The sequence below is a fragment of the Rhipicephalus sanguineus genome, chromosome 1, assembly GCF_013339695.2.
Source record: "Rhipicephalus sanguineus isolate Rsan-2018 chromosome 1, BIME_Rsan_1.4, whole genome shotgun sequence".
Taxonomy (NCBI): Eukaryota; Metazoa; Arthropoda; class Arachnida; order Ixodida; family Ixodidae; genus Rhipicephalus; species Rhipicephalus sanguineus.
Genome location: NC_051176.1, coordinates 338346343 through 338403255, shown reverse-complemented (window position 1 = coordinate 338403255; position 56913 = coordinate 338346343). Strand labels below are relative to the sequence as shown.

Here is a 56913-nt window from a genome sequence, read left to right as displayed (position 1 = left end):
CTCCTGTCTCTCAGGGATGTGTATTTCCGTCTCCCGTTTGAGAAGATCGAGAGGACATAGAAGCTCTCGTCCAAACATTGCTTTCGCAGGTGACATTCCTGTAGCAGTGTGAATGGTCGTGTGCTGCCTATACAGGAATCTTGCAAGTCGGCACTGTATGGACCTGTCTGTATCCTTCAGGAGTGCTCTTTTCAGCTCTGCCACATAGCGTTCTGCCTGGCCGTTTGTGGCAGGATGGTAAGCTGGTAATGTTGTAGCCTGTATGCCATTTGCCGTATAGAACTGCCTTATCTCGTTCGAAATAAATGCTTATCCGTTGTCGGAGACGACCTTTCGGGGAATGCCAAACGTAGCAAAGATGCTTCGTAGCACATCGATGACAACCGCGGATGTTGCTTGCGTCACGTGCCGGACTTCCACCCACTTTGTGTGTGCATCCACAACAACCAAGTAGGTGCGCCCGAGTAGTGGCCCCGCGAAGTCAACGTGCACCGTGTGCCATGGTGTTTTGGGACGGTCCCAGGAGGGAATAGGAGCTTTGGGTGGGCTCTTCTGCGTTGAAAGGCATTCACGGCACTGTCGCATCGTTTCTTCGATCACCTTGTCGATTCCGGGCCACCATACGTAGCCCCTTGCGCACTTCTTCATGGCTACCATGCCTCGGTGACCAGCGTGCAGAAGTGCCAGAACGTGGGATCGTGCTGAGCTCGGTATGATCACCCGTGATCCAAGCGTGAGGCACTCGCGATGAAATGCTAGTGCGGTCGCTCGTCGTCGGTAAGGAGTGAACTCATCTCCAGTGAGTTTCTCCACTGTGCCATCCTGCACTGCCTTGCACAACCTCTGCAGGATGCTGTCTTCTTGTGTCAGACGTGCTATCTCTGTAGCAGTGAACGGAGGTCTCGACAAAGCTTCAAACAATAGTACGTCGCCTGGTGGCCAGGGTTCATCGAGACTTTCTGGTAGTGGCAATCGGCTCAACGCGTCCGCGTTTTGATGGTTCTTGCCATGCCTGTAGACGATGTTGTAGTCATAGGCCGACAACTTGATGCACCATCTGGTCATCCGTGGTGAGAGGACTTGAGCCGTTGGCTTCCCTGGACCCAGTATGCCGAGATGCGATTGATGATCCGTGACGAAAGTCGCCTTTCTCCCCGCAATATACTTGTGGAACTTGTGTGCAGCAAACACTACGGCAAGGCCTTCTCTGTCCAACTGAGCATAATTGCGTTCCGCTGTCCCTAGCATCCGAGATGCGAAAGCGATTGGCGCCTCTCCATTCTGGTCATCACGTTGAGACAGAATAGCTCCTATGCCGTATGGCGAAGCGTCACATGAGACGAGAAGCTCCTTCTGTTCGTCGTAGTGTGCCAGTACGGTCTGACTGAGAAGCAATCTCTTCAGTTTATCGAATGCTTCTTGATGCTTGGTCTCCCATCTCCACGTGGCGTCCTTCTGCAGGAGCTGGTAGAGACAGCTGGCAATTGTTGCCCTGTTCTTCAAGAACCTGTCGTAGAAAGCCAGCATTCCAAGGAATGATTGAAGTGCTTGCTTGCAGTTTGGTGCTGGAGCCTCCGTTATTGCTCGAACTTTCTCTTCGTTGGTATGGACCCCTGTCTCGTCAATTCGGTGTCCCAGAAAAGAAACTTCTCGCACTGCAAAGCAGCACATTGTTTTTGCCGAGACGAAGGTTGCAATTGCGCAGCCTCTTCAGAACTTCCAGTCTCTCAGCGTGTTCAGTGGCGTCTTTTCCACTGATGATCACGTCATCTAGATATGCGCAAACGCCTGTGATGCCAGAAAGCATAGCCTCCATAAAGCGTTGAAAAATGGCTGGAGCTGCAGAGATTCCGAAAGGCAATCGTTTGACCTTGTAAAGCCCTTTCAGCGTGTTCAGGGTCAGTATCTCTGCTGTCTCTGGCGTTACGTGAAGTTGCTGGTAAGCTTCTGCCAAATCCAGGGTGCTGAATACCTTGCCTCCCTTCAAGTGGCTAAGGACTTCATCAGTTGTTGGAAGTGGGTAGTTCTGCCTTCTTCGATACCTGGTTCACTGTGCAACGGTAGTCGCCGCATATTCGCAACGAGCCGTTTTTCTTTCGAACAAGTACGAGAGGCGTTGCCCAATCCGAATGCTGCGCAGGCTCGATTATGCCTTGACTTTGCAGTCGATCCAATTCAGCTTCTACAGCTGACCGCAGCGCGAAAGGAACTGGTCGTGCTTTTAGGAACTTTGGTTTCGCTCCTTCCACGAGTTCAAATTGTACCGCAGGACCGACGTGTCCTGAGATGTCCTCGTCGAACACAGACTGGTACTTGTCTAGAAGCTTGGAAACAAGTTTGTCGTCTGATACGTCATTGATGTCCGTGATCTGTATACCCAGATGAGGAAACCAGTTTCGTCCGAGGAGGTTACAACCTGCCCCTTTGATGACAACAAGCGGTAGTGTGAAATTCTTGTTCTTGTGCGCTACATCCACCGTTGCACATCCGAGAACTCGGAGGGACTGGCCTGACCATGTGCGTAGGAGAATGTTGTCTGTTTGAAGCCGTGGTGGGTCATCTGTCCATGTGGCTTTGAACGTGGCCTCACTGATGAGTGTGCAGGCTGCACCCGAGTCGACTTCGAACTCCAAGGTCTTGCCATGTATGCGTAGTTGAGTCATGACCTTCTGCGTGCTGGACGCGTCGATTAAGGTGTTGAGCTCGTAAAGTGCCACGTTTGGTGAATACTGCTGAGTCGTGACTGGTGCTGAGGCCACTGTCGAAGTTCCTTGTCGGGGATATTCGATGTTGTTGTTCTTGTTTGTTCTTGCCTCTTTCCGCTTTTTCAGGCAGGCCTTTTCAATGTGTCCGCGTTTCTTGCAGCAGTTGCAGGAAGCTGTCTGAAACTTGCAAGTGTCCGGGCTATGCTGCGCGTCACAACGCCAACAGTGTTGTTTCTTCTTTGGGGCACAGGCACTCGAGTGACGTTGATTTTCTGTCTTGCAGATACTCGTGCAGGCTTCGTGAATCTCTTTGAATTCCGTTTTCACATTTTTCTGATCTTCGACGGCGTTTTCAGCTCGCAGTGCAATGTCAAAGGCTCTCTTGAATGTCAAGTCCTTTTCTGCGAAGAGCCGTTGCTGGACCTGCTCGTTCCGAAGACCGCAAACGAAACGATCACGCAGCATTACATCAAGAGGCAGCATTGTTGGATTCACCGCAGCGTCTACGCTCGTTCCAAAATTGCAATCTGCTGCTAGCTTCTTGAGCCCTGTTACGTAATCACTGACCGTTTCGTCATGCCGTTGGTCACGACGTTGGAAGCGTGCCCTGCAGAAGACCTCAGACGGCTATGGATCGAAGTGCGCCTTGAGCATCTCGACTATGTCATCGTAGCTCACTTGGTTGGGCTGCTTGGGTTGAACGAGGGCGCAGACGACGTCGTAAGTCTGTTCCCCGCATAACGTTAGCAGATGAGCACGTTTCTTGGAAGCGTCCGTAATGTCGTTAGCCTCGAAGAAGAACTGTAGCCGACCATACCAGGATCTCCAGGAGCCAGAGCTGCCGCTGAATTCGGGTAGCCGACCAAAGTCAGGCGTCGCCATCTCGTTCCGTTCCTTGACGTCGGTGAAGTGCCGGTGAGTCCAGAGTCTTCCTCGTCGCCAACTGTTACGTCTGTACAGCCACTTATGGCTGTACGACGATTTATTTTATGCAAGGAAACATGAACACTTTAAAAAGCGCAGCTTAGGCGTTGGAGTCACGAATGGCTAACGTTCGATACCAGAATCACGCTCGTGCCACAGCGCCAGTGTGTCGCGCGCGCACTTTGTTGTCGTCTTCAAACGAGACATGTCACGTGGTAACATGAAAATCATGATACGCATGTCATGTATGACATGATTTACATGCCACGCTCATGGCGCACTCGCGGCCGTTTCGCTAGCTTGATATACACCAAAATTGGTACTGTGCGATGTGACTTTATGAAGAACATGAATAACAGGTGGTAGCATGAAAACCATGACATCAATGACATGTGGGTCATTCCAAGTGAAACGTCCCAGCCCAAAATTCGACCATCAGCGATTGTATTGAAAAAAATTGAGCGAGAAGGTATTTATGTGAGAGTAATTTTAGTAGAGTATTTTCGTTCAGAAAAATTATCTGGTCACGTGACGGCCTTTTGAAAATTCCGGCGAGATGGAAAAGTTGGGTGGGAATATATTACGCGTGCTCACCCTTGAAACTGGGTACAATGGCACATTGTGTTTTAAATCATTCTATTGTCATTGTTCTTTCACGTGACGTCACAAGAAAAACTATATATTAATTTTCCGGCTTAAATAGGCTTAGCAAAGAAGCAAGAAAACGTGCAAATTCAGACAATTTCGTAAAACCGGCGGCAGTGTTTCAGCCGCAAAAATTTTAGAGCTGTTTACCAGTCAACGTAGTATCTGCTAAAAATATTTTCAACCTTTGTAAGCTAGCCCTTTATTGAGATAATGCTTGCAAAGTTGACAAAAAATGACTTTTTGGGGTGATTCACTCGTAAATTAAGTATTGAGGCCCTCGTGATAAAAATACGTGAGAGGGTTCTTTATACGCTCCAACGTCTTCACTTGTGATGTGGAAATTTTTATTCCTGTAAATTTTGTTTAAATCGAAAAAATAATTTTTGATGTCCACAACTAGTATCACTGGCAGGCACTACCGATGTTTGTCTTTTCTGCAGAACGCGTGCTTTTTCTCAGCGATTTTTTGGGCTTGCATGAGGGCTCCGTTAGTGTTTCAAGCAAACTTTAGCAGCGTGATTCGCATCAGTGTACACGCATATCGGAATTAGCTTACTTTCGTGCCTTCATAACTGGCTTTCTTGGCACTAGGGGGAAGTCAGGCAGACGAGCACAGCATGGGCATTAGCGTTTGGCAGTGGTATTTATTGGCTGACTCTGCTTCATTTTATGCCATATGGATGTGTGAATCACGTGATTTCTTGCTCTCGGGTGTTTCAAACTAGCATGAGAACAGCGTTTCATGGTTACCAACACTTGCAAAAGGAAATTATGGCTTGAAAACGTAAATTTCTTGTTGTTCAGGCCTATTGCTTTCCGATGTGCCGTCCTCTGGTCGCATTTTCTACACCTTAATCGTTAATGTCAAAGTAGGCCACCTTGTCATTCATACGGGCTTTCTCACTTGAAGTTCATGAGTGTTGGAGAATGATGTAATCCCAACACGTTGTTCTGAAAAAGTAATAACAGTATCTGGGGTTTTAAGTGCCAAACCAAGACATGATTATGAGGCACGCCATAGTGGAGGGCTCCGGAAATTTCTACCATCTGGTGTTCTTTAACATACACTGAAATCACACAGTACACGGCCTCTAGCATTTTGCCTCTATCGAAACGCGAACGCCGCGGCCGGGATCAAACCCGCGACCTTCGGGTCATCAGCCGAATACCGTAACTGTTACACCACCGCGGCGGACAGTGTTGAAAGAGTAGGCGGTTCGAAATGGTACAGTTGTCGGGTCCCTTTGACAGAGATCACCATGGCGAATCTCTGAGCGAGCTGGGTTCTCGTTTCTTGAATTTTGCAATGTGGCAACCAATCACTGTAACACTCTTTACATTACTTTTGGTCCAGCCAAACAAAGCATGTGGTGGCGGAATCTGACCACCATGTGGCCTTCGTAGACTTGCTCTTGCTGCCGGATGTTTCAGTGGGCCGCCAACATCGTCGCATGCGCTTTTGACATGGGAAGTGACAAGGAAGTTCCACTCTGCTTATAGGTTGTGGTCCTCCTCGCGGTAACAAAGGTTCAAAACGTTATTTCTGTTTTAAGCATGTAGCCCTTTAGGGGCCCGGCTTGTCGTCCATCTACTGTCTGATGCCTCATGGTCAATATATACATACCTAAAACAAGGATGACAATGCTCAAACCAGTGCAAATAAGCTAACAAGGTCTTAAATAATATGAGCTACAGAACTAACCAAGTATCAATCACAATAATTTACCTAAAATCACGGAAAACGATTCTGTTTGCCAGCGCCTACCAGTGACATTGGTTGTGGACATCAAAAATTATTTTTTTCGCTTTAAACAAAATTTACAGGAATAAAAATTTCCACATCACAAGAGAAGACGTTGGAGCGTATAAAGAACCCTCTCACATATTTTAATCACGAGGGCCTCAATACTTAATTTACGAGTGAATCTCCCCAAAAAGTCATTTTTTGTCAACTTTGCAAGCATTTATCTCAATAAACGCTAGCTTAGAAAGGTTGAAAATATTTTTAGCAGATACTACGTTGACTGGTAAACAGCTACAAAATTTTTGTGGCTGAAACATTGCCGCCGGTTTTACGAAAATTGTCTGAATTTTGTACGTTTTCTTGCTTCTTGCTAAGCCTATTTAAGCCGGAAAATTAATATATGGTTTTTCTTGTGACGTCACGTGAAAGAACAATGACAATAGAATGATTTAAAACACAATGTGCCATTGTACCCAGTTTCAAGGGTGAGCACGCGTAATATATTCCCACCCAACTTTTCCATCTCGCCAGAATTTTCAAAAGGCCGTCACGTGACCAGATAATTTTTCTGAACGAAAATACTCTACTAAAATCACTCTCACATAAATATCTTCTCGCTCAATTTTTTTCAATAGAATCGCTGGTGGTCGAATTTTGGGCTGGGACGTTTCACTTGGAATGACCCATGTATGTCATGATTTACATGCCACGCTCATGGTGCATTCGCGTCCGTTTCGCTTGCGTGATATACACCAAAATTGGTGTTACGCGACACGGCTGTCTGACGAACGTAAGTGAGACGTGGTAGCATGAAAATCATGACATGCAAGTAATGTGCGACCTGATGTTCATGCCACGCTCATGATGCGCTAGCGGCAGTTTCAGTAGATTGATATACACCAAAATTGGTATCGCGCGATGTGACTGTATGAAGAACATGAATGACAGTTGGTAAGATGAAAACCATGGCATGCATGTCATGTATGTCATGATTTAATTGCCACGCTCATGATGCATTCGCGGCCGCTTCGCTAGCTCGATGTACACAAAAATTGGTATTGCGTAAAGCGACTGTATGACGAAGGTAAATGAGACGTGGTAACATGAAAATCATGACATGCATGACATGCACGACATGATTTACATGTCATGCTCATGACGCACTCGTGCCGTTTCGCTTGCTTGAATACACCAAAATTGGTATTGCGCGACGCGACTGCATGACGAACGTAAATGAGAGTTGGTAACATGGAAATCATGACATGCAGGTTATGTGTCATGATTTACATGCCGCGCTCATTGTGCATTCCCGGCCGTTTCGCTAGCTTGGTATACACCTAAGTTGGTATTGCGCGACGCCACTGTATGACGAACGTAAATGAAAGGTGGTGCCATGATAATCATGACATGCATGAAATGTACGACATGATTTACATGCCATGCTCATGGCGCACTCGTGGCCGTTTCGCTAGATTGATATGCACCAAAATTGGTATTGCGCGATGTGACTGTATGAAGAACATGAATAACAGGTGGTAACATGAAAACTGACATGCATGCCATGTATGTCATGACTTACATGCCACGCCCATGGTGCATTCGCGGCCGTTTCGGTAGCTTGATATACACCAAAACTGGTATTGCGCGATGTGACTGTATGATGAACATTAGTGACAGGTGGTAACATGAAAAACCATAATATTCATGTCATGTATGGCATGATTTACATGCTCTACTCATGGTGCACTCGCGGCCATTTCGCTCCTTTGATATACACCAAAATTGGTATTGAGCGATGTGACTGTATGACGAACATAAATGAGAGGTCTTAACATGCGAATCATGTTATGCATGTCATGTACGGTATGATTTACATGCCACTGTCATAATGCGCTTCCGGCCGTTTTGTTAACGTGATATATACCAAAATTGGTCTTGGCATGGTGTTTCATTGGCATGGTGTACACTAGATTGTGCATGCATGCGTGCATGGCAAACATGCGATATATGGTGGACTAGATGCCATGGCATGAATGATTTCATTTGGCTCAAAGACAAACAAGGCAATGTATGCAGCTCTTTGCTGGATGCTTCGCATTACATCGATTCCCACAGTGCGTGGGATCTGCCGAATTTTGTATGTTTAATTATTTATACGACTACCCTAAGGGCCCGATAGGACTTTACATGGGGGAGATACGAAGAAGCAAGTGTGTGTACAAGGGGGGTGAACACGGAAACAAAGAATGATATTAAAGAACATACCTGTAACATTAGGCAATTTCTAGCATCGTCATCCTCGTCAAGGTCAAAGTGTCAAGTAATATGCACCGCGATATATAAGGAGCAGTTTTAAGGAATGAAACACATTTCAGAGGAAGCAACAAAAAGGGTCCGAAAAAATAAGACACAGGTAAAGGCAAAACACAACTGTAATGATAATGTTGCATTAGGGTGTGTCCAGATAAGATCGAACACGAGGTCCCGGTAGCCATTCCCGATTTTCATTAAATTTACTGTAGACACAGGTATTAGACCCAGAACAATGGTTTAGAAGTTACTTTTGTGAAAAAAATGTATTCGCCCGAAAAAAAAAATATACATTTTGGCCGCAAAAAAATAGAACTTTTCCGCCAATTTTGAGATTTCTGATATTTGAGCGCACCTAGGGAAAAAAACGGTGCACTTCTTGGTCACAATATTTATTTACGTCAAAGAACAAGTCTACTATCTTATAAGAATATTATTTTCATTACCTGTTTGCGGAATCTCGAGGGGAAAGATCGCAAACATGGCAAACCGCACAACATACCTGTATTTGGGGAATTTATTGCTGCGAACAAGTTTAACTAAGGATAATAAAAATGGGTACATATAAACTTTATAAAGCACATATAAAGTTTATTTTATGCACCTGGTCTCGCCGAATAATGCATGTGGGGCGGGCAGAAGGTTAGCTCGAGCAAATGGGGTGTTGCTATGGTAAATGCTATGGAAAAACGACGACGCAAATTTTCTGCGCAGGTCAAGACTAAAAAGATTTGGTGATTTCTTCAAGGCGGATACACTTTGGTAACGAGAGTATGAAGCTGCCTGATCATAAAGTGTGAGTTGGCAGAACCGTACCACGTCACAGAAATATGCTTCTGTTAGCGTAGCCATGATTTCATTGTATGATAAGAAGTACAGTTTAGGCACTTCCGCGGTAAAATTCTGCGTGCGTCACATTCCTGGCATGGAAGCTCTGTTGGTATGTCTTGCTGTGATACGTGTGCGCAAAAATCTGACTGCCTTCATAAATGTCTATTCTGTTCGATCTTTATTATGTTCTGTTGGTTAGTATGATTCAGATGTAGCGAAGAGTAACGCTGTAGTGGGCCATGCTCTCCAGCGCTACCGTGCATTGCTCGTGGACGCCGCTCGCGCTCGTCCGTGAATTGCTCCGTTGATCGCGCTACCGGTCGACCCGCACGCCAGCGTCCAATAAGCGCCTTTACACAACAAACATTCAAACAAGAAACAAGTTTCGGGGAAGACAGTGATGTGAAATTGTTGAACAGGGAATGTCGTTGGAGTCTGGTTTCGACAAAAGGACTTGTCTTCGCCAGGGCAGCAAATGCCTTCCTTAGCGTGCATCCAGACGACAGACGGCTCGGCGGAAATTTCTTCCGCGGACGCTGGTTCCGCCGCCTGTCTGGCTGCGAAGCGCATCCAGACGGCGGACGAAGCGAGTAGACGAACGCGGCGGAGAAAAAAAAGCATGGCAGCACCGTCCGAAGCGCGAGCTGGCTTGCTTGGAATCTTCAATCTTTTCGTCGTGTATTGTGTGGCCTGTTAGTCCTAAGCTGATGCTTGTATTTGCTTTAAGTTTGTGTTCGAAAGCTTCGACGGCAAATCATTCATGACGATTTGGGCCCGTTTCCGAGAGCCGTTCTCGTTTTCTCGGAGCTGTAGGCGTAGCGAGGGCCTCTATTGGCGGAGCATGGCCTCGGCGATTTGCGGTAGTTTGAGTTCTAGTAAGTCTAAGAGGCCGTAGTGTACGAATGTTTGTTTGTTTTCTCTCTCTGTAGATGACACGAAGGGTACAGCCGTTTTTTTTTTAAATGTTTGTCTTTGTCGTTCATGGTTTGTTTTTGGTTGAAGATGGAGTTTGAAGGAAAACGACGATTAGCTGCAATGGATGTTGTTTTGTCGGAATCAGACGACGATGAGCACTTGTTTTCTGCAAAAAAAAAAAAAAGGTCTTGTTGGCAAAAGTACTATATCGCGCAACAAGATGCAGAAAAAAAAAAGTTGCGTCGTGGCATAAGCTCGTAGTTGCAGTCGCGTAGGTAGAGCAAACTGAGCGAACTGCCCGCGCAAAAGCCCCAATAAAACGAGAGAAAAAAAGAAAAAAAGGTCGCGGACGTCGCCAGACCTTCATGATTTTGTCGGCTAAATCCACAAAACGAAATGAGCTAAGAAAGAGCTGCGCACCCTCGGCTAAATCCGCTGTGTTAGACCACCAAAATCCGGGTGCGAAAAATAGCTTGCCATTTTACGTCCACGTGGTCCGCGGACGCGGCACGGATGGCACAAATCTGTGACGTCCGACGTGCGTCCGACGCGGAAAAGACTGATTTTGTCCGTCGTGTGGATACACGCTTAGCAGCGTTTTCATATGCGCCTTGCTGACCCTCCCCCAACCTCAAAGTTGGAGGAGGAGAAGAGCAAGCTTGCGCGCATGAAATGGTATGACAGCGTGATTGTGGCATTCCCTTGTGACTTCCCGAAAGAGATAAAAAGAATAGTAACGTTATCTTATAGTCTCGGTTAATTGATATGAAAATGCACAATAAATGCTACTACTAACTGATATGAAAAGCCACTCGAGGCCTTGTGGCAGTGTCCGTTTGCAGATTTTTGTGATTACCGATGGGATCCGGAACGTGCGCTGTTTGTTTGCCTGCTGGGATGTCCATTCGGTCATATCCGCTGTGGTTTGCGATAAGCAGATGTTGCATAGTCACTAAGAGAGCAACAATTAAATCAATTTCGCCCGAGCTCACTGTACTTCGTTGAACATTAAGCGGTGGTATTATTTGAATTAAATAATTGTGCTGAAGACCGAGCTGACGAAAACACGTGGCTACTTGTCGAGACACTTTAATGAGCCCATTAAAGAGCCCTTGCAATTATCAGGCAGCTGTTGAGAGGAGAGGCAGCATTACGCCACGATAGTTTACGTACAAATACGCGGAAAATCCCCCCTTTTTTTTCGGCTTTACTACCCCAAATTTAATGAGGTTTTGTGAAAGTAAATGAACAAGAGAAAATGTACGATAAGTTTTCGCATATGTATTGCTGCCTGCATTGATAAACAATGCAAGTCAGCTACATCAGGCTGCGAGCGCGAGACACATGGCATGCGCTTAATACTGGGCAGAAAATATTTTATACTGGACTAAACGTGATCAGTTTCAAAGCAGGAGGCCTTTGGTAGGTGCACCAGCACTGCGGGCCATCATGACCGGCGTTGGCATCATCTCTTCAATTCTGGTAAGCAACGCGAGCGTGCGCAGAATCCTGAGCGCAGATTCTTAGTCACAGTCGGCGTTGCCCGTGCGCTACATGTAGGGCTCCCGTGTTATCGGATAAATCCGAAAAAAAAAACTCATTAACACCAGGCGGTAAAATTTTTGATAATTTGTATTTATCCAATGAACTCCGATTTCAACGGCCATTATGACCCTGTTCTGTTCTTTATCGAAAGGACATGCATGTTCTAAGCGGTAATTGGTACACCGACCTGTTTGGCGGATATAAACTTTACCTCACGTCAACAGCATCTCGTAGACCGCACTCATCGCACATTTCACAAAGGGCTTATCCAGCACGAAGCGAGAGGCGTCCACGTATGTAGGGCCTCCGGGAGCGCGAGGCGACACCTTGATGTGTGGTCCCCTGGCGGCACTAGGGCGCGCCAGACGACATCGAATATAGGACCTCGTAAAGTATGCTTGCGTCTACTAGAACACGCTTTAAGGTTGTAATACGCACAAACGTAGGTCTTTTGTATTGAAGTATTTGTGCTTGTGTGATAGGTCGGCAGAAAATGTGGAGCTCACTCAGACTCGCTCATGAAATATATTTTGCCCTTATGGCTCACTCGGACTCGTCAAACTTTTCCTCACTATGACTCAGACTCACTGAAATTTTTCTCAACCGGACTCGCTCGGACTCGCCAAATATTACTCACCCGAACTCAATCAGACTCAGGGCTCGATTTGAGTCTGAGTGAGTCGACTCATGAGTCCCTTAGCGTGTAACTGGCTTTCTCCACCATCGTGTCAATGCTCACTAACACCAGTATTTCGCATAATCGGTGCTCTACTTGGTGCCTTTTGGTCTTGTACCTTCAAATATGAGCTTTCAGCGGTTTCACTCTACTAAAGACGTTTTTATTGAAAGAGATGACTCACACAAGCTATTTTTATCAAGCACTTCCCATGAAAGAGTTTGCGGGGGAGGGGGGGTAGGTAACGGCGCCTCTCCCACCCCCCTCGGTAACTCACGCCTGTGATCAACAAATATGGAGCTGGCGTGTGTTTAAATGCGAGCCGACATAAGGCTGATAGCAATGCTGAAGTTAAGTAGATAGAAGCTGTATGTATATGTGCATGTGCGTTCAAACCTTCCAGCCAACTCATGTGCTCATGTTTCCGTGTTCGGATATAATTTCATATACGATATTTGAGTATTGAGAATAATGTAAAATTAAACTGCGAATTTAGGAGAATTTGGGATTTACGAAAAATAAACTCCGATAAACGCCGGATTTCCGCCACGAAATAAACTTCGAATAACACCCTCCGAATTTCAAGAAAAATAAACTCGGAAAACACGCAGCCCTCGCCATATGTCACTGCTCAGGAGATAGCAGCAGGCCTTAGAGTCGTGACAGAGAGTCGACGTGCGTACCCGTGTAATGCTGTTCCATCCGAGGGCTGCTTTTGCTTCCCGTTTGTCCTACAACCGCTTCGATCGTCAGGATTAGTTATGAGGTTTGCCGGGAATGCAGGCGATAAAGCAAGATGATGACAGAAATATTACCGCTGCAAGATTTCAGTAATGATGCGCAATGGAAAAGCGTATAATGTGTGAATGTACCACAGAGCAATCGGCAGAAAGCAATCAATGTGTGAGTACGCTCTAATCGCTGTAACGTTTACGGTAACATATAACGACAAATATAATTTAAGTTACGTAACTGCTAAATCAATTTAATCTTTGCGTATTAAATTTATCCTCATATAGACTTATACATGGATAGTAGAATGTTATGTTGAAGACAACCGTACCGCAATGTGCACCGTAACTTTTACACTGTAAGTTATGAAAGCGCCTTCATTCATCCGTCGGGCACCTACACTATGGATTGAAAGTTTATTCTTCGTCGTGGCACATCACGACCCGGATTTAGAGGTTTCGACATGCGCGGTTATTGACAGAGGCAGTTTGGTCTACAGTGAGTTCCTAGTCGAACACTGGCGCCCCGAAATGCCACAATGAATATACAGGTTTGTTCAAGGCTGAAATCAGCTGTAGAACAGCCTATATTGTATACGATAAATGGGTCTTGAGAGCACAAAAGCAAATCATAAAAGCAAGAATTTTACATAGCGGGATACTGTGGCAAGCGATACTGTGGTATAAATTAAAACTACAGTTCAATAAAGTCAACCCGCGTCCAAAACACGTAATTTAAGAAATATTCGCACAGACGTGGGCAGAAGCACATGAACGAAATACCTTCTTATCTTGGTTAAATGTTTGTGCTAAACAACTTCTTAAGTTTCTGTTATATCTATTTTGATTTTAAGCAACGGGACTAATTGATTTGCCCCCGTGAAGTTTCGCCAATAGCGGAGAAGTGGGTACATTAGATGCTAAATGGCGACACGATAAAGCACTGCGAGCACACGACAACCGACAAAACGAAAGGCACGAGGACATCGAAGAACCGTTCTGTAAGGCGAGAAAAATATTTTCTAGGAGTCGAAATAAAATTTATCGAATTTCCTTATCGACTTGACCAGTTCATCTTCAGCGATAAAATAAACTGGCCGTAAAATACAGCAAACCTCAGGTTCACCACAAAGCACCAAGCACGCTTAACCTCTATGCACTTGCTAACACCAGAGAAAGATACCGCCCAGTCCACAAAATAGCGTGCGACAGCCGCTCCAATGAGGGCGCGTAGAGAGATGTGTGAACTCGCTGTGAGCCACAGTTGTGGCGTCCTCCAGGCGCTGCTTCAGATTCAGCGAAGCAAGGACGGCGTCATCTCTCCTGGGCATTGCACAACTTGAGGTGTGTGCCGGAAAGATCATTCGAATACGTGACGGTTGGCGCCGTTATTGAAGTCGCCTTTGTGCTGCTCTTTCTCTCGACTTAAATCGACTTAACCACGTTTTTACGGTCCGCGTTTCGATGGCGTGCGTGGTCTAATCGGCTTTTGTACGTGAGAGGCGTGTAACGGGTGGTACAGCAAGCAATGACACTCGTAAACGCGCGCGATCCGGCGCAAATCAACCACGAGGCAATGCAACAGGGACATGTTCGGTCCGCTGCGCGGCCGTTACAACGAGCCGCATTGCCGACTTTTAGCTTGTCTGAGACTGGCATTCATAGGCGTGAGCACGAGAAGGGCAGGGGGGGAGGGCGCTCCCCTTTAACCATGTGAAGGGGGCGCGAATCCTGCCCCCTACATTCGCTCGCTCCGACCTTTCGCGCCATTTTTAATGCGCAGGGTTACGGCTACGCATACTTTTGACGATAATGGCGACCGAGGACTCCTGACCTTTTATTAAAGAGACATTAAAGTGAAACAATAAATTAGTTTGTACTGATACATTTCCCGCTGTTTAGCAAATCATTCCAACGGTGGACGTGATCAGTGTGGTTGGTATGTCTCTCGATGTTCTTTCTTTGGCGATAACATTTTTTGTGTGTTTTCGTTATGTTCTAGGGTGCAAGCACCTTAGACTGTGGTTAGAATGTTGAATCCGCATACATGCTACGCAACTGTTAAAGCCTGAATGCTCAAATGTTCGTAGATAGCACAAATGAAAGGTTTCTTGCCATATTCAGTGCTTGGCGTTGAAACTGTTTACAGAATACATCCTACCTCAGGCATACTGTCAAGATTTCCTACCAGACAGCCTGAAAATTTGCAGCCACGGTATGAACGGCCAAATGGTATTTACCCCTTGAGGAAAACAATGAGGTATGAACATATTCAATATCCACTTGAAATGTTAAGTACGATCACTGAAAAATATGAGTTGTAACATTTCTGTTTCTAGTCACCTGATATGTTTCTACTATTAAATTGCCACGCACATTATCGTGTTTCTGGCTTTTCAGATAAACAGAAGCAAATTGCGGTCAGGACTCCTGACCTTTTATTAAAGAGACATTAAAGTGAAACAATAAATTAGTTTGTACTGATACATTATACTTTGAAAACTCTAGTGTCGTTAGTTTCACCACCATAAGTTTACTAATAGATGAGAAAATATGTCAAAAATTCGCTTTTAAATTTCCCGCCTTAACTCAGATGGTGACGTCACTAATTTCAAAGTGCTTTTTCGCATTTTGGCCGCATTGGCACAACGAAATTTCCTGACACTTGGTACAATAAGTCTCTGGTTCCCTCAGAAGCTAATGCACTTCCGTTTTAGCGATTAGTAAGTACGTAGACCCTAATAGACGGCGTCAAAATCTATGACGTCACGGGGACTGGTGCGGGAACTTCGAGGGGGCGTCACCACCCACATTTTAATTTTGCGCGTTTTCTCGCTTACGAAGCGTCGTCTAGCAGCAAGCGTGGTGTTTTAACAGCGAAGCTGTTTAGCAAATCATTCCTTGTGAGTCGATCGAAAAAAACATCTGAACGGGTATGTGCCACTGAGCGACCACATGAGAACGAGTACAGAGAGACAGAGAGAGAAAGAGAGAAACAGAGAGACGGGATGAAAGATATAAAGAAAAAGAAAAATTCTTTCCGAAATAAAGTTCTTCACGAGGCGGGATTCGAACCAGCGTGCCCTCGATCCGAAGGCGAGCGTCCTAACAAGTCGGCTATCCAGGCACGCTAGCAGAGCATACCATAGCCTTGTATGGCATAGTGTAGCAAAACGGGTAGGAAAGGGAAGTGAGCGTGAGGTGGATAGACGTGATGGTGGGGAGGAGGGAAAGGTGGAGAGGAGAGTGTAAAGCGTAGCACAGAAAGAAGGAGAAAGAGAGAACAGAGAGAGAAAAAATGCAGAAATAAAAAGAGAGAAAGAGAGAACATCAACGAAAGAGAAAGAAGGAGAGAGAGAGAAAAAAAGATAGAAAGAAAGAGGAAGCAAGCATCGCGTCGTCTAGCGACCAGATACCGCACCACCTGGCCAAGCCGAGCATGCGCAGAAGCTAAGCCACACCCACCGACAAAGACAGCGCGCGCAACCTCCGCTCTATAGTGCATAGCCTGGCTGCGCACTCCCGAGGAGGAAGCCGCGCATCTCGAAGCTATACGTGTCGGTCGACGGGGAGTACGAGCGGCGACGGGTCCGTGCTTCGCTGTGCCAAGCTTTGCGCGGCTTAGTGCAAACTCCCCCAATTTTTTGGTATCGTGAAACAGTAATTCACTAATACGAGAAAAATTGTTTTTCTCTTTAGTGTCTCTTTAAAAAAAAAAAAACTACCTCCCACCTTTAACCCCGAAAGCCGGGGACCAAAGGCAGGCTGCTGTTAGAAGATTGTCATCGCTTCATTTTCCTTTTTGCATCCATGGCGGAGATTGTGGGAGACAGTGGGGGGGGGGGGGTACGGTGAAAGTTGCGCCCCCCCCCCCCTAATGGAGAAGAAGCCTGCGCACGCTAAGCTGGCAATCACCAAGCGTGTTGCATCTGTTATTACGATTGCCGAAGACAATAGTAAATGTGATCTACAAGCATAGGTCGGCAAACTCACTTATGATTCGACAGACTCAGACTCGGATGCAACTGTTAGTCTGAGTGAGTCCGGGTGAGTAATATATTCGTGGGTCTGAGTCCAAGTGAGTCCGCCTGAGGAAAATTTTGTTGAGTCTGAGCCCGAGTGAGTCTGTTTTTTCGTGACAGATCTGCTGCGATGCGCCTTTTTTCAAAATTCGTCACGTGAGCTTCCGGTCTGACGGGACACAGGTACTGCACTTCCTGCGCGCCCGGTGGGCTCAGTTCCGGTATCGCCTATATCGGGACCTTCAATTTGGATGATTATTTCTCATAGTACATGCGTTTTTTGCGATTTTTAAAAAAATGGGCATGCCATAAATTGTCATGTCCTAAAACTCTTCCATATAAACAACGGCCTTCAATTGATAATTAAAAATAAATTAATGAGTTTTTTTCATTGTTAATTTGAACATAACTTTAGGTGCGGCAGAAGTTCTTGCGCCTCGGCGTTGAGTTTGTATGCGAAGATGACAGGGGCCTCACTGTCATAGCAATTTTACAAAAAAAGTCTGTATTGTACAAAAAAAAGCGCCCTGTATGTGTTTATGTCGAGTGTTTACCTGAATTCATGCTCGCGCTTACGCTACTCTAAGAGATGGGGCGTGTCAGAAAAATAAATGGCAAGTCATCCTTTCGTTCATGTTAAAGCTTAGATTTGTCATGCTTTAATGTAATACATAGTTATCGCCAGTATTTGCTCTGCGTTAGCTTTACAAGATGGGTGTTTGGATGGATATTATCAGGCATCGACAAAAATCAATTTTTATCATACACGTCTATATGAGAAGCGATGCAGAAAATGAGTTTAAGCTTTCTTGTTCTAGCCGTCTCGGTACCTTGAACATGCTCGATGAAGGTTCAAATTACGGTATAAAATACTGTCGGTGGCCTCAACAAAGTGTCCCAGACCAACGCTGCCCCAGACGAGCTCTGAGTGCGCAATAACTCGATCCTCTGCATGGATGTCTGGGCCGTCTATCACGCCTCGGTCGCGAGCAGAGAATATCTCGTGGCGTCTACGCAGTGTTTCGGGTAAATCAAATTCTCGTCATTCTTCAATCTCAGTTGCGGTGGTTTAAGAGTGCACTGATGAGGGTTTGAGTATAGAAGAAAGGGAATCTAATGGTGTTAAGAGTGCGTTTCAAGTGCCTTAAAGAGAATCAGAGCATGCTTTCGTGTGTACATCGTAACTGTAACTCGTACCACAATTATATGCTGTAGTCATCTTCGTTCCATCGTTTGTCACTCACACAGACCATAATGTGTGGTACTCAGAATTCCGATTTTTTAAACTCTCTAACCCACGCCCAATTACGTCTAACTGCGTCGCTATCGAAACGGGGCAGCTGAGGATGATATGTTACGCAATAAGCCATACGCTGCGCTCCCACGATTTTTGAGCATAAAATGAATGCCAGCAATTGTACAAAATCAAAGTAGGAGTCCAACGGTGGACGTGATCAGTGTGGTTGGTATGTCTCTCGATGTTCTTTCTTTGGCGATAACATTTTTTGTGTTTTCGTTATGTTCTAGGGTGCAAGCACCCTAGACTGTGGTGAGAATGTTGAATCCGCATACATGCTACGCAACTGTTAAAGCCTGAATGCTCAAATGTTCGTAGATAGCACAAATGAAAGGTTTCTTGCCATATTCAGTGCTTGGCGTTGAAACTGTTTACAGAATACATCCTACCCCAGGCATACTGTCAAGATTTCCTACCAGACAGCCTGAAAATTTGCAGCCACGGTATGAACGGCCAAATGGTATTTACCCCTTGAGGAAAACAATGAGGTATGAACATATTCAATATCCACTTGAAATGTTAAGTACGATCACTCAAAAATATGAGTTGTAACATTTCTGTTTCTAGTCACCTGATACGTTTCTACTATTAAATTGCCACGCACATTATCGTGTTTCTGGCTTTTCAGATAAACAGAAGCAAATTGCGTTGGGCATTTAATTGTGCTTTTAATTAAGAATTTTTATCTTCCGCGAAACATGTTGGACAGGCGAATACACCAGATTTTAAGAGCGCTTAATTATTGACTGAGCGACACTTTTTTTTCAGGGGGGGGGGGGAGTGTCCCACATTGCGTGTTATCAGCAGTTGTGTGCAGTGTGGCAGTAACCGTTGCGAGAGTGTAAAAATACTGCTCTCTCCTTTTACAATCCCCTGCCCAGCAAGGAGATTGCGGAATTAGCAACTGACACATTAACTGAAGAAGCATGCTTGTGTGTGTGTGTGCAGCAAGAATGAGATTTGACTGCAGATATCGACTCTCCGCTTCTGTAAATTTGTACTAACCACAGGTGATAATCAAGGAGGCATGCTTTGAATACCGGCGGCCTTCACTCAGCAAGGCAAGTCCCTGAATCAATATTTATAAAGGTAATTAATAAACTTATCTGTACTGATGACTATCAACTTTGACGTCTTCTATTGTGAAGGTTTGAAAACAGTAAAATGCGAATTCTTTTTGAATGGTGAATATTTTTTAAATTTCAGATAATTGCTTAGCCCAGCAGTATTGCACAATGCTTCATTTGGTCCTTTTTTACAAGTTTTCTTTAAGGTAACCTTTCGTTTAGGTATAGAGTCTTGTACACTTTCACAAGCCGTGTTCTATTACACATGCTCAGGAAAATCGAACATTGCCCCTATATTGCAAAAGCTGTCTTCACTACCAGTATTGTGTTTTACGCCTACGCAAAAAAAGGAAAACAAAAAGAAACACACATGATACTTTTAAAATGCAATAACGAGTGTTATTGTGGGCAGAAGCTTCAGTTTTTCAAACTATGCCACAGTTACCTGTTGAAATGTTATAGAGCATGTCATTTCAAGAAAATCAAGGAAGCATGTTCAGATTTCAGGCAAAGAGTAAGCCGGAGGGATCGCACCTGGGTCATTCGACGCCAAACGTCCCAACCATTTTGGGAACCATCTCAAATGCACTTGAAAAAAAAAAAAACATCGTGATGACGTATTGCACTGAAAACAGTGATTTGCCAGAATACTTCGGAGAGAAGATGTTTCTGGTCCCATGGGAGCCTTCCGAATTTCGCAGAATGTCGTCTGACAGTTTTTTTTGTCAGAACATTTATTCTCAAAGTTCCCTTCTCCTTTAAATACCAAATTTGGTTTATATATCAAGCAAACCGTTTATGTAAGGTGTTCGAAGCTCAATAATATTACTGCAATTTTCCTGCCACATACGCCTCAAGAAATTTCGCCAAAATGCTGTATGTTTGCATTTTTTCCTTGTAATATTGCGGTATTTATGAATACCTGAGTAATGAATACTTACTCTACGGAAGGTAAATCTTCCTTTAAAATTACTTTTAGACAACTGAAGTTTCTAAATTTTGTGCGAAAAAGTCACGAATTTGAGAAATTCATCATTTTCGTTCACATTGAGACGGAAATTACACCACGTGGTGCGCTATCTTTGACCGCTATCTTCCCATTTGGTCATACGGTAGCTTCTTCATTGAAGTTCCCCATTGTCGTCAAAGGGGAACGTCAAAAATTATTTTATTCCTTAAAATAACGTGTGACGATAAAACTTGCCTAAGGACGAACTATTTATTTGCTTTAAATTGAGGCATTAAGCTGATTTTTAATTGAAGCACCACGTGGGGCAAATTGTGTCTCAATGTGGGCGAATATGAAGAATGTCTCAAATTCCTGACTTTTTCTCTTAAGATTTAAAAACTTCGCTGGTCTGAAGGTATTCTCAACGCAAAATATACCTTCTGTACAGTAAGTATTCATTACTTAGATATTCGTACATAGCGCAATGTTACAATGGAAAAGATGCAAACATAGAACATTCTGGCGAAATTTCTGGAGGCATATATGGCATAAAATTTTCAGTGTTATTATTTAGCCTCGAACGCCTTATACAAACGCCTTTGCTTAACATGCGAACCAAACGTGGTATTGAAACAAGAAACGATACTCTCAGAATTGTCTTGTGCTGCGTCCAGATTCTAGTAATTACTACTCAGGCACCAAATAGGGCTACACTGTGCCTTATATAACATGACCTTGTCCAGACCAGCCTCGCCGCATGGAGCTGCGGGGTGCGAGACTATAATTTCGTTCGAACCTTCCTCAGCAACAGTAGAGTAACCATCGGTGTGGCACCACACCGTTTGGACTCGATCCATCCTACAGGAGGTGGCGCAGCCCAAAGATTAGTATTGCCGGAAAACAGAAGTTTACTATTGGTTAATATTACTTGCTTTTCAATCAGTGGCTCCTGATTATTTGTTGTATTAAGCGTCAACATGTGATCACTCGCGTAATGCTTTGCGCTTTGTCTTGAATTCGTGTTTACATAATTAATTAGCAGTGTTATGTAAACAGAAATAGTTAGGCACATTTATCTGGCGTTAACATCCGTCCAATTTATTATCAGCGTTAATACTTTTTCCCTCGGTAGGTTCGCCCCATTGTGAGCAATTTTCCTTTTCGTACTCATAAATATTATACATAGGAGCTTTACAAACGGCAAACATAATGTACACGCAGTGTCTGTACAGGTTCGGTGAATCAAGTGTCGTATTGAGCACCCACAATGCGCAGTTAGGTCTCCCTAGAAGTGGAAAAAGAAGTTATTATAGCCACAACACAATTTGCGGGCAAGGTGGAATTAAAACTCTTCAAGCTGTGCAATGCCGCTGCATGCCTCGTGCGCCATTGAATTTATTCTCGCATAGAAATGACTGCTTAGATTCTAGTTCACAAGGTACTATGCTACAGGATAGCTACGGCTCTGGTACTTTAGGTCAGCGTTAGTCCAAAGAAATTGTAAGAATATGAGTGCCTATTTGGTTAACTTGGGCCCAGAAGGTGAGGTAACACTTACTTCAGAGCGACAGCGTCGATCACAGTCGGCGGTCATTAAGTTGAATCATCGCTCATTATAAACAGCGCCAAAAAACCTGGGCAAGGCATAGAAGATATACGACCAGCGTTGAACGCGAACAACATGTTTATTGCTGCCTGCACAAATATATACCATCCCTATCAGGCGAAGCGAGAAAGAGGGAAGGCGAGACATAGTCAAACAGCTCTTGCTGAGCGTGCGTTGCAAATAGTATATTTGTGCAGGCACCAATAAAAATAGCGTTGGCGGTCAGCGCTGGTCCTGCGTTTTTCCTTGTCCGTGGTTATTGACACTGTTTATAATTAATGATCCGTACCAACTACATCGCGTCCATACCCTTCTGAGTCGTTAAGTTAAATATTTACTGCCTTCATATAGCAGTTACAATCGAACGCGGTAGAAGGTAGAGTTATTGTCGAAGTAAAATGGAAGTGTGCTTACTGGTGAAGTAGGTGCGCTTTGGAAACTCTATAACCATACAACTATTATCTGCGTACTGGACGGCGTATTCTCCGTGAGAATAGTTACCTGGAAGAAAGTGGAACGTAACGTGGGGGTGTTATTTCACAAATGCGAGGAACAGAGTAAATGAAAATAGGTAACTAGTGAACTTTTCCCAAGTCTGATATTGTTATTGCGATAGCAAATATATTGACACTCCAGGCGCATTTTAACCGTCGCCATCATGAGGTTCCCTATGAAGCCTAAATCGATAACATCGCCTCGCGCATTGCACGAGCGTCGTACGTGTGTATGTTCTATGTGCGAGTGAAAGCGTGCGACAGCAGCCGAAGATCGCGGCTCAGGCGAAAAGGAAATGCACCGGCCGTCTCTCGTCGTGCAATATACACGTGGAGGGGGGTGGGGGGCTGCTTTGCTCCGGCAGGAACTGCGTACCTTGATCGGCCAGGCGTGGTCGCGCGCGTCCTATCTGGGCAGGGATCAACAGACGACTCATTTCTTTGTAGTACGTGCTGTCTTCCCGGCGCTAAGTTTGCGTTGAAGCGATAGACAGCACGAAGCCCGTTTCGCTCGCTGAAGCGGTCGCGTTTTCTTACGCCAGCGTTTGGCTGAGTAAGGCCAGATGAGATGCTAAATGAGTGAGCTGCTGCCCTTACTTCGTGTAACATTCCAATTTATTTATATCGCATTGATTGCATCGTCCTTGCGGCGAAACTGGGTTTTTATGTGGCACGCAGTAGTGGGGGACTCCGGATTAATTTTGACCAGCTAGGGTTCTTTTACGCGCCTAAATTTAAGTATACTAGTGTTACTGTATTTCGCCTCCTTCAAAGTGTGGCAGCCGTAGTCGGGAGTCGAACCCGCGACCTCGATCGTAGCAGCGAAACACCTGAGCCTTCTATAAACTATTACGGCGGGTTGCTGCAAGACTAGTATAAACTCTCAGGCCAAACATACAGCATCTGTTCACACTGAGTAGCGAAGAAAAAGCGGTCACCACCAGTTGAATAAAACCCGTGTGGTACTCACGGTACGATATTTAAACGGTGGTGTATTGAGCTAATGTTTGCGACTGCAGTGGCGTGCGCAGGGTCCCCCTTCAGGGGGGGCGAAGGTTTGACGCAGCACCTCCCCTCCTAATTATGTCAATGTATAGCGCTGACATTGCGCCCCACCCCCGAGTCGCAGCGCCCTCCTCCCTATTATGTCAATGTGTCGGGCTGACTTCGCCCCCCCCTAAGAGGGGGCGCCCCCCCCCCCCTGCGCACGCCTATGGTCACACTACAAGAGAACACCTTGGATTGTTGACTTGGATAGCAAGCGCTCTCTTTAAGGAAAAGCGGCAATGTACTTCCACTTTGGGCTCGCAAACGCACTTCCCTTTGAAATAGGCACGGCCACGGTGACACAGGAGGTGCTCCAACCATAGGGGAAACGAAGAATCCCCCGCACCTCCCCGAAGGGGATCGTAAGGATATGCGAATGCATTTGGGCGCACCCGATGAGTGTGCGAATAAATAATGAAGAGAGACGAGAGTGTGCACGTAGAGGCATAATGCTCGAGTTGCATTGTGTTACACTTCGTCCTAGTGGTATCTCTGCCTCGAGAGATTCGACTTCACCGACTTCCATCGCTATCAAGACACCAAAGCGCGCGCTCCCTGCATGATATATATAGGTCCGAGCGCGAGAGGAGGAGCGCCCGAGCTCTCCGCCGAGCGAGCTCCGCGATGCGAGCGCCCTCACCGGGTACACTCCTCCTCTCCCTTACCCTCAGCCGCTCACCACCTGCTCCGGTTGCTAGGCGCGGCGCAGCTGTTGCTAGGGGCGAGGAGGAGCGCGCGCGGAGAGATCTGTGCGCACGCCGGCCAGGGACGCAGGACAACCCCCGACTAAGAAATGCATTCGCATTTAAAAAGTTCACCATCTCCCACTAAAGGGAACCATGTGGGGATGCGAAGGAGCACATGGGTCGACTTAAAGTTCAGTTCATCACGGGCACCTTGCCCGATGTGAACGCGTCCTTGCATGAGGGGCACACCGTGGATTATGTGTAGTTGCTGTTGCTGTTACTCGTCCCGAACTCTCGTTGGAGCACGCCACGCGGATTCATCGCGCGTCTGCAGAATCTCGTTCCCCGAAGCCATCACGTGATTGCTGAGAGAGTGTAAGGGGGAGAGGCCACAGCGTCTTACCCAGCCCCTTACACAGGCCCGAACGCGCTAGCGCGTGCAAGCGCGTTCTGAATAGGATACAACGTGTTGGTTCATCGCGCGTCTGCAGGATCTCGTTCGCCGACGCCATCACGTGATTGCTGAGACAGTGTAAGGGGGAGAGGCCACAGCGTCTTACCCAGCCGCTTACCCAGGCCCGAACGCGCTAGCGCGTGCCAGCACACGTGGTTTTGTCTGCGTTACGCCAAGCTAGGACAGCATACGGGAGCCCGGGCCCCTAAAGTGCTCTGCACGTATCACCACCAAGGCGGTCGAAGAACAAGACGAAGAACACTTCTTGACGCGAGCGCGCGCTCACTATGTTACAGATGGCTGTGGGAGGTTTTAGAAAGCGGACGGTCGCCAATGGAACTACGGACAAAGCCCCGCACAAAAGCTGCTTCGCATCTAAAAGATAAGGGAAGGCACAGAGCCATGAGCTACACGACCTCTCCCCCCCACTTTTCACCCAATGGCCTCCAAGATATTCGCGTATTTCAAATCACGGAGGCATGCTTGTTCTCTAAAAAATTCGGCAGATCCCAAGTACCGCGGGAATCGATGTTATGCGAAGCATGTGCGGGATGGTGACTTTGGCGTAATTTTTCACATTGAGCGAAACGTTACGGAATGCGCTAGAGCAATGTGGTAGTGGTATACGCACACTCATCTCCTTGAAGAGTTGCATATGCATTATATAACCAGTTGTTGACAGTTGCGTAACGATGCCAACAGCAACATGGCTGTTATCAACACCAGACGCGCTAAGCTGATATGTAGTGCGTATATTCTTGAATATAGATAGCCCGAATCCGAACAAGCCAAAGAAGGAACACAGATGCGCAGGACAGGCGTTACTCGCAACTAAGCTTCATTCAGGAGAGTTTCCCCTAGATATATACACAGCCGAGTGGCACGCGCAGGTGCACTGCACGTACGTTACAGTCACAGTTGCAGTTATGCTTATACTTGTCCGTTATGACGGAGAACGCAGGCGCGCGCACGCAGAACGAACAAACGTACGCACGCACGGACCCGTGTGCACGTGTGAAAGGGGTTCTTGGCAGTTCTTAAAGAATGTCATCATCACCGTGATCAGTGAGCCCCAGCAGCTGGACCGGACTTGTTATTCGTATCAGTTCATGATCGCGGCTACTAGGGGTCTAAGTGCAGTGAAGTGCGAGGTATAGTACAGCTGGTGGAAATCCTAGATGCCTCTTACGATGACATTATCTATGATGCTTCCTGTCCTGGACGAGGCAGCGAGGTCTTTTGATGCTCTGTCCACATCCAAGCCGTCGTTCACGCAGTATAAGGACCAGGCGTTGTTGGGTCTTGATAAATAAATGTTGAAGTCGCCGATAATGATGAGAGGCCTGGTTCTCTCGGCAGATTTATTGTAGGAAATGTTGATCCCAGTTTTTGCATAATCCACGTGGTCCACGTTGCGGACCACGTGGACGAGTGGATGGTAGTTGAGCGTCTTCCAGGGCCGTTCTGTCTTCAGCTTCCTCACTTTCCTTGCGTCCGCCGCGATGGTGTAACGGTTACGGTGCTCGGCTGCTGACCCAAAGGTCGCGAGTTCGATCCCGGCATCGGCGGTCGAATTTCGATGAAGGCAAAATGCTAGATGCCCGTGTACTGTGCGATCTCGGTACACGTTGTAGAATACCAGATGGCCCAAAATTTCCGGGGCCCTCCGCTACGGCGTCTCTCATAATCAAATCGTGGTTTTGGGACGTAAACCCCCAACAATTATTATTATCACTTGCCTTGCGTGTCAATGTGTGTGTGTTCACGGTTACTGTGTTGGTTGAGACTCTCTATCACCTGTGGCACATACCCGCAGAAGATGAACTCTGGTATGCGGGTATGTGCCACACGTGACTGAGAGAAAGGGTTTCATGACGTACGCGACAGGTATTTTGCGTTTTTCATGTGATGACCAGTGGATCGTGTTCGTCATGCACTGGTCCCCTGCCATGCCAATTTTGGTATACTACAAGTTATGGAGACGACCTGGAGAGCGCCCAGACGTAGGCGGCTAGATAGATAGATAGATACGTAGATAGAAACGGCCAAAGTGCCTGAGGTTCGCTAAGAAATGCTTCGCATTTAACAGTTGGTATGCGGCGCAGGTGAAACGAAACAAGAGGTGTATCTGTAGCGCACTAGCGCGGGCTACAAGAATTCGACCAGGAAAGGACGACAACGACGAAGCAACCAGAACGAGACGGTCGCGCGTGTTTTTGTTCGCATCTGTGTAAATGGTTTCAGACGAAATACAAGCGTCTCCTGGCTGCTAATGGTGAGCTCACTCGAAAGGTAGAACAACGAACAGCTCAAGTCGCCGCCTTCTGCACAAACCAGCCGCGTCCTTCGTCACGAACTCGCAGCCCCAGCCCTAATCACTCCGACCGCCGTTCTACTAGTGCCGATGCCCTTTGCTGGTACCACCACGAAATCAGACAGCTCGCCTTCATTTCGGAATACACGAGCGACATTCATCACGTCAGTGGAAAAGCCAACACCGTTGCCGATGCGCTTTCTCGCACTGCTATCCACGCAACACAACACGGCCGAACGAGCATCGACTTCACAGCCATGGCTGCCGCCCAAAAGAATAACGAGGTGCTCCAGCTGCTAGAAGACCGCGGCACACCTCTCGTCTTGGCTGACGTCTTGGTGCCTGACTGTGAAGTGCCCCTCGTTTGTGATACGTCGACAGGACGTCCTTGTCCCTACGTACCTCTCCCGTTCCGTCGAGCAGTCTTTGATGCCTTGCACCCCTTGGCTCACCCTGGCATTCGCGCCACACAGCGACTTATCACTTCACGTTATGTGTGACCGAGCATTAAGAAGACGTCCGTCGTTGGTCCAGTGCGTGCTCAGGTGCCAACAGTGTAAAGTGCATAGTCACACTGTCACTCCTCTTGGCACGTTCCCTTCCCCGGACGCTCGCTTCAGCCACCTACACGTCGACATTGTTGGTCCACTTCCTCCATGCGGGAACCATCGCTGCCTGTTAACCTGCATTGACAGATTCACAAGATGACCTGAAGTGACACCTCTTCAAAACACAACTGCGGAGTCGACAGCCCGAGCACTCGTCGCTCTGTGGATTAGCCGGTGCGGTGTCCCTTCCACCATTAGGACTGACTGTGGTCGCCAGTTCGACTCAACATTGTTCGCCAATCTATCTCGGCTCCTCGGTGTGAACCACATCAAGACTACCTCGTACCATCCCATCGCCAATGGAATCATCGAACGTTTTCATCGCGAACTGAAGGCGCCACTGATGGCTTCCACTTTTCCTTCATCATGGATCGAACGCCTTCCTTTCGTTATGCTTGGCATCCGCACGTCTCTTCGTAGCGACTCCTCCATAAGCCCCGCCGAGCTAACATTTGGCACCACTCTTCGAGTTCCTGGTGAATTCTTCAGTGACCCGCCCACGGTATCTGCAGACGTGTCCGACTATGCATACCGTCTACGCAACGCTATGCGTACCGTGGTTCCGCCTCCACAACGACGAACATCTCGTAGTGTGTATGTCACTCCCGACCTCCAACACTGCACGCACATTTTTGTGCGACATGATGCCGTGCGACCTCCTTTGCAACCCCCGTATGATGGCCCGTTTAAGGTCGTCAACCGTACACCTAAACACTCCCGTCTGCTCATCAACGACCGGGAACATACTGTTTCCGTTGACCGTCTCAAGCCTGCTACTTGAACACCGACACTTCGACAAAGTCGCATCTTACAGTCATTTCGGGCTCCCATATGCTCGCCGCGTGCATTTTGCGGCTCAACGGTCCGCACCTGGCCATAGAGTTTCCTACAATACTTACTAGAGGGAACTCTGGCGCTAGTGTCTATGGGAGCCAGGGGCGTAGCCAAGGGGGGGGGGGGTTGGGGGGTTCAACCCCCCCCCTCCGAAAATTTTCAGTTTTGCTTGCGTATATAGGCACGCACACATACAAACGCACGCACGAACATACATAAAGTATGGTTGAACCCCCCCCGAAAAAAATTTCTGGCTACGTCCCTGATGGGAGCTGCAATGCATCGCGCTTCAGCCAGCATGGGAATCATGGGTAGTACACGGATTTGTCTAAACTTCGTTCTTTCGACTCCGTTTGGCTCCGCGTCGCCTGCGTCCGCTTTGTCGCAAAACGAAGTTCAGCAAATATCAGCAGTTTCACTTCACCACTTTAACTTCTTTAGGCTCACCGATTAAAATTGGTCACGAAGTTCACAACGATCCATTCTTTTATCCGAAAGAAAACCAAAACATAGCAATAAAAAAAGCCACAAGTGCGTTCGAAGCCCACAAGCACGAAGACTAGGCAAATCCGTGTACTACCCATCATTCCCATGGTGGCTGAACGATCGCAGCGCCAGAGTTCCCTCTAGGTCATTTTAGGAAACTCTATGCACCTGGCCACCTGCAACAAACCCGCGACTTCCTCGCTAGAAGGGGGACCCTATAGCGCACTAGCGCGAGCTACAGGAATCTGACCAGGGAAAGACGACGACGACAAAGCTACGAGCACGAGACGGTCGCGCGTGTTCTTGTCCGCGTCTGCGTAAATGGTTCCAGACGAAATACATAATTCGTGGTCTCATAGCATCGACATCTGTCTGCCTGTTTCTACATATCTATAAAAATGTAATGTCTGTTTTACATTTTTAGATACGAAGCAGCTTTCGCGCTGGGCTTTGTCCGTAGTTCCATTGGCGACCGTCCGATTTCTAAAACCTACCATAGCCATCTGTAACATATCGAGCGCGCGCCCGCGCCAAGGAGAAGTCTTCTTCGTCTTGTTCTTCGACCGCCTTGATTATGATACGTGCACATTTTAGGGGCCCGGGCTACCGTATGCTGTCCTAGCTTGGTGTAATGCAGACAAAATCACGTGTGCTGGCACGTGCTAGCGCGTTCAGGCCTGTGTAAGGGGCTGGGTAAGACGTTATAGCATCTCCCCCTCACACTCTCAGCAATCATGTGATGGCGTCGGCGAACGAGATTCTGCAGACGCGCGATGAATCAACGCGTTGTATTCTAGTCAGAGCGCGCTGTCACGCGCTAGCGCGTTCGGGCCTGTGTAAGGGGCTGGGTAAGACGCTGTGGCCTCTCCCCCTTACACTCTCTCAGCAATCACGTGATGGCGTCGGGGAACGAGATTCTGCAGACGCGCGATGAACCCGTCCCGAAGTCCAACAAGACTTCGGGACGAGTAACAGCAACAGTAACTATAGTGAATTCATGGTGTGCTCCACAAGCAAGGACGCCTTAACACATGGCAAGGTGCTCGCGATAAACGGAACGTTAAGTCGACCCATGCGCTGCTTCGCATCCCCACATGGTTCCATTTAGTGGTAGATGGTGAAATGTTTTATCTTTCACTCTAGATCCAAAGGCATTTTGTTACAAGATAAGCTGAAAAACTTGTGAAAAAAAATAACGTTCATGCTATCGCCATTGTGCGCTGTCACCAAGACATCCTCGCCGGACCAGCAATGGCAGAAGAGCTGTTCGCATGTGAGTGTTGGCGGCATCTTTTTTTTAAGGGGCGAAGCACCTTAGGGTCTCGGCGTGTCGGCGGGCATCGTCGTGTCCTGTCGCCGCGCGCATCGTCATGTCCTGTCCATTTGTTTGAGCGCAACAGAGGGCGCCACTGCCTCAGCGCTCGCCGTGTGGCGAGAGAGAGCGAACGGTGCGCGTTGACTATGGAAACGCTCTTTCTGCGATGAACGCTGAACTACCAGTTCAGAAGGAACGAGAACGCGCCCTCAACCCGCGAGAGACAACGCCGACGCAGGCAGCGTCTGCTAGCGAGTTTCATGATTGAAAAAACAGACTGCTCGCGCTGCACAACCGTTCACCGGCCGCCCCGTATATATATGCACTGGATCTTGACCTGCAATTAGTGCCAGTGGGAGATTTCTCTTCTGCGTAGTTGAACACGTTAACTACAAGCGGACTGCGAGTCTCTGTGTCGAATCTTTCTTCTGTCTCTCATTTCCCAATACCAGTGATTTTGCTGTGGGAAACGCTGGCGCACACTGCATGCTTCGCCCCTCCACAGGTTTCACGTTAGTGCAGCTGTTTCATTATAGCTCCAACGGTCCGGAATTATTTTTTTTGTTCACTCGTATGAGTTGTATACTCCGTTTCATACATCAGACGCAATGCTATGGAAGCTAGCGAGACTTCTTGCGGTAGATTCGTTCGCACCAAGAAATAGTTCAATGATTTTACCACCGGTAATGTGCTTTAACAGCGAAGCTGTTTAAGCTCGGAGAATCCCCGGTAGTCGCGAACAGAAATTATCATCATCATGAACCGGCACGCACTCTCTTCGTGCTCTTCTTCATCTTCTGCTTCACTTCCAGGACACGTGCGACGATTTGTTCGGCGTGGGATCCAATAACTGATAGGCGAGCGCATAGGCGTATCTAAGGAGGGGGGGAGGCAAGGGGGGCACTAGTTTCCCCACTGAGAAAAGAGAAGGGAGGGCTGACCCCCCCCCCCCCTCCCATTTCCGACAGAGGTCACTGTCGGCTGCTGGAATACCAACAGCAGTGGTGAACATTTCGTTCAACAGAGCAATTACCTAATCACACAGTGCATTTTTATAACGTATCTGTCCTACGCATCTCCTGCGAAGATTGTCTTCTGAGTCTCATGACCGCGCACTATAGGCTCTACGGTGCGGGCAGCCTATGCGACGATTCGCTCCCTGCGCTTCTGCATTGCAGAGGAGGCTACCGCTGAGCAGGGGCTCTGTAAGGTTAGAGTACTTCATTCTGTTCTGCCTGAATTAAAGATAATATCAACGGCGACGCAAAGATTACCGGAAACCAGCAAACGTTTTACGGACCGATCAAACGTTCTCCCTCCTTCAAGAAATTCATTTTCTTCCTTCAAGAACGTATACAATCGCCGCTGCTTTGTATCCCAGCTGTTGTGAGGAGGTGAATGTGCAAAAGTGTTGAGTGTTTTAGTTAGGCAGAGCCGCGATAGCTAAATAAGGTTTCCGCATTAATCTCCGATTAAACTGCTTCGCATCGCTTATCATATGGCAGCTTGCATTGATAGCGGCGGCTTGCAACAAGGCTATAAAGAAGGTAGTGGACTCGAGCACAGCTGGAATCCCAGCTTTTAAGCTTGCCCTGCAACTTGATCGTCCGGACGAGGGAGGAGGTCAGGCTCCATGGCTTTGTGGAAAAATAAGACTGCCCACCTGCAATGGCTTTTGCCTGCTCCTAATAATGTTCATATTTTCTCCCTCTCTCCCCGCAAAGAATAGTACACAGGCAGTCGTATACGTTCACAAACGGCTCAACATCGTTTACAACAGAGTATATCTTTTTATACGCATATGAATCCATCTCGCCATCTACTGTAAGTACTGCTGCCAAAGTTATCGGTGGGCAGTCTCCTTGACTTATGCTCAGTATCAGGTACTGTCCAGCTACACCGAAAAAGTTCAGGTATTGTTCAGCATACACTCTAAACAAAAAAAAGTTTATGTGTCACTCTTTTCGGGGAGTCCTGACTGGGCACTTTTATGACACTCTTTAAAGATACACGTTCCACGACTCTCAGACAAGAGTATAATGATTTAGAAAGAGAGTTCACTGGTCTCCTTAAAGAGAGTCGTACGTTGTAAGTCAGCACTCACCAAAAGAAAAAAGAGGAAGAACTCCGTTCTCTCTCTCCTTTTTTTTTCACTGTAGCAATGCGCTGTTGTTTAGTGCGCACACGTCATTTCCACGCCACAACCTTTCGCGGACTTGTGACGTCCACGAAAGAAAAAAGTCACAGTTTCGCCGCAACGGAGAAGCAGTCAATGCGATAGCAATAAATTGGAATGTTGTGTGAAGAACGGAAAGCAGCTCGAAATTGCCAGCGCGTCGCTCGAGCCCAAAAGGACGCACGAAAAGACCGCGCACAGGAAGAGTGCGAACTAATGCGTCACAGCTCGACACTTGAAGCGCACTACTCAAACATAAAGCAGGACGCACGAAACGAACGAACAGGTACACACAGGACGAGCGCGAACTAATTGTCACAGTTCTTAGTTATTTCTGTTTGAACAGCGCGCTCCTTTCGCGAGCGAAGTGACCTTCGTACGCTCTTTGACTTCAGCGCAGACATCGCGGGGAAAGCACAAGACATACAACCCCCCGCTCCACCCCAGCGGCCGCCCCTTCTTTCCTCGAGATAAGCGCACGAAGGCGACCACGCCCTGTAGGGCGAAGAGCAACGGCGTTACACTCTAAGAAAAAAAAGAGTATGCGTGACTCTTTTCGGAGTGTTCTGACTTGCCACGTATAGGACTCTCTTTAAATAGTCACGGTGACTCTCTTGGTGGGTCAGGGTCGGCTCGCTCTAGGAGAGTCCCCTGACCCTCTAGGAAGAGTGGAAAGACTCTCGTCGGGCGGATCACGTTACCACTTATAGGGAGTCAGACGACTCTTGCCGGTAACGCTCCTAGGGGGGTCAAGGGACCCACACCGAAGCATCAAGCGACTCCACAAGTATTTTAAGCTACTCATTTGATCCTTGCTCTACTTTTGCGCGACTACTATTGAATATAGTGGAGTATTCATTTTAAGCAAGTCCAATAATACTTGCCGTTCTTCCCAGCGACTGTAAAAAAAAGAATGGTTCAGTTTTAGCATTATTTTAATAAAACTCGTCAAAACAACACATATTTTCCAGCAAAGTTATATAGAAAGCGCGAAAAGATGGTCTGTGATTTCCAATTAAGAAGTTTGGGTATTCCTCATTTACATGCTTCAATGAGTATAGCCAACTAAAATGTGTTACTGTGATGTACACAGTGTCATATGGTGCTAAATGAACAGCAGAAATCGCCATCATGTTTCCATATTTATTCCTTGTGATTAAGAATAAATCAAAAAGTGGTGACGGCTTGAGGCATCAGACTTGTGGCTTGCTAGGTTGTCGCTCCTGTCCAGCTTGAGCACCATGAAAAACGGTATCTGAAAAGCAGAACGTGATATTATGATGAGGAAATGAAATTGCAGTAAAGGTTTGCAAAACCTACACAATAAGTGGTTCACACAGACATAATAAAGGCTAACAACAAAACAACAAAGCACATCCTCCGGCAGCCAGGGGCATGCCGCGAGCGGTTATTGACCGCATGTTTTACAAACGTAACCCATCCTTAAATGCTCAGATAAACAGATGCGAGTACTAGGGCCCGAACGACACCCAGGGCGTGCGTACGCCGTCTACGTCGAGATCAGACATGTCATATTCTAGAATTAGCGCACATAACTCCGACAATCACGTACACTCACTCGATTCTGTTATAGCGCCCAACGTCATCGCAGTGTATGCAAACCACGAAAACAGCAAACAGAAACGAGGGAACAGAGTGCACGCCGGCGGCCGCAACAACGCGCGCCGTCGAAAGTCTAGAGCTTTTTCACTTTACCGGCGAGCCGTGTCCAACTTGAGTGACTACCGCGTACGGTATGGAAGCCACCGTACTATATCTGCACCTCAAACTACCGTCTTTAAGCCAACAAAAACCATTACATATAGTGCGTCTGAGCGTTCTGTACACAGGCTTTTTTTCTTCACGTTCCCACGCGTGGAAGCACGCTGCACACTCAAAGTCGATGGAAATGTTATTATGAAGTAGACTAAAGTGCATCTCAAAACGACATCTTGCATCTTCAGTAGTGCAGACACGACGTGCGATCAGCAAGAAATGACCCTCGATTATTGTTTGCATCGCTCACTTTATGGGAGCTTGTACAGCAACGCGCATAACGGTGGCAACTCGTTAACTGACAGCCTTAGTTGGGCATCCGCAACAGACCCGCGGATACAGGCTATCTGTTCGAAATGGCTAGCAGGTTCCGCAGAGCTGCTGCAGACGCCCAGCTAAAGCTGTATAATTAGTACCTACGAAAGCAGTACACTCACCGTTAATCGGCGCCCGTTGTCGTCCGCAGCTCCATGAATATTCCGCCCTCCAAGCGTCACTTTGTGCACGGAGCCGGCGTCAACACCACCGAAGACGCGCAACCAGCGCTCCGCGCAACCAACGCAACCACGCGTCGCATTCCAATAGACCAGGAGACTGAGACGACTGAGAGAGGAGAGCGGCGCGCCACCCCGGCGCCAACCCCGTCTGCGTCGCCGAGCAAGGCGCCACAACGGCGCCAAAGGGCGAGCGTGCGATATGTATGGCGTATACGGCGGCTCTTCCGTATACCGAAGCCAATCGAAATGCGCTTCAGGAGGGTCCAGTGACTCCTTCCCAAATGCGAACTCTTTTTCTCTGCCTGTACCTTCCAAAAGGGGTCAGATGGACACCCGAAGAGAGTCACGGTTCCATGACCCTCTTTTGACTCTCTTTTTTCTTAGAGTGTAGCAGGAGCGGGGCGACGATCTTTAAAGCGCGCCACGCGCACACATCGCGCCATCTATGTGGTGACTAAGAAAGCATGCTGAAGAAAATGGTGTACATAAATAGCTTGCCGTTAGCAGGCTGGAAGACGGCACTGTTCGTGGCCTAACCGTCTAACGCCGCGCGCTGCGAAGCGAGAGGTCGCCCGTTCGATCCAGCACGTCGGAAAGTTTTCTGAAATATTTTTCTTTGTGGCTTATATATATATATATATATATATATATATATATATATATATATATATATATATATATATATATATATATATATATATATATATATATATATATGGTGCATGATGGCGGCGATGGGGACGGCAAAAATCAGGCTAGACTGTCCATACAATTGCTATCGCAATAATATGAGCTTGCTCCGGTTGCATTGGCCTACTTCCTAGGAGGGGCAGGAGGCGGAGGAGCGAGGAGGCACTTGCACTTGCCCTCTTCCCCCACCCTCGCCCCTCCTCCCACTGTCAAAAGTAGAACGGTGGAGAACGATACGTAGTATGGATATGCCTAGTCGTTCATAATCTTATAAAACTCGCCCAGTACAGTTTCCACCAAGAATGAATCGACTGAACTTAGTATTCTTCCTCGGAAAGACTTGATATTGGAAAGTTCTTACAGTAAAAAATTGCGACTAGGAGGCGGCCCTGCTCAGCGACGACCTTGCCGATCAACTGTGTGCCATCCGGCCCACAGTTGATCGGCAAGGTCGTAAACACGATGAGTATGAAGAATATGCGTCATTTCTCTAGGCATATTCTGAAGTTTTAAACTGAACATGTGGCTGACGAAGCAAGGTGCTTAAAAGAAGTCTTGAGCATAAGCCCAGTTAGTAAAAACTTTATTGAACATATTTGGTTGATGCCGCGCACACGGGACGAGGACGAAGAAATACTCAGCGCCTGCCCTGTGAGTCTTACCGCGTCCTCCTCCCGTGTGCGCGGCATCAACCAAATATGTTCAATAAAGTTTTTACTAACTGGGCTTATGCTCAAGACTTCTTTTAAGCACCTTGCTTCGTCAGCCACATGCTCAGTTTAAAATTTCAGAATATGCGGCGTTAGAGACATGACGCATATTCTTCGTACTCATCGTGTTTACAGTGCCGAGCACAAGACTGCAAAGTTTGCAGATGGAATGCTCAGATAAAAAACAGGTTAACTGTGGCGGGCCCAGGGGAAGCACTTTGGAATCTTTTCTGCTGAAAATTTTCGTTGACAATGGAGGGTAAGCATTGGTCACAATGTTATACTTATAATCCCTGCAGATTGCACCAGCTTATATTTTGTGTGAAGTATAAATAGGCAGTGGCAAGCGCTAACGAGGCCCTCACTGGTTTAATTTGTGTTAATCAAAACGACTTAAATTGCCATACGACTAAGGCGGTATTGTTTCGACCGCGAAGAAACACTGCTGAGATGGCGCCAATTCAGCTAAATGACGTTAGTGTGAATGAAGGAATGAAGGAATTAATGAAGAAATTGGTAATCCACTTTAGAAAACATGTCTTGAGTTGAACGCGTCAACCAGATCATCAGTAAACTCTCCAAAAAATTGTATCCTACGCACAATTTCTTAATGTTGGCCTACATCCATCAACGTGCTTCTTATAACGCACGACTTTTACCTATTAAAAACCCATTGCCCTTTTGTGGAATACTTAGCCACCAATGAAATCACGTTTGCTTCAAAAGCGCGTGATTGGCGTAATACGTATAACGCCATGCCTCTTCCACGCCAGTGATACTTTTATAAAACACAGTATTCTTCGGGTTATTCCCATTTACACGTATACAATTCGTGCGAGAAATAAAACGCCCCACTGAACCGGATTCTGATCTGAGCTTTGCACCTGCAAACATTCACTCTGACTTCAACGTTGCAATTATGATGAGTATAGAGAATGTACACATGGCTAGTTCCAGTTCCTAAAGATATTGTGCAAGTTAGTTATGTCATGACAAAATGTTCATTTCTCTTATTATACGATATATATACTATTCGAACTAGTCGGGGCGAAATTATTCGACCAAAGTACAATACGCTTCGAATCTCAAGCTTACTCTTCACCCATCCCTAATATATATATATATATATATATATATATATATATATATATATATATATATATATATATATATATATATTGTAGCGAAGCTTATTGGAACCCTGAAGTGGGTCGTCCTCTCCGGCCCCTTCTAGTGGGTTGCCCTCTTCGGACAGAGCGCAGCTCGCGCAGAGTCGGCCCCGCCTTGACTGTCGCTGTCGCTCATCTTCGCCGAGTGTCCGCCAATAAACATCTTTATAATTTGGTGGACAGTGCTGTGCCCTTCAAACAACTACGGTCAGCATTCAATGCCCTTGGAGCTGCGATCCCGTGCCGTGCCCTCTACCATGACTCAAGATGCCGCCCAGCAAACGCCTCCCCCTGCACCGACATCTTGTCCCGGTGTCCCCCGTATCCGCGACCCTCCTGTTTTCACCGGCGCGGATGGCACCGACGTCGAGGACTGGCTCGCGATTTACGAGCGTGTCAGCGTACCCAATAAATGGGACGAGGCCGGAAAACTAAGCAACCTGGTTTTCTACCTCGCGGGTGTCGCAAGCCTATGGTACAACAACCACGCTTCCGATTTCACTACGTGGTCCGCTTTCAAGACCGCCATCGTCGACGTGTTTGGCCGCCCTGCCGTTCGTAAGCTGCAAGCTGAACAGCGTTTGCGTGAACGAGCCCAGCAGTCCGGCGAGTCTTTCACGAGTTACATTGAAGACGTCCTGGACTTGTGCAAGAAAGCCAATGCGACCATGCCTGAGTCTGACAAGATCCGGAACGTCATGAAAGGCATCGACGACGATGCCTTCACCATGTTGCTCGCGAAAAACCGTAGCACTGTGGCTGAGGTCATCACACTGTGCCAAAGCTATGAGGAGCTGCGCCGGCAGCGGCTGATGACGCGTCGACCTCCATCACGCGACGACGACCTCGCAGGCATGTCGGCCATTTCGGACCACTCCGTCTTGCTCGCCGAAATCAAGTCCTTCGTGCGCGAGGAGATTGGTATGATTTTTTTTTTTGGATTGTTCATGTTTAGGTACCGTTCAGTATTATTCTTTGTTTTTTTTTTTTCGCTGCATAACTTCGTGATATGGAGTAGCCGTGGCAATATGGACCTCAACCTCTCCACAGCAAAACAGTTAGAACAGAACAGATTGCCCGCCAGTTCTCTCTACTGGCCTTCGCTCACCCGCAGCCTGTTGAACAGCCGTCGAGCACACTGCTGCCTCCCCTACGCCGGGCTGTTGAGCAGGAAATCGCAGAGGTCATGCCGGAATACCACCAGCCCCCTCGGGCGACTGTGCCGCTCAGTTACGCGCAAGTTGTCGCCAGGCCGCCTCCTGCGATTCCTGTCGTTCCCCCACATACTTACGCCGGAGCCGTCGCAAGGCCTCAGGCCTTCGAAGAGAGTGTGCCGGCTGCGTACGCCGACGTCGTCCATACGCCACGACTGCAGCCCACCATGCAGTCATATCAGCAGCCACCCCGTGCCTCGCGTCCTGCGACATGGATGGGACCTAGCCCGGCAAGCCGATGGCGCACTTCCGACAACCGCCCCATCTGCTTTGCGTGCGGTTGCGCCGGTCACGTCGCCCGCTATTGCAATCGCATGCAGGCGCCTCGATTCGGATCGACCATCACCAGCCAGTCCAGCCGCCCATACTACGAGCCGCCGCCGCCTCGCCTATGTCACCGACGTCACGCCCGTCTCCATCTAACCGCCGTTCGCCGTCCCCAAGACGCCGCTCACTGTCACCGATGCGGCCCCGTCCGGTCGCGCGCGACCAGGAAAACTAGCCGTCGCAGTCCAAGAGGCAAGGGCTGCGACGCTATCGAACTGCCAAAGCCCTCAGCAAAGCCCATCGAACGTAGTCGACGTGTTTGTAGATGGCGTGCGCACATTGGCCCTTGTGGACACTGGAGCTGCCGTATCCGTTATGGACGCTAAATTTAGCCGACTACTACGAAAAGTGACGACGCCGCTTTCCGGGCTCTCCCTCCGTACAGCCAGCGCCCAAAGTATTCACCCGACAGCGGTGTGTACAGCCCGTGTCATCATTCAGGACGCTCTGTACGCCGTCGAATTCATCACCATTTCTTCATGCTCTCACGACGTCATCCTGGGTTGGGATTTTCTCGCTCGCCACGATGCCGTAATTCGTTGCGCACCAGCCGAAATAGAGCTCTCACCATTCTCCAATTTGACGCCGGCGAATAGTCCATCGGCTGCGACCAAGGTACTCGTCAAAGACGACACAACAGTTCCTGCAAACTCGTCAACGGCTGTCCCCGTCTATTGCACCGGTCTCTCCGACACCATTGCACTCCTTTCTCCCTCTGACCGCGTTTTCACCAGGAAAGGTTTGCTGGTGCCATTTGCGACCGTGCAAGTCACTCAGGGCGACACCGATATTTTCGTTACGAACCCATCCCCGTACGTTGTTACGTTGGTGCGAGGGGAATGTCTCGGCAGAGCGGAAGCCCTCGAAGACGCACAAGTTATGGACGCACCGGGTGACACGCACTGTGCCAGCTCCCGTACGCTCAGTGCTGTTACCACATCCGACTCGTCACCCGCTGACGTGTTTGCTTCCTCCATTGCTGACAACCTCACGTCGGTCCAGCGTTCCCAGCTTCTGTGCCTGTTGGAAGAATTTCGTTCTTCTTTCGATGTCGCGCAAACTTCTCTCGGCCGCACGTCTGCTGTCACGCATCGCATCGACACTGGCGCCCAACCACCACTGCGGCAACGTCCCTATCGCGTATCTCCTGCAGAGCGTCGTGTAATTAACGAGCAAGTCGAAGACATGCTTCGCCGCGATGTTATTCGACCCTCAAACAGCCCATGGGCGTCTCCTGTCGTTCTCGTTGCGAAGAAGGACGGCTCTGTGCGGTTCTGCGTGGACTACCGACGACTCAATAAGATCACCCGTAAAGACGTTTATCCCCTCCCTCGAATAGACGACGCCATTGACAGCCTGCAAGGAGCAGAATTCTTTTCATCGCTCGATTTGCGCTCAGGGTACTGGCAAGTCCCCATGGCTGATGACGCTCGACCGAAGACAGCGTTTGTCACACCCGACGGCTTGTACGAATTCAACGTCATGCCGTTTGGGCTGTGTAATGCGCCCGCGACCTTTGAGCGCATGATGGACACCGTTCTGCGCAACTTGAAATGGCACACGTGCCTGTGCTACCTCGACGACGTCGTCGTTTTCGCCCCGGACTTCTCCACGCATCTTCAACGCCTGCGGCTTGTTTTGACGCGTTTGAGCGACGCCGGGCTACAACTGAACCTAAAGAAGTGCCGATTTGCAGCACGGCAGCTGACAATACTAGGCTACGTCGTATCCAAGGACGGAATTCTCCCCGATCCAGCCAAGCTTCGGGCCGTGACAGAGTTCCCCCAAACCTACGTCCGTCAAAGAACTGCGCAGTTTCGTAGGACTATGCTCCTACTTTCGGCGCTTCATACGAAACTTCGCGACCATCATATCGCCGCTGACGAAGCTCCTTGGCAGCAACGGGCCCCTCAATACGTGGTCGTCAGAGTGCGACGCCGCTTTCGCGAAGCTCCGTCGTTTGTTGACGTCTCCTCCGATACTACGCCACTACGACCCTGCGGCCCCTACAGAGGTACACACGGATGCCAGCGGTGTGGGCCTCGGCGCTGTCCTTGCACAGCGCAAACCTGGGTTTCCGGAATATGTCGTGGCATATGCAAGTCGCACGCTTACTAAAGCCGAGACGAATTACACCGTCACGGAGAAAGAATGCCTGGCAATCATCTGGGCCCTTACGAAGTTCCGACCTTATTTGTATGGTCGCCCATTTGATGTCGTCACCGACCATCATGCGCTGTGCTGGTTGTCGTCATTGAAAGATCCCTCAGGCCGCCTCGCCCGTTGGGCACTTCGCCTGCAAGACTACGACATCCGCGTACTGTACCGCAACGGACGTCAGCATGCTGACGCCGACGCCCTGTCGCGCTCTCCCTTGCCTGACGACAGTGCCCACAGCTCAGTGTCTACCCTTGCCGTTTCTTCCATCGACATTCACACCATCGCTACCGAACAGCGCAAGGATAGCTGGATTGCCTCACTGATAGACTTGCTGACTGATCCGTCGGCAACACCACCCACTCGCGCGTTGCGTCGTCAAGTCCACCATTTCGCCGTTCGCGACGACCTCCTCCACCGACGCAACTACAGCGGCGACGGCCGCCAATGGCTACTAGTAATACCCCGAAGTCTGCGTTCTGACATATGCGAGTCGTTCCACTCTGATCCGCAGTGTGCGCATTCTGGGGTATCGAAAACTTACCACCGCATCCGCCAACGGTACTTTTGGCGAGGGATGTACCGCTACGTGCAGAAGTTCGTTCGCTCCTGCATCGATTGTCAGCGCCGCAAGACTTCAACGCACCTGTCGCCGACAGGTCTGCAACCTCTACCTTGCCCTGACCGGCCGTTTGGGCGTGTTGGCATCGATTTGTATGGGCCACTTCCTCTGACATCCGCTGGTAACCGCTGGGACATCGTCGCTGTAGACCACCTCACGCGATACGCCGAAACTGCCGCCCTCCCAGCGGCTACAGCGCGCGATGTGGCCTCCTTCCTGCTCCACCGATTCATGCTACGTCACGGTCCACCTCAGGAGCTGCTCAGTGATCGAGGCCGTGTCTTCTTGTCAGAAGTCGTCGAAGCCATTCTAAAGGAGTGCAACGTTGTTCACCGCAAAACTACTGCTTACCACCCGCAGACGAATGGCCTCACCGAACGCTTTAACCGTACGCTCGGCGACATGCTCTCCATGTACGTCGCCGCCGATCACACCAATTGGGATGCCATTCTGCCCTTCGTCACCTACGCCTACAATACCGCCGCTCAGAGCACCACTGGTTTTTCTCCCTTTTTCTTATTGTATGGCAGGCACCCCTCGCACACAATCGATACAATCCTTCCATACAAGCCGGATCGGTCTGAGTGTGCGCCGATTTCTGCTACCGCCCGACTTGCTGAAGAGTGTCGCGAACTTGCCAAGACCTTCACTACGCATGACCAAGAGTGACAGAGGAGCATTAGCGGTGACAGAATCACTTCTGAGCCGACGTTCCTCCCTGGAGCGCTCGTATGGCTCTCGATCCCTACCACTGCGCCTGGCCTCTCTTCAAAACTACTGCCCAAATACGAAGGCCCCTACCGTGTCGTTGAACGCACATCCCCTGTAAACTACCTGATCGAACCTATCGATCCATCCTCGGACATGCGCCGTCGAGGGCGCGACATTGTAAACGTGGAGCGCCTCAAGGCGTACCATGACCCTCTCATTGTGACAAGTTGTTAGGTCGCCAGGCGGCTCCCTTTTCGCACCCGGAGTAATTGTAGCGAAGCTTATTGGAACCCTGAAGTGGGTCGTCCTCTCCGGCCCCTTCTAGTGGGTTGCCCTCTTCGGACAGAGCGCAGCTCGCGCAGAGTCGGCCCCGCCTTGACTGTCGCTGTCGCTCATCTTCGCCGAGTGTCCGCCAATAAACATCTTTATAATATATATATATATATATATATATATATATATATATATATATATATATATATATATATATATATATATATATATATATATATATATATATATATATATATATATATATATATATATATCCCGTGCGCGTGGCAGCCCCCCTCACTCGCGCACAAGTTCGTAAGCCACTGATCGACAGAACGAGTACAGAGAGAGAGAAAGAGATAGAGAAAAAAAAGGATAGACAAAAAGAGAAAGGGAGCAATCAATTCTTCGCGATAAAATTTTCTTGGCGCGGCGTGATTCCAACCGACGTACCCACGTTCCGATGGCAAGCTCCTTAACCACTAGGCTATTCAGGCACGCTATCAGAACATAGCATAGCCTTGTATAGTATAGCATAGCAAGGGAGAGGGAAAGAGAAGTGTGGGTGAGAAGGCGCCGATTGCCCCGGCGTGGAATGCAATAACTCGGATGGGCGAGAGAACGGGTACAGAGATAGAGAGAAAAAGGAGAGAGAAAGAAAGAAAATAGAAAGAAAGAAAAGAAAGAAACAGATAGAAAGGAAAGGAAGAAAGACCCAAAAGAGATAGAAAGAACAGAGAGCATGACACGCAGACAAAGAAAGAGAGACAGTCAAAGAAAAAGAGAGAAAGAAATAGATACAAAGAAAAAGGAAAAGAGAGAAAGGAAGCATTGCTCAGCCACCTATTTATGTGGGAGCCACGTATAGTATAGCATAACAAGGTGGTGGGAAAGGGAAGTCAGGATGAAGAGAAGGGAAAGGAGGAAGGGAACGCCATCAGCTCCGCTCTTTCCTCAGTATTCGCACCACTAGTGCGTAGCAGTCCCAGTTTTTTTTTCTTGTCTTATTTGTGCGTTTAGCTTGTGTTATGACTATACTACGATAGGAATGGTGTTGCGCGACTGAACTAAGTATTTACTTCTTGCTCGAGCAACTACCAAAAAGAAAGAAGCCTGCATTTCGGGGGCATGAGTTGAAGTAAGACTTTGTGCACTTTGCTTTTCTGTTTCCATGAATACGTATCCGCATTTTCTTCTTTTTTTTAATAATCCGCAAAATATAGCACAGGTAATAAGCTTAGCCAGCCAGACAATGGTGCTGGCAACATATTAGAGCTATGAAGGTGTTTCACACATGCTTGTTGCAGTAACAGTCTGAAAAAATGCATGTAAACGTTCAGTACGAAGGCTTCTTTGTATTTGATTGCTTGCGAGAGAACGGCGTACCAATGCTCCGATTATTCCGTGCGAGAAAAGTATTCTTTTCTTCAAGAAATAATGTGCGCGACCTTCCTTCATTCTATAACACCTTCATCCTATAACAACGCCACACAGAAGACCAAGATACCATATGTATATATAAAAAAAAGGTGACGTTTGCGTAAAAACCACGACAATGTATGTGACGCGCGCCGTCATGATTGGTTTCGATCGCCTGTAGTTCTTCAAAACATGCCTAAATCTAAATAAACGGGTGCTTTTGTGTATTAATTTCTCCCAAGCTATAATAGCCTCCGGCCACTCAGTTTCATGACTTCAGTGTCATGCATAATCCTCTTGTAATAATTTATTACATTCCATTTTCTGTTCTTGCTAGTGGGCAATCGATGAACAAAAGGGCCAGATTTAACTTCCGAAAATAAATATTTCCCTGTACTGTGACAAGAACCGTACAATAGAAGCGCATCTTAAGTACAGCTAAAGCTTAAGGTCTTTTTCACCGCTAATGGGCCTTTGCCGACGATGGTTCACGCTTTGCGGTATCGCAAGGATTTCAAAATCGCCAACACTCCAAGAGGTGGCGAAAATGGTGTGCCCAAAATTCTGCATTCACACCTCGACATTTGATACTTTTGTGTGGGACAACGCCACATGCACTTTGTGATGTGCTTGAACAACAAAGTGGCACCCACGTTGAAATGATTTTGGCGAATTTACGGTACGATGATTACATCTAGCGCAAAACCGACACGTGCATGTACTAACCTATATATTAGAGTGCATACAAGCCTCGGGAGGTGAAATGCTTGTGTATATCGTGTAGGAATACGTACGAGCATTTGAGACTGTGCGAACACAACGGAACAAGCTGCTCTCTGAGGACGTGCACGACGTTAGCACATATGGAAACACGTTGTGGCTAGCAGACGATGCAAGGAGCCATCCACACTATGGGGTTTCGTCCGATGGCCGCTAGGTGCCGACTTTGTTCGATCTCGAGGCCAATACTCTTCTACGTGCGGTGCTCTCACAGCTTCGTGTTGAGACAACACAGGGCACAAAAACCGCTTATCTCCCTGGATCGGCCGTATTCCCTTATACCAACATTTTACAGCTGAGCTGTTAAAGCCGTGCTCAAAAGGGCGAAGCATCGTCCGCAGCCTAGCGAAGGAGGGTGAGGAGGAGAGAAAATAGTGAAGCATAGCAAAGCCATGTGCACTATAGTATAGCAAGTTGTGGGAAAAGAAAGTGAGGGTGAGGAAGATGAAAAAAGGAGCTAGGATTTAACATATTATAGGGGGGTGAGTTGGAGGCTGGAGACATGCAGATGATCAAGTGGAGAGGAGGCTCTTTCGGTGCTAAACCATGCCCATGTTTGCCTAGATTTGCATGACTTTGCATTTCATCGCTGAGGCTTCCCCTCAGCTCCGCTGTACATTTTCCTTTACGACGCTAAGGCATTTAAGCCACGCATAAATTGTAGAGTTACGCGATATCATATCCAAAAGAGTTAGCTGCCAGCCTTACTTCGTATACCATTGCAATTTGTTGCTATCGCATTCAGTGCTTCGCCCTTGCGACGAAATTGTGATTTTTTTAAGTCTCTGACTTTTTAAAAAAGGCTTCGAATCGTATAGCCTTACGCCAGAGAGGTTTTCAATAATACTGAATAGTTACCGTCGCTTGCAAAGAATTTTTCGCGCGGATTTAGGCTTGCAGCGTGACTTAAGAGGCGTTATTTATTCCTTGTTTGTGGTTGATAATGACAATGAAGCTGATAAGCACACGTTTACGTGCTCATATCACAAGAAAACGACTGTGGCTAATTTGCTGCACTACTCGTATCAACGAGAGTGCGCCAGTATGCAAAAAAAAAAAAAAAAAGCCGAGGACAAGACTAAAAAAACCGAGGAGGCTACCATAAGTAGTTTGAGCTATGGCTTCGCAACAAAAGGCGTAATAGATTTTGTGTTCATTTACGTTCCGTGCTCAGTCGCACTGTCGTGGCGTGTTTACTTAATTGTACACAGAAATGTTGAAAAGCTATTCACGCCATCAGGTTTTTTTTGTTTCTGCTCATTATAGATATAGAGAACGTCATTGCGATGGCAAAAATTTCCATGTGGTGCCCTTATAAGTTATGTCAGAATGAACAAAAAAAAGTTTTATGCCTCGTCGCACTCTTGCTCCCGTTTGACAGAAATTTCCATATTGCGGTCGTAATAGTTTAGTGCCACACTTGGCGCTGTTTACTGTCCTTGTTTCCGAAAAGGAGAAGTGGCGCCCAATAATGGGAAAACTATGGCTGCTGCGAGAGCGCTTCGAGCACTAAGTTGTGCTGTCGCCTGCCCGCAACTCTAGAAAGGAGCATTTCCTGATGATTTCCATGTATTGCCTGTTTATATAGTATATCGTAGCCTTCGCAGAATGGTTGAGTTCTGCAGCATCCATTCAACACAAGTTTATGCTAGCACCGCTTTAGCGCAACGGTTTAGCGAAAAAAAAAAAAAAAACACGAAGACATTGGTTTTTTTTTTACAGCGAAGCAGTCTAGTGCCAGGATCAAGAAGTATACATGTAGGCAAAGTTTAGGGTGGCAAAAACTCCGACAGAACCGCCATGTTGGTTCGGAGGACGCAGACGACAGGTATGGCAGACACCTTGAATATAATGTTTGAGTTCGTGTCTGTGATCATGTTTGCACGTACTTTGGGAAGAGGCCGCGTCCGTGTCAACGACTTCGACCAATATGGTGCTCACCTGGACAAAGGCACTGACTTCGAGGCACCCTCATTCAGACAGACACGTCGCGCCATCTCGTGGCGTTTTATGAAATGCCAGGTTGGCGGCGTTTTCAAACTTAGGATTGTAAAAAACGTGCGTTACACCGCGTTTTTCGCAGAGCCTTACGTTTTGCTTCTCCATTACTGACCTAGCTCACAGTGGCAGCCACGTGAGCGCGTGCGCGTTAGTACGCGTGCTGCGATTGCCGTAGACGTCTTGAATAAGACGTCATAGTCTTTCTCCAATACGTCTCGTCAACAAATAGTGTTTGTTCATTGTATCGTGATATAAGAGATAGCGCTAGCCACGTGTTGAGTTGCTCTTTGGACTTGCCATGGTTCGGACGACTGTCGTATGTTCCAAAGAGGAGCAGTGGCAGTACGAGGAACGTCGGCTCGCCGAGAAGCGTGAGTGTGCACGTCGCCGTCCAGCCAATGCCACAGACGACAATGGGGCAAGTGAAGCCAAACGCACACACGACGCCTTGCCGTCGGAACGCTTCCGCAGCTTCGCTGGTCTTCCCTCTTCACAAACAGTTGGAAGGGCTGTAAATTGTTTTCCTTAAACACCAGGCATGTAATTTCGCCGTATGTTGCATTGAACGATGAGGGCCATGAAATTCGATCTTTCTGTGATTTTTGAGCAAGAGTGGAGGAGTGGTAAGCGTAAAATCATTTTATATGGTTTTAAGAAAAAAATGCATATTCATGTATCGTGATCATGGCAACAACACGTGTTCGATCACGCGAATACCACGGATGCAAATTCGGAGTCCCCACTCCGCACAATCTCCACCACAGTTTTTTCATTGTGAGAACACCATCCGAATGGAAGCGCTCACTCTCGATTCTAGCAGTAAGGGAGGATACATAACAGTAAAAAAAAAGGAACATGGCTGATCCTTCCATCATAGGAATCGGTATAACACGAAGGTGAAGCTTACTTCACAGAAGTAGTTGATTGTTTATTGCGCATTGATGTATGAGAGCTTGTACAATGTCTATCGGTGTTAGGCATCTATGGCACCGTTTCACGTGCATGTACCCACGTTGACGCCTAGTGGCACATCTCCCTCCCGACGATTAACACCCATGATCATGATTTAACCCTTGTGGTAGCTGAAGTTGTTAACATATGCCTCGACATAACATATGGTGAATCCCGCGCAAAGATGGCATCAACAAGCACATAATAAACACTGGTACTCGATATGCACTCCTTCAAAGCGTCGTCACTTGAGGGGAAAAAAGGCAAGGTATGCGCTCCCCAGCAATAGGGTAACCGGGGCCTGCGTTCATGCATACACTACCACACTGCGCTTCAGGAACGTGGGAGGCAGAGGTTCGTAGCTTGAGCCGTGAACGCGCGAAGGCGTTCCGCTGGCGTGCGTCTCGCTCCACCAAGGTGCGAAATTCGCCCTCAGATGTCGTTGCCTTTCTGCGGCGCTTATCGCAGCAGTTTTATTAGCCGGTGCTTTCGCACTCGAAGCAGTAGGCGGTGGAGAAACACCGTTGCGACGTGTGGAAGCTGCACTACTCTGAAAACGAGCTGTCACACGATGACACGAAGCGAAAGGCAAAGCACGTTACTTAAAGTCTATAGCATCTCCTCGATACCGGCTCGGTCAACGTTTTTTCGCTGGCATGACGCAATACTTCAAATGAAGAGCACCGTGTGAGAGAAAATGTGTTAGAGATATGGAGCGCGTTTGTGGAGCCTCGCACAAGTGCGCCGGTAGCGCACTGGGTGGAACGTCCGTCACTTTTCTTCGCGGACCGAGAGGTCGTGGATTCGATTTCCAGGTGATTCGCATCAAGAAAACCTTTCTTCTATAGTTTTCTTTGTCATCCGTTATCGTACATTTTACCAACGTCATATCCCTGACGGTAATACGTAAGTGAAGTCTTGGTGGAACCCGGCATAAAACACTTCCATGTGAATAAACAACTGAATTCTGAGTTAAATAAAGGCAGTATAGGAAGAAAACAGCTTTCTCAAACGCGTTTTTTTCTTGTGATCACCACAAACGCAATTTTTCTATGTTCAAATTACATAAAATACAAAATATGCCCCTGAAAAATTAAAATGTTCAAAAAAGCGCCTCAGAACAACACTTTTAGGCGCACTCTTTGCAAGATTTTCCACTCTTGCGGCCGCCTGAAATCGGCCTGAGAACTTCAGGTTAGCCGCCCGCAAACGACGTTCCGTTCAAACGAAGTATTATAAGAAGTTCATCTCAGAGCACAGTTGGACCTCTGCTAGTCAGCGTTCGCTGACGACCAAGGTGCCTCGAGCCTTTGCCCTTTACGGACCGCTTATGCCTATTTCGAAAAAAATTTCTTCAAAAACCCCTTGGGCAGTCCTCGTAGAGTCTGTGATCGCCCTCGAAAGTTTGCCTCAGAGTTTCACCACATCCAAGAGGAGTATCTGCTCTTTAAGAATATTTATGGCGAGGAAAACCATACTTTATTGACGAGCACGTGCGTCATAAGCCATTCACACTATGAATTAATATTTTTATGTATATCTCATGTAGAGTTGCTTCTGCCTAATTATTTTTCTTTTACAAGAAACTTCCTGAAATTGCGAATTTCTGCAGAAGTGAGTTCGCGAATTTTCATTGAGAAGTCCCTGTTAAAACTGAAGTGCATTAGGTAATCTCTGAAGAGAAGGTGAAAAGAGTAAGAAAATTATTATAGAGCCGTCAAGGGCACGCTTTTATAGCTCTTCGTTCTCCACATTCAGAAGTCACATTCTGATATGCGAAAAACCAACGTAAGTCACTCTCCTTGTGCCCTCGAGCATGAGTTGTCGCAAGACGCCGCAAGTGGGTTAATGGTTTCTGATTGGCAGAGGCACCACGACGTCGATCATCTTATCACTCACTGAGCCGCAGTATTCGTGTGTAGTGACGATTGCTCGGCCTTGAATATTTTGTAAGGGAGAACACAAACTAATTTGCGTTACTGTCATTTTTATTATGTACCATTGCATAATAACATTCACCTCGTTTTGTCATTTCTTGGAAGTGTGAGCCGGGGTGCCACGGCCCTGGCCCTCTGTGGTCTGGACACATAAGCGCAATGTGATGGTCGTGCGGTGGCCCAGGGCGCGCAAAGGGCCCTAACTCACTCGCCCAATAAACTTTTTCCTTCCTTTCTTCCTTGGAAGTACGTCTTAATGTTCCAATTCCTTTTCTGCAAAACTGTATTTACGTGTAGGCTGCATTGGTTTCCCGGGTGTACCTTGCATTAACATCATTAGAGTACCAGTTTATGCCACTGGTGTCAGATGTGCTTCTTTTCACTGCTTAATCACATAACTCTTGGAAATGTTCTGCCGTAATTTAAGTGAAACATTCTAAAGTAGTTTTACAAGGTCATCTGACTTTCTGGCTCTCTACTTCTCTGATGTTTTATCCGGTCTACAGTATCTTCGCGGTAAAGAGCGCAATGGAAATAAATGAATAATAAACAGTGCTCGAAGCTCAGTAACATTACTGCAACTTCTCTGCCATATATGCCTCCAGAAATCTTCCCAATATCTTCTATGTTTGCATTTTTTTCTTGTAGTAATGCGCTATGTATGAATATTCGAGTAATCAATACTTACTCTACGGAAGGTATTGTTTAAGTTAAAGATATTTTTAGACCAGTGAAATTTGTAAATCTTACAAGTAGAAATCACGAATCTTACAAATTCTCAGGCTGGTCCACATTGAGGCGCAATTTACAACACGTGGTGTAAATTGCGTCCAGAGCGGTGCTATGTAGAAGCGTGTCCCACTCATCCTTGCTGAACTTGGGGTGTCTCGATACGCACTCCAAGAGTACGTACGATAGAGTGGAGATCTGCCCGCAGGACGGGCAGGCATTTTTGCTTTATTTCTCTCGCGTCACTCCCACCGGCTTTTCCATCAAGGTTACGTTTGCATGAGACATGTTACTGATTTCGATTTAGTAAATTTTCTTGGCGGGGCTGGGTTTAAACCCGGGACCTGACGCTCCGAAGGCGAGCGCCTCGCACCAATATTCGCAGAATGCGAATGTATCTGAACCATATGAATGCGTCGTTCCCGGTGTGCAATACAAATGTAATAAGAGAATACTTTCTATGAAAGCTTCGTTGAATTTCGTGGTGGTCGAATAAGAGCCCTCTATAGAATAAGCTGCGAAATCAAAATCGGGGATTGTACGCATAAGGAGAATTTAGATTTCGCGAAAATTGAATACCAAACTCGCGTTTCAGTGGTCGTGGGATGCGCTTTCTGTGATGTCGTTCCAGATGCTGAAGAAAGCTCGAAAGAAGAAGTAAATACAGTTTTACAGAAAAGAGGAAAGAAGCTGGAATGCCGATGCCGTCCGAAAACAACGTTCTGTGAACGCAGCTTTGGACTGGTGGTGGTGCCAAGCCTGAGGGAAGTGCGAAGGTGGGCGGCCTGCCTTGTTTCTCTTTAATTTTCTCTTTCTTTCCTCCTCTCTTTCTTTTTCTTTCTCTGTTGCTCTCTGTCTTTACTATTTCTGACCTTCTATCTATTTCTTTCTCTTTCTCGCTCTTTCCATATTTAATTCTCTCTCTTCCATTTCTTCTTTTCTTTCCTTCTTTCTTTCTGTCTTCCTTTCTTTGTTTCTCTCTATTTCTCGCTTCCACTTTCCCTCTTTCTCTATATTTTTTCTATTTCTTTTCTCTCTATCGCTTTCTCTCTCTCTCTTCTCTCTCTCTCTGTAGTCATTCTCTCGCCCATCGGAGTTATTGCATCCCATGTGCGACAAATCGGCGCACGTGTTCTGGGAGCGAAGCAGAGGACGAAGAGGGCGCGTGCCGGTTCATGACGAAGACAGTTTTCTGTTTCCTCTGCAAGGACTAACGGTAGGCTTAGCTCTTAAAAGACAGGTACGGCCGCAACCAACCATAATACTCTACGTTTACGCAGCACCTAGAAAACTCCCAAAGGATATCCTGCGTGGATTTTCTTTCTAGATTTTCCAATTTTTAGCCAATCTAGCAAAGTTACGTTTCTCTAAAAAGCATATCAACCGAACTTTAATAAACTGCTATTCTCGGATCGAATAACAAGAAATTATATGCTTGCTTACGTGTTTCATTTATGAGTGTAGTGTTAACCTCCGTATAGTGCTTTTCTTGCCGAATCACATCATAGAGGTATGTGAGATTCCTGAAAAAAAAAAAAACATTTTTGAAAATAATGGCTGCTGCACAGTGGTTCCTGAAGGACTTCCAATCCTACTCATGATGCACAAAAGATATTTGGCTGTAAATTGAAATATTGCGCACTCACCCTGGCTTTTTCGGCCCAGTTCCATTGCTGAAGCAATAAGGTGATTATTAGTGAGTGGAAAGCATTGCGTCAGAAGCTTAAGCTTTCATGCACTTTATTATTTACAAAATGGGTGTCTAAGTTATTTCGCATTTCCATAAAAACCAAGCGCGGTGCCTGCTCACCTTCATAGTGATTATTGGATTCGTGATGATATTTCGAATGGAAAAAGAAAGGCAATAGTGGTAGTTGAATAGAGGCAGATTCAGACAGTGCGAGTGTGGTTGTGCAAAAGAGAAACCAATTTTTGTTTGTTAGAAGCGTATGAATCTAGCCCACAATAAAGTCACGGGGGTGTAAGGAGAATTTAAATGATACAAAAGCTAGCTATGGCGCAAGAATACTTCGCAGGACGTGATGTAATAATTTACCAGGCATTATTTCTGCATACATCAATTAACAGACATTGCCTGAGGCGGAACAACTGAATATAACCTCCGGAAAATACATCTGTTGTTGAAAAAAGATAATGCGCATAATCTCAAACGAGCTAAACGGCCATCCCACTGGGCATGTTATAAGGCATCACGGCAGACTCACAATATACACTACATAAAACGGTTTAACACTTTATCGTAAATAGGCACTCAAACGGAAACTCTCAAAACTTGTATTTATTAAAAGAGTCTGTCTGAAGAACAAAGTACTCTTTCCTATATAACCCGCCATCGGATATTTCGTTCTAAATTATAGTTGAAAGCTGATTGTGCCTTGCAAATGGGGAAAAAGTGCCGCCGACTTCTCAATTGATGCCAAGACACCGATATCGGCACACTAAGCATTACACGGTTTGAACTTTTTTCACTTCTTCACCTAAATAAAGTTTTTGCAGTCCAGATCTGTGTCCTAATTATCTCAAATGGGAGCATGCACACAGTTTGTTTTCATGTGTACTATGAAGTTTCTAACGTAACGGCATGAAAGGTTTGCTTGATTGGCTTGATTTGACGGCTAAGGTTCATGTTTCTTTGTTGATTTGTTTGTTTGATTTGACGGCTAAGGTTCATGACTAGTACAGCGAGGCGCAAGGGCCACGTGACTCGTCCTTTTTATAAGCTATTTGATTTCCCGTAATAGGCTTCATTTGAATGTCAGCGCCATGTTATGTTCCTCATTCTCCTATGTCCGAGAAAAGTCGCACTATTGCCGCCATGCAGGTTTATCGTGGCCAAGGCATCGTTTTCAATTGTCTGCAATGTATGAAACTAAAGAAAGAAAAGGAACAAAAGAAAAAAAAGACGTTCACTGCTGTTTTAATTAAAATGTAGAAATGAAATGCAAGCACCTATTGATCGAGTTGCCCAATAATTGAATGAATGAATTCTGCTCTGTACTATGAGGCATTAAACTGCATGCCGCTGCAGCCTCGTTAACAATATTTTCAAGCTGTTTTTTTCTTGATTTTAGATGAAAAAAAATTCGGCATTCGAATAATTAGAAAAAAAATCCCGCACTCTAAGAAAAAAAAGAGTATGCGTGACTCTTTTCGGAGAGTTCTGACTTGCCACGTATAGGACTCTCTTTAAATAGTCACGGTGACTCTCTTGGTGGGTCAGGGTCGGCTCGCTCTAGGAGAGTCCCCTGACCCTCTTGGAAGAGTGGAAAGACTCTCATCCGAAGGATCACGTTACCACTTATAGGGAGTCAGACGACTCTTGCCGGTAACGCTCCTAGGGGGGTCAAGGGACACACACCGAAGCATCAAGCGACTCCACGAGTATTTTAAGCTACTCATTTGATCCTTGCTCTACTTTTGCGCGACTACTGTTGAAAATAGTGGAGTATTCATTTTAAGCAAGTCCAATAATACTTGCCGTTCTGCCCAGCGACTGTAAAAAAAGAATAGTTCAGTTTTAGCATTATTTTAATAAAACTCGTCAAAACAACACATATTTTCCAGCAAAGTTATATAGAAAGCGCGAAAAGATGGTCTGTGATTTCCAATTAAGAAGTTTGGGTATTCCTCATTTACATGCTTCTATGAGTATAGCCAACTAAAATGTGTGACTGTGATGTGCACAGTGTCATATGGTGCTAAATGAACAGTAGAAATCGCCATCATGTATCCATATTTATTCCTTGTGATTAAGAATAAATCAAAAAGTGGTGACGGCTTGAGGCATCAGACTTGTGGCTTGCTAGGTTGTCGCTCCTGTCCAGCGTGAGCACATAAAAAACGGTATCTGAAAAGCAGAACGTGATATTATGATGAGAAAATGAAATTGCAGTAAAGGTTTGCAAAACCTACACAATAAGTGGTTCACACAGACATAATAAAGGCTAACAACAAAATAACAAAGCACATCCTCCGGCAGCCAGGGGCATGCCGTGAGCGGTTATTGACCGCATGTTTTACAAACGTAACCCATCCTTAAATACTCAGATAAACAGATGCGAGTACTAGGTCGAGAACGACACCCAGCGCGTGCGTACGCCGTCTACGTCGAGATCAGACATGTCATATGCTAGAATTAGCGCACATAACTCCCACAATCACGTACACTCACTCGATTCTGTTATAGCGCCCAACGTCATCGCAGTGTATGCAAACCACGAAAACAGCAAACAGAAACGAGGGAAAAGAGTGCACGCCGGCGGCCGCAACAACGCGCGCCGTCGAAATTCTAGAGCTTTTTCACTTTACCGGCGAGGCATGTCTAACTTCAATGACTACCGCGTACGTTCTGGAAGCCACCGTACTATATCTGCACCTCAAACTACCGTCTTTAAGCCAACAAAAACCATTACATATAGTGCGTCTGAGCGTTCTGTACACAGGCTTTTTTTTTTTTTTTTTTTCACGTTCCCACGCGTGGAAGCACGCTGCACAATCAAGGTCGATGGAAATGTTATTATGAAGTAGACTAAAGTGCATCTCAAAACGACATCTTGCATTTTCAGTAGTGCAGACACGACGTGCGATCAGCAAGAAATGACCCTCGATTATTGTTTCCATCGCTCACTTTATGGGAGCTTGTACAGCAACGCGCATAACGGTGGCAACTCGTTAACTGACAGCTTTAGTTGGGCATCTGCAACAGCCCCGCGGATACAGGCTACTGTTGGAAATGGCTGGAAAGTTCCGCAGAGCTGCTGCAGACGCCCAGCTAAAGCTGTATAATTAGTGCCTACGAAAGCAGTACACTCACCGTTAACTGGCGCCCGTTGTCCATATCCGCACCTCCATGAATATTCCGCCCTCCAAGCGTCACTTCGTGCACGGAGCCGGCGTCAACACCACCGAAGACGCGCATGAACATGAAACTGATGAAACTTCAAGACACGCAACCCGGGCTGTCAACGCAACCACGCAACGCATTCCAATAGACGAGGACACTGAGACTGACTGAGACCCTGAGACCCTGAGACGACTGAGAGAGAAGCCAGAAGCGGCGCGCCACCCCGGCGCCAACCCCGTCTCCGTCGGCGAGCAACGCGCCACAACGTATGGCGTATACGGCGGCTCTTTCATGACGGAAGCCATTCGAAACGCGCTTCAGGAGGGTCCAGTGACTCCTTCCCAAATGCGAACTCTTTTTCTCTGCCTGTACCTTCCAAAAGGGGTCAGATGGACACCCGAAGAGAGTCACGGTTCCATGACCCTCTTTTGACTCTCTTTTTTCTTAGAGTGCGGCAACATTTCGCTGTTGAAAACTTTGTCCTCCTTTTGAGAACAAGTCCTAGAACTAATCCATTTCTGGGGCAGTCGGCCAACTCTTAGCTTTCCAGAAGGTTAACAGGTCTCATAGCGAAGCTGAATTAGTCGAAAGCTCAAAGCGCAACGACTATTAATGCAGTAAACTTGCCGGAAATACACGAATTTGAGGTTACTTTTATGACCGCAAACGAAGCCATCACAGGCGACAGTGAAGGAAAAATACCGTATTTCTACACCATATTGTCAAGTAGTTGTGGCATCGAAGAAGGCGCCAGTCAGACTGATAAATACAGAACACTTTATTGGGCGAACGTATGCCCGAAAAAAACAAACAAACATGGTTGATTCCTTCGTCATAGGAATCGGCATAACACGAAAACGTGTCCTTACAGAAGTAGTTGAATGTTTAATGTACATTGATAGAAGAGAGCTTGCACAATGTCTACTGGTGTTTGGCAGCTATAGCACCGTTTAACGTGGATGCAGCCATGTTGACTCTTAATGGTACATCTTTATCCCGACAACTGACGTTCACCAATGATTAAGCAAACCTCTGTCGTTGCTGTAGTAGTTAAATGTGAGAGCCTAATAAGAAAAAGCGGTGTGACAGCCAGAAGAGCGTCGCTGATTGGACGCAGAACTTGGGCTGAGGTCACCATCTCGTGGCATGTTAAAGATGCATTGAACACCACTGCGCAACTAGAGGGAAACGCAACGCGCGTCGTGTCTCCCCTGTAGACCGGCCGTGATTTTTCTCGGAGCGAGCGTAAGCGGGCAACGCGGTGTTACAGTCAGACGAGGCAGGCGCGCGTCGCAACTGTCGCAACCTCTTTGGTCGCACAGCTATTTTTGGTATGGATGGATGCTATGAGCGCGGCCGACGCGTGGGCTACGGTCGCCACCTCGCAGTATGTTAAGGTGTTGACCAAATTACACTTCTATTCGAAACGCGCGGATTGGTGGTGGTGGTAAACATTTTATTCAAGAAACTCACAAGAGCGCTGCTGTGTGCCTGAGTAGCAGTCCCTAGTCCGGGACGCCATTGGAGATGGCCGCTGCCCGGGCGCGCGCCACCAAGGAGCGTTGCGCATCCAAGGTAGAGCAGCCGAGCAGGTACTCCTCCCAAGCCTCTCTAGTTGGGATGGGGAAGAGGGATGAGAAAGAGAGAGAAGTTGTAGGACACGAAGCCACGACGTGAAAGGTGTCGGCGAGGACCTGACAAG

General features: G+C 47.1%; 1 long non-coding RNA gene across 2 annotated transcripts; it reads right to left on the bottom strand.

Annotated features, from left to right (window-relative positions):
* Positions 1–21438: 21438 nt before the first annotated feature.
* LOC119379594 (uncharacterized) lies at positions 21439–52181 on the bottom strand. 2 transcript variants are annotated; one of them, XR_007414954.1, is made up of 5 exons: positions 52158–52181; positions 51994–52020; positions 51791–51870; positions 22385–22471; positions 21439–21649 (listed from the first exon to the last, which is right to left on the bottom strand). It is a non-coding gene; the product is annotated as an uncharacterized LOC119379594 (long non-coding RNA). The 2 variants fall into 2 exon arrangements; XR_007414953.1 differs by lacking the exon at positions 52158–52181 and having other exon boundaries at positions 51994–52127.
* Between the last annotated feature and the right edge of the window lie 4732 nt (positions 52182–56913).